Source organism: Protopterus annectens, chromosome 3.part0 (assembly GCF_019279795.1).
Source record: "Protopterus annectens isolate FY-2018-M chromosome 3.part0, PAN1.0, whole genome shotgun sequence".
NCBI lineage: Eukaryota > Metazoa > Chordata > Ceratodontiformes > Protopteridae > Protopterus > Protopterus annectens.
In genome coordinates, this window is record NC_056731.1 from 420,575,977 (window position 1) to 420,648,065 (window position 72,089).

The window sequence follows — 72,089 nt, forward strand, 5'->3', positions numbered from 1 at the left end:
AAGTGCCCACAAAGTACCACATAGGTGGTACTCCATTACGTACAGAAGAAGTGATTAGGGACCTGGGGACCCAAGTTGATAGCAATCTCTCATTTGACAACCACGTGGTCAAAGTCCTTTGGTTAGAAAGACATTGTATATAGCTCACCCCATCATGAAGGGATTCACATCTACATCAGGGGAGGACATCGTGCCTCTTTACTCATCCCTCATCAGGCCCATAATTGAGTACAATCCCCCTGTCAGGATGTACCTTACCAGACACCTGCAGCAACTGGAAAGACCCCACAAGTACCTCACCAAGAGGATCAAAGGGCTCAAACAGATGCCATATGCTGACCGGTTAAAGAAACCCCAGCTCTACTCAGTGGCATACCGCCTGTTCAGAGGCGATTGTGCCTAATGTATAACACCATGTCAAACCCGGAATTAATGGGCATGCTGCACCTGAGAATATCCAAATCCCATTGGGCTACATGCTTGAGTGACCTGAACCTCAGCACTGAAATAAATAGGACATGCTGGAGGGACAGATTCATAACCCAGAGGCTCACTTCACTGTGGAATAAAATCCCAGTCCAGGTTTGGCAGAGTCCCTCATTGACTCTCTTCAAGAGGAATCTTGATGAGTGGATGGGACATTGTAGGTTTACCCCGGGTATCACTTCTGTGTCACTGTTAGACAGAGGCACAGTATACTAACCTTGGAAAAGGGCATGGCAAGATATATTTACAATGGATGCCAACAGCCAAACACATTCTGGCTAGGTTCTTAAATGCCCTAGGGCAGATAGCCTAGTATGATGCTATGAACCTATGAACCTATGTACCTTGTTCCCCATTGGCCCTATGTGCTGTTAATCACGATGGCAATCACAATACTATGTTAGCATGTGCAAAGGTCAGTTGTCAGTCACCTCTATGCTACAGTTGTGGAATATGTGGGTCATGTGGCAATGTCACAGCTGCCACATGTACACAGTCAACCCTCTCCCCTACATATGGACGTACTACACATGTATGAGATGGAACCACATAGTCAAACTGGGGACTAAGCACTCTGAACCCAGTACTGGCATAACCTGTCAGGTGGCATGCAATACTACAGTGACTACAATACCAGTCTGATGTAGACCTACACTGACAGCAATACAAGCACGTGAACACACTGGCCCATTTGTGGAACCTTAGAATAGCATCCTGCCTGAGCGGCACACACCTCTGCAGCTGGCACACAGGCATACGTTATGCCTGAACACATCACACATAACACATAGCACACAAATCCTGTGTGCCAGTCACAGCCTGTATGGCTAGACAACACACCTGCCACAGTTGTGTTAGCTACATTTATTCTCCGGTACAGTGTGGTCACACTCACCAGGCTGGACAAGGTGAAGGTCAAAGTGATATGCCTGTGGGGCACTATGGTCCACTACATAACACAAGCATACAGGTCAGTCAGAGGCATGAAAACATATGACTCAGTCATTGTCCATGCCACATACCTTCTCCTGCTGTACTTGTAGGGTGCTGACATCATCAGTGTTTAGAAAGGGGAATGTGCATCCTGTGTTGTGTTTTCCCAGTTGCCAAAAGGGAAAGTTCCCTCACACAGACTTGCACACACACCAACCCCACTCACACACACCCACACACACACTGAGCATTTGCAGGATTCAAATCCCTACCTAATTATGTCATGACATTCGAGACAGACGCATTAGCAGAGAGCGCTATTCGCATTATTGGGAGGTTTCTCTTCTCCTGCTGTACTTATAGGGTGCTGACATTATCAGTGTTTAGAAAGGAGAATGTGCATCCTGTAGTCGCTATTTGCATTACTGGGAGGTTTCCCTTCTCCTGCTGTACTTATAGGGTGCTGACATCATCAGTGTTCAGAAAGGGGAAAGTGCATCCTGTAGTATGTTTTCCCAGTTGCCAAAAGGGACATTCCCCTCCCACAGACTTGCACACACACCAACCACACTCACACACACCGACAGAGCATTTGCAGGATTCAAACCCCTACCTAACTATGTTCTGAAACTGGAGACGGATGTATTAGCGGAGCACGCTATTCGCATTACTTGGAGATTTCCCTTCTCCTGCTGTACTTATAGGGTGCTGACATCAGTTTAGAAAGGGGAATGTGCATCCTGTGGGGAGGCAGACGCCAAGCACACTCTGGCTAAGCTGTCATTCCCTAGGGCAAACAGCCTAGTGTTGACCTCTACAACCATATGTTTAATTGTCAAATGCACATTATTTGTTGCTGTTAGACTGTTTGCACATCTTTATTGCCATAGCATTCCCTGTTTGTATGAACAACTTGTGTATCTGTGGAAGATGTTTGCATATGGGCGGGATCCACTATATCATGTATATCTCTGTAGTCATTTAACTGAGTGCACTGGGAAGATTGCTGTAATGTGGTTGGTTCCTGGAATAACACGTAAAAATACCAGATATACGTGGCCAACTGCTAAACTGAGATTTGGACTAAGTGTGTGAGCATGCCCAGTTCAGCCTTCCCATGGCATGTTGTCTGACATATGTCTCATTTATCAAAGTGTGTGAGCATGCCCAGTGTGACCTTTCCATATGTTGAATTCTGCAGCCCACCACATTTGTGGATGAGTGTGAACTTCAACAAATATCTCCCGTTTATGGTTGTGTGTTGTGTGTCATGTTGTGTAGTTACTGTCCAACTGCTTTGTGTGTGAACACAACAGGATTATACTGTGCCTGCAGGGTTTGCATGGGATACTTTGCATACAGTTGTCAACATCCTTTCACACTGACCTAACACTGTAGTACTGTATAGTGTACTGGTTCAGTACTTCGACTGTGGTGGACAGTATCCTGGGCTTTAGTCCTATCACTGCTTTACATTTCCATAGTGAGCACAACAGCCTGGTTAGGGGCCAGTTGTGCACATCTGACCATGTTGCATTATGTTTAGATATGAACTACTTAAACCAGGCTTGTCCAACATTGGTAGTGTATTCCACAACATAGGTGTACATTTGCAAACACTAGCGATGTGCCCTAGGCCATTTCTAATGCTAGTCGGAGAGTGTGTTTTTCCTTCGACACACATTGTAAGTGGAGTTTGCCATGACATTTGTCATTTGTTTAGTATACTGTGCCTCTCTCTACCTGTGACATGACAGTGATACCCAGGGTAAAGCTACCATTTCCCATCCATTCATCAAGATTCCTCTTAAGGAGAATCGATGAGTGACTCTATGGATAGCCTGTACTGGGAGTTTACTCATGGGTGGGAGTGGCTTCTGTGTTATTGATCATGCAGTACAGCATGTCCTATGTAAGTCAGTGCTGGGGTTCAGGTCTCTCATGTGCATAGCTCACTGCCATTCAGATTGTACAAGGTGTAGCATGTTTATTGATACCAGCTTGGACATGGCTTTATACATCAGGCACAGCTTGCCCCTGGGTGGGCAGTATGGCAGTGTGTGTAGCTGCAGTTTGTTTAATCAGGCAACACATGGCATCTGTACAAGCATTTTGATACTCCTGGTGAGGTACTGTTGGGGACTTTACAGTTGATGGAGGTGTCTGCTGAGGTACATCCCACAGGGGCTATTGTAGTCAATTGTAACGCTGATGAAGGATGACAGTAGAGCCACAATGACCTCCCCTTATCTAGATCTGACAACCTTCATGATTAGGTGGGTATATGGTATGTTTCTGTAAACACTACAGCACATGTTTGTCTCATGCAGGATATCTATCACTTTGTGTCCCCAGGTCTCTCATTACATGTTAAGTACGTAATGGGTTAACACCTATGTCGTAATTGGTGGGCAGTTACTGTATATCCACGGGGGTTGACTATACACTTTTCTGCAATTAGCTTGCTGACATGGCTATGGCACCAGTTGTCTGTTTCTATGTGGCCCTTTTGTGGATGCTTGTGTCAGCTGGAGGATCATATATGGTGAGCAGTTTGTAGTCCTCTGCAAACATGTTCAGACACAGTCCTTCCATGTTGGCCTGTAACTATGGGACATATATACCATATGAGGGAGATCCCCGGACCAAGCCTTGTATGATGCCAGTTATATCTGGTTTGTAGTCTGACATGGATGCAGCATGTCTGACAATGTCTGTTCTGTCCTTGGTCTGGTTTGCAACCCCTCTACTGACATAGGGGTTTATATTTAAGCTGGTGAGCATATCTATAATGAACACGTAGGGTATTGTATAGAAGCCTTTGCAAGGTCCAGCTACGCTGTGTGGACCACATTGCCCTCATCAATGACCTTAATGACTGTTTCAATTGAGTCAAACATGTTTAGGGGCAGGATCTGCACTTAAGAAAGCCACACTGGGTAGATTCCGGTGTCAGTAGGACCCCAATATCTTTATGTCTGCGGTACATGCTGATCCTTTCCATAGCTGTGCAGATCGAGCTTCTCAGGATTCTGGGGTGGTAGTTTTCATTATCCATTCAGGCAACACCTTTGTTGAGAAGGACCACTGTTGTTGTACACTGCTCTTTGGGTACATATCCTGTGGTAAGGCTGACATTGAGCAGTAGTGTGATTTGGCATTCCATTCGTCTTGGAGTCCATGTTGGACTCAGCCCAGGACACCATCTCAAACCATTGCTGCTGTGTGTTTTGGCTGTTACCTCAGCATCTGCAATGTCAGGGGGCCAGCAGTCTGTTTGGATAGATATTTTGCATTCTGGGGGGGGGGGGGTTTGCACTGCACCTGTCAGGATGTATGTTGGCAATATGTGTGTGTGTTTGGTATGTTGTTTGTGATATTTGTGTGATTCAGAGCATATCTGTGAATTCCCAACACGGTTCCTACCATCAGTTGTGGAAGCCTTGGGATTATCCTTATTGTCCTGTACAATTTGTATCTTCATAGGTTCATAGGTTCATACTAGGCTATCCACCCTAGGGCATTTGTTAGCCTAGCCAGAGTGTGTGTGGCTTTCGCCACCCCTTGCTATGTGAATATTATGGCCATTTATGATTTGCTTTGCTGTGCCTCTGTCTGGATGTAACACAGTGAAGACCACCAGTGTAACTCTACAATCATCCATCCACTTGGCAAGATTCCTGTTGAAGACTGTCAGTGAGGGGCTCTGCCTAACATGGAGTGGGATTCTGTTCCAGGGTGTGGGGAGCCTCTGGATTATGTATCTGTCCCTCCAGCACATCCTATTTCATTATGTGTTGAGGTTGACATCTCTCACTCTCACAGCTCCGATGGCTTTGAGTTTTCTGGGGTGGAGCATGTCCATTACTCCTGTGTTGGACATGGCCTTGTACAACAGGCATGCAATGCCTCTGTGTAGGCAGTATGTGAATGCATTCAGCTGGGGTGTCTACAGCCAGGCAGCATATGACATATGTTTGAGACCCTTTATCCTCTTGGTGAGGTACCTTTGAGGTCTTTCTAACTGCTGCAGGTGTCAGGTAAGGTACATCCCATACGAGGCATTGTACTAGATTATGGGTGTGATAAGAGAACAGTATAGGGACACAATGACCTCTGTTGGCGTAGATGTGAATCCTTTCATGATACGGTGTCCAATGTAGACAGTCTTCCTAGCCACATTGGCAATGTGAGTGTCACATAACAGGTTACTCTCCACTTGTGTCCCTGGGTCCCTGATTACTCCTTCCATACATAATGGTTTACCACCTATGTGGTAATTTCTGAGTACCTTGTTTGGTATTTGGTGGGACATTCATACTGTCCGGTCTCTTCAGGACAGCTGGGTGGGGTTCCTGTGTGTGAGAGTGTGGTCTGTAGCATGCTACAGACTGTACAGCAGTCTTGCCTACGGTTAGTTGCACATGGGTGGACTCCAATGCCTTGTGCATTGTCAGTTACCTGGACGTATGGGTGTCTGTGCTGAATATGGATACTCACCCTCCTTTTATGTTTTGTTCCAGGTTTTGGGGCCATGACGCATGATATGTGGTATAACCTAGTAGTGCTGGTGTGCTGTCAGGAGGCTTGCAGCAGGTTTCTGTCACTGCACAGACATCGATGTTCTCCATACTGGGGATGGCCTCGGGAGCATGCATATTGGGGTTTACACATCTGGCATTGGTCAGCATTACCCTTATGTTTCTTTCCACTTATGTTTTCTAGGGTGGTGGGTTAGTCTTTTCAGCCTTGCCTATGAAAGGCTCTATGGAGGTGGTAAAAGCCTTATCCAATATCCAGATGCCCAGGGGTAACAGGTGCAAGCCATCCCTGGAACAGATGAGTGGCTTGTCAAGCATGACATCCCAAGCAGACAGACATTGGATCCCCTTGGAATGACACCAGTAAGTGTGCCACTTGTTATAACTGATCATTCCATGTTTGTACTGTGGCGTCATTCTTGGTGAGGGTAGGATGCTGCAAATGGTGAGTGTCATACCGGCCTGGACTACATAATCAGAGAGCTCATCTATGTCTCTTTTCATGTAGTCCGGGGAGTTACATCTCAGGTCATTCACACCAGCATGGACTATGACTGCATCATATTTCTACTTGCTTTGGGGTGACCTGCATACTTGTGTTATGTGGCGTATTGTGGCAGCCTACAGGCAGCTTACTGTACCCTTTCCCTTGTTCAGTCTGGTGTGTGGGACAGCAGTGTGTCTCGCTATGGAGTCACCTATTACAACTGTATCAGGCATGTTGTTTCTTCTTCTGGCCTGTGACTGTTTGGCACACCAGCTTTGTGTACTATGTGTTGCATGTGCTATGTTTGGAGGTTGTTTGATTGGGTGTCTGCTTTGGAGGCCTCTGTTGGTGTGGTGTGTTTGTAATTTGGGCCTCCGGGAATGTTTTTCTGTGTTTATGTCTTTGGTTTGCAGTTGTGATAGGTCTATGTGGGACTGGGTTTGTGGTGTGTGTGGTTACCTTCTCCTCCTGACTAGTTTTGGGAGTACTGAGTTGAGGGAGCTCAGCCTCCAGTTTGGATAGATGGTTGCATCTCTCACATATATTTGTATTTATTGGGGGGAGTTGGGGGTTGTCTATGTACTTGGGGCAGGTGTAACATTGCCTCAAGATTCAAAGATTCAACTTGTTGTGGCTGGCCTTAGTGGATTGTATGTGTGGACATATTTTATTGCCATACTACTGATCAGTGATTACTTCATTTTTTATGTTTGCTCTATCATGTAGTAGCTTCCTCATTCTCTTGCATGGTTTGGTTATGGCTGGTGTCCACCATGCCAGATGCCTGCGTGTATGGCATTGTGTCTTGTTTTAATTTAGGATTGCATAATCCAAGCATTCCTAGCAGTGTTTATGGAATGGCTGTATTACAGGTTGTGAGGTGTGGCCCATATTTTGCACCTGCACAGGACCTTTAATGGATTCCACATCAGTTTGGAGGAGTGCAAATATTGCTTTACACATGTTTTCCACTGTGGTCAGGATTTGTATATCCAGTGTGATTACTCTATGGTCTGGTTTTACCAGTGAGCAATACACTTCTCATCTTGCCATCCAGTACCCATGTTGCTGATTATCACATCCAGTATGCTTACCCCTCTTGTGGGAGTGATACGTTGTTCCTGGGCATTTTGGTTTATGGATTCTATGAACTTTTGTCCTACAGTGTTGGAGCTAGTATAATGCTCCCAGTCTATGTCTGGGTATTTTCAGTCACCCAATATAATGTGGTTTGGAGGACTTGATATATTCATGTATTCCAGCATAGGCCAGGTGCAGTTCCTGGTGTTGGGACAGTAGTCTGTAGCAGGCTATAAACTGGGGGGCAGTTTTAGCCACTGTTACTTGACCATGGCTAGTCCATGCTGCTTCTTGTTGTGGTATCAACATGGGGGTGTGGTTATCCTTGACAATTATTGCTAGTCACCCTCCTTTTGTAGCTTGTTCCATGTTTTGAGGCTGTACAGCACAGTATGAGGTGTAACCTGGTAGTGTTAGGGTGCTGTTGTGAGCCTTGACCCAGTTTTCTGTTACAGCACAGATATCAACGTTCTCCATACTGGGTGAGTTTAGACTGCATGCATCTTCCTGTTTCGACTTATCCCTTATCTTATTCTTATCCCTTGTGATACCTATGGAGGTAGGTTTGTGTTTTGAGCCTTACCTATTCAGGGCACGCTGTGGGTAACAACAGCCTTTGCCAGTATCCATACGGCCTGCACTGATAGGTGCATGCCAGTCCTAGCAGGTGGAGCATCATGTCATGCTCAGCATGTCATCCCAGGCTGGCACACATTGGATCCCCTTTGACTAACTGCGATACTTCAGTCAATTATTGCACTTGATCATCTCATTGTCATATTGTGGCATGATGCTTGGTGAGGGTAGGATGTTAGTCAGGGTCCTCAGGTGTGCATATAGTACATGGTGTTACATTACTTAATACATGGCATTCATGCCTCAGGTGGTGCTGCAGGGCTGCCTCTGTTGGATGCACATATTACACTCCCTGTACATGTTTGTGAGCAGGTCATGTTATTTTAGGCATCCCTGTTATTATCTGAGTGAGTCAAAGTGGGTATCATTCCCAGGGTTCCTACTGAGCCAGTTTATGTGCTATGCATTGCCTCTTTGCCAAGGCCAGGGCATACTGGGCATGCCTCCTTCTGCTTACTGGGGCAGGCTCAGGTTGTTCCTCCTCTGAGTCACGCTCTGCCTGTGATGGCCTTGGCAATGGTGGGGGGCTGTTTGGCCCAGCCCTAAGCTGGTCCTGCTGCAGCTGTTTTAGCAAGATCATATTATGTAGCATAGCACATACCATGACAATTTGGGTACATGTAGTTGGTGTGTACTGCAAGACTCCACCAGATGTGTCCAGACACCGGAACCGTGACTTGAGCAACCCAAACACATGCTCTATTACATTACGTGTTTGTGCGTGTGCCTCATTATGGCGTTCCTGTTCAGGTGTGCGTTTCTGATGGGTGTCATCAGCCACGGCACCAGTGCATAACCTGCATCCCCCACTAGGTGTCCGTGCGGGATGTCCCCATTGGCAAATGTCTGGTACAGCTGTGTCAAATGCCAGATGTGGGAGTCATGGTAGCACCCAGGGCAGCCAGCACACACATTCATTATTATGCCCTGGGCATCACACATGACCTGGCAGTTGATGGAGGGGAAGCCCCTGCGGTTAATGTAGGCCCTACCCCGCTCACCGGTTGGTGCTTTGATGCGTATGTACGTGCAGTCTATTGCACCCACTACCTCAGGGTATTCCGCTATTTGCTGGAAGAGACGCATATTGCTGGCCAATACCTCATGGGCATTGGGGAAATATACATAATCACCGACATGTGCTGACATGGCATCCAGGAACTAGTGCAGTACCCTGGAGGCTGATGCCTGTGATATCCCCATCATATCAACAGTTGGTCTCTGGAAGTTACCTGTTGCTAGTATTCTTAGGCCAACACATACCTTGGTTTACACTGGGATGGGTTCCCCTCTGTTGGTTCTGTGTGCGAGGCGTGGCCTGCACAGCTCCACTATTTGCTGCAGGAGGTCTCTGTCCACTCTATAGCGCTCTACTATCTCCAGCTCATGTAACCCGTGGTAGGCGACCCTGGGCCTGTACACTCTTCTCTGTCTCCTCCCTGTGGGTTGTCAGGCACCATCTGCATTGTCACCACCCTCAGCAAGTCACCTATGTCTCATTATGACAGCTATGGCAGCCCCTAACATTTCTGCTCTGAGTTCAGCTTTTTCAGTTTTCACTTCTAATAGCTTACTCCTGTCTTGCAGTGTCTCTTGAGAGAAACATCTTGCACTGCTGTTTGCAGATTTTTAAGTGTTGGGCTGAGCTACTATTCTGCCTGTGTAATTGCTTCTAATTGTTTTCACCTGCTAGCTCCAGCAGTATTCCCTGGTAGCTTCCTACTAATTATGTTGCTTCCTTTTTCCTCTCTGTTTCCTCAGGGGGGAGCAGCGTGTATACCAGGAGAAACACGCTCACAGTGGCTTACACGTGTCACACATGCTTACACGGTTCAGAACCATCTTATTCGGGTTAAAATGCGCGCACACTAGCTCAAACAGTGTTACAGGTCTGCCAACAGGCTTCTACATGCTAAGTCTGCCCTACACGCGTGCACACCCGCACAAACAGTGTTAAACAGCTACCAACACGCTCCCACATGCTCAGTCGGCCTTACACGCGCACACACTGTCTTACTCGCACTTCATGGTGCGCACACATGTGCATGCACGCTCAGCAAGAAACTTTGGTGTAGGCAACAGTGTACACCTTCCATTTCTTGACTTTCCCATGCTTATGTTGTGGCACTCCTCTTTCCATTATATCTGTCTGACATCTGTCATGTAACTCTGACCTCCAATGAACTGCATTTCTTTCTGCCATTCCCCCCTGTGATGTCACCTATCTCCTCCTCTGTTCCTCTCCCTTCTGTAACTCTTACACTACTCAGAATGTGCTCATTTGCTATGTGACAGTGGAATTCAGTATCCTAACACTCATTTGCATCAGATTGCCTACTAATGCTTAGTTACATCTCTTAGACTCAGCTTCCCCCTTAGCAACCACTACACGGTGGCCATGTTGTTTTTGGTCTGCTGGTCCCTGCATTGAAAATCCATATATTGCATAAAACCCACATTTGTGGGTTTATAACCTTCATTTTTATGTTGTATACAGTGCAGCCGGTTTGCGCGGGGCTGCGCTGGGTTTAAACATCGGCGATCGCCGAAAAAATATATATATTTTTATTACTTTTGCATCAGGTTACCTTGCCAATGGCCACATATTTGGCCATTGGCATGCTGCCTGACACATATGCACCCTTTATTTGGAGCTGACATGGCTCCATTGTGGTTTTTGCAGAAACGTACTCAGTTGTCATCTGAGTACATTTCTGCAGCTAAAACGGCTCTTACACGGGCTGTTTTGGGCTATTTGGATCACTAATCATCCTCATTTGCATGCTATTTGGCTGCAAGTGAGGTGATTAGCTTATCCACGCCCACTCCGTGTAAGAGACGTTTTAACTGGTCTCTTACACGGACTTTGGGCTGTTCCTGGATCGCGAAGGCTGCATGGAGTCTTACACTACTCTTAGACTCCGTGCAAGCCTTCGTGAATCCTGCCCAATGTTTTTAAATGTATCTTAGTACTCAGGCCGTTATGGTCTAAAGAAGCATTTTTGTGAAAGCGCTTACCGACTGAGTGCACTATAAATCGTTTTTGTGGTATAAATTTGGGAGCTGTTTTATTAAGAAACGTTTGTTTGGACTATATCACCTTGGAATATAATAGACCTCTTGCATGGTTGCTGTTGCTGGACTTTTTTATTTGTGTTCTACAGTTGGCATCTTTTTCAGCACATTATTTGCCTACAGGAGTGTAGCTGCCTATATTTTTATTGTCAGATATATATATATATATATATATATATATATATATATATATATATATATATATATATATATATATATATATATATATATATATATGTCGTCTCAAATGAGAAAAAAAATGTTACAGTTAGAAGGATATTTGTATAACCTGGAAAGTACATTTAAAGGTAGACAATACTGGTGCTGTAGGCTAAAGCATGTACAAAAGTGCAGAGGTAGAGCAATAACGGAGCAAGTAGTAGAAGGTGATTGTTTAGTAAAGTCAGTCGGTCACCTACACGCTCCTGATATTGGTGAAGTAGAAAAGTATACAGCATGCAATAATTTAAAACAGAGTGTCAGCTGTAGCAGTACCACAGCAGCTTTACTTATTGATGACGTGATTGCAAGTACGTCTGTAGAAAGTTTAACATCTTTGCCTTCACGTCGCTCTATGTTGCAGCAAGTGCATAGGGTTAGGCGTAAGGAAATATTGAGCTACAGAAAAGTCGCTAACAGTATAGCACATGTAGATACTACAGGATGCACATTGAGACAGGGAACGTTTGTTCAGTCTCGTAGAGCTGATGTGCATAGTAATATGCACGTTCTTCTGTTCACAACAGTAGACAATCTTCAAAATCTATCAAATGCAACTATATGGTTTATGGACGGAATATTTTTGACTACAGGGAAGTTGTGTAGGCAACTATATACAATTCACACATTGGTAATGTTTCCTATCATAATTAAATGTTTACCACTCATGTTTGCCTTAATGTCACATACATTTTACAAAGCCTATAACTATCTGTGTGACTGTGTGCATGAGCTAATGTCTGCTAATGAACTGCACTATAGTGTGACGTATATCATGACTGATTTTGAGTTAGCGTCAATAAAAAGTGTGAGGCACAATTTCAACTCTGTTGTAAGTAAGGGATGTTTTTTTCACTTCACACAGGCTGTGTGGAGAAAGGTGCAATCATTAGGACTCGTTAAGTTGTATGGTAGCAATGTTAGTTTCCAATTAGATGTGAAGAGACTTCTTGCGCTAGCATTTCTACATGAGGAAGATGTCTTAGCAACCTTTAAGTGTGTTACTGAAACATTGCACTGTGATGGGAAAGAGTTAGTTAAGTACTTTGCTGAGGTTTATGTACTTGGACGGCCAAGAAAGCAACAGACAAGGGGGTGCAATGTTACCATATTCCCTCCGATGTTTCCCATATCCTTTTGGAATGTTAATGATTTGAGTGTACTCTCTTTATCTAGAATACAAAACTGTGTGGAGGGATGCTATCATTGTCTTTGTTGTTTACTAGGTAGATGGATTGCTGATATTCCTTCTGTTGTTAATGTCCTCGTGAGGGAGCAAAATAGAGTGGATGATTTGCGCATTCTGATTAGATCAGGTAGTACGTGTGAACCTTGAAAAAATAGGTATCTGTCCAGGGAACTTAAACTACAAAATGTGATGAGCAGTAGGTCAGAATGTACCGCTAAGGAATACCTAGATGCAGTTGCTATGCTTCTAAAACTGTAAAGTAGCAGTAATATGTACCATGTAATTGTATATATATGTTTATTTGTGTGGTGCAATTTGCAGTTGGTAAATATTATATTCTATAGTCTACATTGATGTTTCTGTTAGTGCAGCGTAATAGGTTCTTTATGTTTGTTTGGGTGTTCCTAATGTTTGGTTTCATGGTACTATGCTTCTATGGGTATACTTTTAATTTTCTCACTACGGGTGTGCAGTTGGCCAAACATTGTATTTCGGATGGTTTGTTTTCGATGGTATAAGCTTTCGATGCTTCAAGCTTTCACTGAATTCATGGAGATGTAATGACATTCGATGAATTAAGTTTCTGATGTAGTAATAGACACACTTATTTTTGAATGAATTACATCTCTTTGTTAGAGATAACATTTGGGGAAAATCCAGATATGATGCAATGGGAGAATTTCATCAATGAAATGAAAGAAATATGTCTTCTGAGGAGGATATATAGATTAACATTCAAGAAAAAGTTTAATTTGGTGAATTCCGTATTCATGGGAAAATAGCATACATGTCAAGTGTTTATATTATCCCACAAGAATATGAAAATTAAATTGTATCATTGTTTTCTTTCATATAGGCTTTAAGATTAAACTCTGTAAAAAGTGGCATTGTACATGAGTGAAGATGGATGGGGATTGGGATTGCTAAATCCAGTTGTTTATTCTGCTTCATTAAACTTGTACAGAGTATTAAAGCGGATAAAGGAAGAGGATGAGAAATTAATGTGAATATGAGAATGTTTAAATATAAGTACAAAAAGTTCTGGGAGATAAGAATAAGAAAAAGAGAAAAAATATGTAAATAAAGTTAAAATTATCAAGAAAAAATACAAGCATGGAAAATAAAAATTATAGAGAATGATAAAATGATGTGGTATAATAATTTGATGAAACAATATTATTATGTAAATTCATGATCAGATTTACCAAAAGAAGTGATTAAAGCCATTAAAGTCAGGAGAAAGTGGTATACCAAGATAGTAGAATGTCAAGATTTCATATGTAGACTGGTAATAAATAAGTTACCAGTATATAAAAGAAAACTGAAAGAGTTTGTTTATTTTGGGGGAAGGAAGAGACAACAGAACATATTGTTTTGATATGTAAGAGTGGTGAAACTCTGGAAAACATTGTGAGAATTTTTTTTTGAGAATAATAATGACATAAGCAATAGAGATATTAATATGATTATAGATGGATATTATAAGAGCAAGAAGAAAAAAATATGTGAGAAAGGTAGATAAGAATTTATTTTACTTAATATGGGTTATTTGAAATGAAAGACTGAATGAAATTATGTTTAGTGGAAAATGGATTTTGGCAGGGCTAGCCACCTAGTGGTGTAAATCTTGGCTTGAGATGATTGTCACTGCTGAACTGACACCCCAACCCCATATGCAAAATGGGAAAAGGGGTTGAGGATGGATGGATGGATTTTGGTGGATATATTACAAAATTTAGATTTTGGTTGTGGAAGAAGGAGTTGGGGTCAATTATGGAAGAGTAACAATGAAGATTTTTTTTTTTATTTACATTTATATAAAAGTAATCAAGCCATGTTAACAAGTTCATATTTACAAACATTATAGATTATATATATTGTTATATGGGTCAATATTATAATCGCGAAGGTTTAAAACTTCGAATCACTAAAGATCGAACTTTAGTGATCCAAGTCTTAAACCATCAAAACCAAACAAAAAAAATACTAAATTAAAAAAAAAAAACTAAATAGTGTGTAGGCAGGGGGGCAAGCCCCCCTGCATCCCCACCCTCCTACTTAAATATACCAACTCTGAGAATGCACTACATTGAAGTAAACAAAATCTCCCCCTATGGAGATTTTCCATTTAAACGTTCGCTGTAGTACGCTTTCGGTATTCTCATGTCGACAATATCATATTCAATATTGTCAGACTTCGAGATTTTATTATAGACCTTTTCAATATAGTCTAGAATGTAAGCAATATTACATAAATCATTCAATTCCTGCCTTGTCTTAAACCTCATTTTTCTTCCAAAACATTTTTCTGCATGCATTGTTCCCACAATTTCCATTTTTTCTATGTAATTCACTCCTACCCTTTTCTAAAGATCCCACTTCCTGTTCTTTTATCTCTGTTATAATACTCATTACTTCAAGTATAGTTGATTTAGATTTTGAATTCCATTTTCTAGTAATTGAGTTTTAGCAACCACCGAAATTAAACTTAACAAGGCCTTACTATGTGCAGGAAACTCAGATTCTCTATCCCAGCTAAAAAAAAAAAATAAATAATTGCCTTGGTTACACTTATGTGCTCATCTAGTATTCCTGAAAGAGTACTCTACATGGAATTTTTAAAGTCTGCCAACTTAGTTTACTCAGAACATAACAATGGAGATATCAATAGAAAAAGATAAATAGTAAAAAAAAATCAGTAGAAATGTGTATATATATATATATATATATATATATATATATATATATATATATATATATATATATGCAAATATGTATATTTTTAAATAAAATATACGGAAAATACTACTACCCACTGAGTAAATGTTTCACCACCAAAGTAAATGAAAATGAAACAATAAAAAAAGGTTAGGCAGCAGAAACAACCACGGTTGTAAATAAGCTCCAGTCTCCACAGTATGAGTATATAAAATAAAACGTCTTTAATCGTGCACAGGTTATCACTTTCACATTTCGCTTCTTCAGACCAAATACGTGCATAAAACATTAAGAATGCTTAAATACTTTAAAACAGCCAATCCTTAAAGTCATTCAATTAAAATTTAAAAATATATCATTCTGCAATACCTGACAGGTTGTTAGCATACACATTATTACATAACATTTTCATTTAATAGCAAACTAGTATATATTAAAATAACTATATTGGACTAAATATATTAGAACATTTCTAAAATAAAACTTGGTATACCTATCACTAGTTAAAGCAACATAATAACTGATTGCTAAAACACAATAAATATACTAGAATATATAAAAATAAATTTCTAGCAGCAATAGAGACAATAGAGAAAATAATTATAACTAGATAGTATTACAATTAAATACATATAGGTGTGTTACTGTTTAAAAGTTTTTCTCCTAGACTTAAGTATGGGTGTCAGAGAGGCCCTTTCATTAAGGCCATTACCTCTATCAGCCCTCAGTCTCATAATCCAACAAGTTTCTTTCTTCTCTATAGCATTTTGAATATCTCCTTCCCTTACACTAGGTGAGATGGTATCTATCACTAAAAACCTAAACTAATGTTCATTACCACAGCTTATCACATGTTTAGCCAGGGCATTGGTATGTGACATAATCCTAATGGCATAGAGATGATCCCTTATTCTGTTTTTCAGAAACCTATTGGTCTTGTCTACATAAAATGACTCACAGGAATTACAGATGGCTAAATAAACCACATGAGCAGTATTACAGTTGGCACATAATTAGAAGGTACATTGTTTTCCTATATCTGGATGTACAAAAACTACTACTAGAATCAATATATGTACAAAAATTACATTGTCCACAGGGAAAAGTTTCTGATAATTGCTCCTCTGATTAAATACTTTTGACTTTAGAGTGACATAATAATCTTTTAAGATTTGGTTTATTCTTAAACCTAAACTTCGGTCTGTCTCCCATTATATCATGTATAACTGGGTCAGTAGTAAGAATGTCCCAGTGTTTATTAATGGCATGAAATACCACATTATTATCTGTAGTAAAAAACACGGGCACCTGAATTCCAGAATGTATAGTAGGTGTAGAAGCCATAACCGAATGTGTCGCATTCTTAAACCCATTCTTAAGTCTAGGAGAAAAACTTTTAAAAAGTAACACACCTATATGCATTTAATTGTAATACTATCTAGTTATAATTATTTTCTCTATTGTCTCTATTGCTACTAGAAATGTATTTTTATATATTCTAGTATATTTATTGTGTTTTATCAATCAATTATTATGTTGCTTTAACTAGTGATAGGTATACCAAGTTTTATTATAGAAATGTTCTAATATATTTAGTCCAATATATTTATTTTAATATATACTAGGTTGTTATTAAATGAAAATTTTATGTAATAATGTGTATGCAAACAACCTGTCAGGTATTGCAGAATGATATATTTTTAAATTTTAATTGAACGACTTTAATGATTGGCTGTTTTAAAGTATTTAAGCATCCTTAATCTTTTATGCATGTATTTGGTCTGAAGAAGCACAATGTGAAAGCGTTAACCTGTGCACAATTAAAGACGTTTTATTTTATATACTCATACTGTGGACACTGGAGCTTATTCACAACCATGGTTGTTTCTGCTGCCTAACCTTTTTTATTGTTTCATTTTCATTTACTTTGGTGGTGAAACATTTACTCAGTGGGTTGTAGTATTTTTCATATATTTATTCTTGATTCTCTGGATTACTACCTATGGAGAAATGGCTGAAAGAACTGGACTGGAGAATGAATGCACACCAGGCAGGTCTGCTTTGAACAATGAAAGCTTATTGGATAGACTACAAGCTGTTGTGACAAATACTGTGAATCCTTTCCTTCTGTATGATGCGATAAATTTGGATATGGTGGAACTATTGAATGAAGCAAACCTGCAGAATTTATGAAATAAAGTGGAGAAGCCTGAAAACGATCTCATGAAGCTCAAAAAACTCAAGTACTCAAAGACAACATTTTGAGGTTTGTTTAGCCAGAAGGATTATTCTGAGAGCACTTTGTATATTGAAAATGCCTACATATGGTGCTTAGTATCCAGAATTGCTCACCAAGTGGCAACAAATAAATTTGGAGGTAAGCACCAAATATCTAACACTACTAATAGACTTTTTCAAGTCAGAGGAGGATAATTTAAGACATTCTATATTAGAACAACAATGTACACTTTATGGCTGTTATTCACCCACAGTAGTTGATAAATTTTTGGACAATGTCTTTGATGGTATCACTGTTTTTGAGAGATGTCTACTACAACAGAAAAAGAATAAAATAGACAAAGATACTAGGGATTTTCATTTCGGCCTTGTCTTTACCCGGCCTAGGGTACAGGAACGTAATGATGCACCGCATCAACCTAGCTCGATTGCTAATAATAAAATAGGGACAGTGATGACCGGCATAACAACGACAGCCAGTATAACACCTGTAACTAATTCAGAAGTTGTAATAAATGACAATACACAGATTGTTTTATCGAATGAGATTTTAAATGGGCCTATATCACCTAATGAACCTAATTCTGGGAGAATGACTGCCTCTCAACCAGTTGTTAGACCTAAGATGACACGGGTAGAAATACCTAGTACTTCGAATAATAGCAATTCATTGCAACTGGATAGGTTCCATCAGTTCCCTTTACCCATTGCTGTGGAAAGGGGTTTGAGAGGTCCACGCTCTGTCAGTCGAGGCAGACAGAAGAGGATGGGCTCTCCACAGAGGCAATCTGACCAAACACTCAAGAGGATGTGGTCTCAGGTAGGGAAAGCTTAGTTTGGAATTTATCTAAATGGAATTTAGACACAGGAGAACTTTCAGTTTTAAATAAAGGACTTGGTTTTATTCCTACTGTATGTAATAACTTGACGGTTGTGTTAATAGATCTGAAACTTTTCATTAGAAATGTTATGCTGAAGCTAGAATTCCATAACACCAATACTGATTATGTTAATAACTTTAGATAACCTAGCGTGTATACTCCTAATAATCATCCTTCGGTCAAAGCTTTTATAAATTGGTAGAAGAAGATGTATATAAGATTTATAACTCTGAAAGACCTAGAAATGCTTATGGAAGAAATGTGAATAATTTAAGTTTCAGACAGAGGAATGCACTAAGAAGGTTACAAGAGGATGCCTCCATAGTCATTAGACCAGCAGATAAGGGTGGTCCTATAGTTATTATGGACACTGAATGGTATAATACTTCCATGAAACATATGCTAAATGATGACAAATACTATACTATTATTAATCGTGGAGATTTGACCATGATACAATGTAGTATTTCTAACATGTTAGTGGATTTAGTTAAAAGTTCAGTTATTGATGAATAGTTATCTGCCTTTCTATTAGTATAATGTCCCAAGAAACCATCAATACAAGGGTTCCCTAAGGTTCATAAAGATGAAATGCAACCAACCATGAGGCCCATTGTCTCTGGTCGAAGCTGGAGCACTGAGTCATTTTCAATTTATATTGAAAGAATGTTGCGTCCAGTACTTGAGCTAAACCCATGTGTTGTAAGGGATACCAAGCAATTCCTGACTGACCTATTTGATTTTAGTGTATGCATTCAGACAGATCATAGCATCCACTTTGTCACTTTAAATGTACAATCTCTTTTTACCATTATTCCAAATGAAGTAGGTATTAATGCTGTGAAGAGATATTTATCTGTACACAGTGAATGTAACCATATTAAAATAGATTTAATTTCTTTATTCCTAGAGGTAGTACTTGAAAATAATGTCTTTATTTTTGATTGACACTGTATTTACAGTGTGATGGCATGGCTATGGGCACTTCTTGTGTCAATAGCTACACCAACATGTTCTTGGCACAGTGGGAGGAAAAGGAACTGTTTGCGAAAGAAATGTTTCAACGGTGCATACCATTTTATTGCCGTTTCGTGGATGATATTTTCTTTTTATGGGTTGGTGGTGATGTTAGTTTGAAAATCTTTGTTGAAGAAATGAATAATATGACTGAGTATTTCAAATTTACTTTGAATTACTCTACAGAGAAGATAGAGTATTTAGATATTTTTGTTGCAAGAAAAATTGATGGATGTGTAGATATAGGAGTATATAGGAAAGGATGTCAAAGAAATACATGGTTACATAGGAGAAGAATGCATCCCCAATGTACCTTCAGGAATATTATTAGGGGACAAGGCATGCGAGCCTCACATTTAAATGCATCAGATAAAGGTTTTCAAGAGGAATTGAATACATTAGAGAGAAGCTTGGTCGACCGAAGATATAGGAAAACTGAAGCACATGAAGGGTTGAGTAAAACCTATGATTTGAGACAAGATAGAGCCACCCCTTACTTTTCGCATAATGCGGCACATTTGGTTATGGCTTCTACACCTACTATACATTCTGGAATTCAGGTGTCCGTGTTTTTTACTACAGATAATAATGTGGTATTTGATGCCATTAATAAACACTGGGACATTCTTACTACTGACCCAGTTATACATGATATAGTGGGAGACAGACCGAAGTTTAGGTTTAAGAATAAACCTAATCTTAAAAGATTATTAGGTCACTCTAAAGTCAAAAGTATTCAGTCAGAGGAGCAATTATCAGGAACTTTTCCCTGTGGACAATGTAATTTTTGTACATATATTGATTCTAGCAGTAGATTTGTACATCCAGATGTAAGAAAACCATTTACCTTCTCATTATGTGCCAATTGTAATACTGCTCAAGTGGTTTATTTAGCCATCTGTAATTTCTGTGAATCATTTTATGTAGGCAAGACCAATAGGTTTCTGAAAATCAGAATAAGGGAACATCTCTATGCCATTAGGAGCATGTCACATACCAATGACCTGGCTAAACATGTGATGAGCTGTGGTAATGAACATCAGTTTAGGTTTTAGTGATAGATGCCATCTCACCTTGTGTAAGGGAAGGAGATATTCAAAATGCTATAGAGAAGAAAGAAACTTGCTGGATTATGAGACTGAGGGCTGATAGAGGTAATGACCTTAATAAAAGGGCCTCTCTGAAACCCATTCTTAAGTCTAGGAGAAAAACTTTTAAAAAGTAACACACTAATATGTGTTTAATTGTAATACTATCTAGTTCTAATTATTTTCTCTATTGTCTTTATTGCTACTTGAAATGTATTTTTTATATATTCTAGTATATTTATTGTGTTTTAGCCATCAGTTATTATGTTGTTTTAACTAGTGATAGGTATACCAAGTTTTATTATAGAAATGTTTTAATATATTTAGTCCAATATATTTATTTTAATATATACTAGGTTGTTATTAAATGAAAATGTTATGTAATAATGTGTATGCTAACAACCTGTCAGGTATTGCAGAATGATATATTTTTAAATTTTAATTGAACGACTTTAATGATTGGCTGTTTTAAAGTATTTAAGCATCCTTAATGTTTTATGCACGTATTTGTTCTGAAGAAGCGAAATGTGAAAGTGCTAACCTGTGCGCGATTAAAGACGTTTTATTTTATATACTCATACTGTGGACACTGGAGCTTATTTACAACCATGGTTGTTTCTGCTGCCTAACCTTTTTTTTTTTTTAATATTTTTAAATATGTAAATATGCAAATCCTGTTTTATGTATATAAAGTAAAAGCCCCCAGTACCATGGGCTCTCTTACATCCAACTGTGCTACCATGAAGTCAGGAAGATGGGGCCTACATTCATACATCACTCGGTGCAGAGTTGTGCCATTTGAAATTCATACTGATACTACAGTCCTGAAGAAAATATGCTTACTGATGTACTCCATGGCTGTCCTGGCCTCATCTGAAGGATCTACAAAGACCTTCTGAATATGATTCATAAGTATTTATGGTCTGATTACACAGGAATCTCTTTGCCTCAGACATCTACTTGAAGCACAACTGTCTTATTTACATGATATTATTTTAAGGTTGGGATATCTGTAACTAGCTTTTCGAGCATTTCAAGACTCCTTGCCTGTCTATACCCAATTGCCAGGCTATATCTTGTTGGCATTCCTGGAGTCATAGTTACTTCAGATTTATCATATACAACCTTTAATAATAATAAAAAAAAATGATTTCCGATACTGAAACGAGCAGACTAAAAAAATATTAAACAGTATCCTATGGCACTATGGTCAACAATAAATACCAATGGATGCCAAAAAACGTATTTATTGTACCACATAAAAATTAGGATTAAGTGCTTTTGTCCACTAAAACAGGACTTTATCAGAATCAATTATTTCCCAGAAACAACCAGGTATTTATAAACAGTCATTAACTCATAATTAAACCAATTAATAATATTAAAGGCATACTGTGCAATACCATCCTATCCCTTCTTGAAACTCAGCATGGAAAATGCTATACCTAACATTTCTCTACCTATATACAACCTTTGCAATATTATTCCTAAAAACATCTGTAACAGTTGCTTCTCTTCTGACTTTTGCATTTGCATAATTGATTTGACTTTTTGGATTACATCCATTCTCTAAAAAAGAAACATTTCCTGAAATCAGAATTGTTGGGCATTTTCATCAGTTCCCATTTTAGTGAAAATCTATGTGTGTATGAGTGCAAAACTAGTATGATAATACTGTATATATGTGTATTTGTGTGTGGATAAATACTAGACTGGTGAATCTTTGAGAATTTGAGGGCAAGTGATGCATTGGCTGATGAAAGCGTGTGTGTGTGTGTGTGTGTGTGTGTGTGTGTGTGTGTTTGAATGCAAGATCTGTTGTCAATAATATGTTTGTATACGTGAGGGTTAGATGGGATGAATAAAGCTTGTATATGTGTATGAGATCAATAAATAATTGTATGCTTGTCTATGTGTGTGGGGGTAAGGAATTCCCTCCTCTTTCCCATTGCTGCATTATCTCAGAGTTTGTAAGAATTAAGAAGTATTGATGTAGACAGGGCTTCCTCTTGCAATAACACTTATTTTATTAGTTTTCTATAAAAAAAATAATAGAGCATACTAAGGGTAAGTGGAGTTTGGTAATAAAAGTTCCAAAGAAAATGTATTTCATAGAAATGACATAAAGTCATTTTTTTGTCTCAAGCTTCATTTGCTTTGATGTTAGACTATGTCTCATGCATTTCATATTTCTCTCACTTAGTTGACAATTCTTATTATTTAACTTGCACTTATGCTGTCGTTATCTGTTCAGCACCTGTTATTAGTCTCTTACCATGCTCTTCTGAACCCCACAAATACGGCATTACTTATGTTTACAAGACCAAACAAGCCTTAAATTGCCAGTGTAACAGATGTTAGTTATATAGCTGGTGTTATAAAATACCAAAAGTTGTCTAAATAACCCATTCGTTCCTAATAATATATTAAATACTCAACATTTGGGGCTTTTTTCATGTGGCTTTCTCTAACAGTCTCTACATTTTATGTTTAGTACTGAAAAGAACTGTTAGTTGACATAGTTTAGACAACTTTTTATGTATAAGCTATGTATGGTGGTTCATTTTAATTACTTAATTCACATTTTAAACATCAATACAAATGTGAATCCTGTCTTGTGTTATAAGCCTAAGTATGCTGTTTATCCATTATTTTGACTTTAATTGATCTCTTTACATTCCTGTTGGTTTCAACTCTTGAAAGTGAATGACATTTTCACTGAAGCATGAATCACTGGTACAGCTTAAGGCTTTTTGGCATGTCATATCCTCCCTTTGGTAGTTCACTAAACCTATAAATAAACTAGCAGAGTGACAAAGGACATGCTTGCTATGACACTGCACAAAATCTGATTTGATTTTGCAGCTGTATAACTGCCGTTATACACATTCACTCTTTGCTTTCACACTGAATTTATTTTACCATTGTTAGCTTCTGAAAGGTCAAGATACCAAAATTATTTTGACAAAGATTCTGAAAAGTCAACACACCTAAATTATTTTGACAATGCACTTCTTTAAGTTCTATTATTTGAAACAAAGCATTGTATTTTTTATGTTCATGTATTAGTAGTTTAGCTCCAAAGGCTTCACTTGCTGCCCTGAATCTATTGCCAGTGTATATGCAATGTTATTTCCATTGTTTTTTTAGCCCCAGTGCATTAAAAGTACATTAAGACAACATATTCCTCTCTGCATGTGTCTATTAAATTTGAGATTTCATTATTAATTCTCATTTTTTTCAGCACTCTGACTTGCATTCTTATTTCAGTGCTACTTGTGCATGTCAGACTTCATGTACAAACTATTTTATACTTACTAGTGACAAGAATCATCTTCATGGTTTCAATTTAACATACAAATTCTTTTGAACACATTTGCCCTTTCTTTTACACAGATTGTGTAAATTTTATTAAAAGCAGGGTACATGCTTCATCATATGCTTACCCTAGTACAGGAGGTTTAAATTTCATCTCTGCCATACTTTCTGTGCACCTTATGGCTCTTTTTCTTGTCTTTATGACTGCTACAAATATTGTAAGTTCATTTCTCATTTTCTGAATTTCTATTTGACTTGTCTTCTGTTTTGAATACGTTTCCTGAGTTAATTATTTTAGCCATGTATGAAGTAGGTCAGTTGCTTTGCAAACATCCGTAGCTTTGCATTGTCATCTTTACTAAGCCTTCCTTTTGTACGATTAACATTTCTATCTGCATATATTTCTTCTATAAAGAATCACTTTGGAAAGAAATGAAAAGCTTTATCTTGATTTTTGACCTACTTTAACTGCTTTGACCTATTTTAACCACGTATGATTTTGGACTCTCCTAATTAAGGGGTTTAGTTTAGCATTGGTAACTATTCACTTAGTTACTGCCACCAGTCTCTAACTTTTCTATATAACAAAAATATTCTTTCTGTTTTTAAAGAATGATGCAATTCACGAAATAATGGTCTTTGGCTCAGTTCAATGTGACAGATTTTTATCTTCTCAAGCTTCTTGTCTATTGCAATTACATTGACAAATAACTGAACTTCTGCATTCAAACCTTCCAGCTTTCTGGTATTTTCTTGAGTGAGGGAGTTCTGTGTAGCTGCAGATGGGAGAGTTTCTGCTATGAACTATGGTCCTGTACTTCTAAGCACAGATATTCTTTCAAACAAATATATTTTTTAATTTCTTCAAATATGTTTTCACTTCTGCAGATATACTTCTTACATTCTCACACCATACAACATATCAATGTATTTTAGAGTTCTTGATAAACAAGTCTGATACTGTGTATGAACTAGCTTCCAAAAGATGTTTATTCAGACTGCCTTCTAGATGGAATGTGTATTGGTACAATATGAAATGCAGCTCTTTGTAACCATGTCTCAAACTAAAGCTAGACTTTCTATATACTAAAGAAAGTGACCACAGGTCAGTACTCAGTTGTGGAATTTCCAAGCAGCAGACAAAGGGAAAAAAGGTAGGCCAGATTGATCAGAAGCTACACAAAGTGTATTGTGATCCTGTTCATGGCACACACTATTTGGTATTCATTAAGTGACTCTACATAATGTGTAGAGCCACCAAACAAAGAGAAATGGCAGACTGTGCTAAGGAAAGCAAAAGAGATGAAGTACGTGCTAAATAAGCACTCCGACATAGCAGAGTTATTCATGAAGCTATAAAGCAATCATGCACACTCAGTATATGCTTTTGCTATGTAAACCAAAACTCTTTGGAATACAGGCACAATTACACTTAGAAAAAAAAACATATTAGAGGTTGCTGCTGCAATTATTATTCTGCATGTGCAATGGGCTTTAAGTCAGGGTGCTTTTGTTGCTACTGCCAGACTGCGGGCATATATATATATATATATATTGGATAAAATCGCGATGAACCAGAACTTACTGCTCTTCTCAATGCACCAAAGCACAAACATCAGCATTCTTTAAAATACACTCACGTTAATACTTGAATAAAAAGTTAGCTCTTTCATTTAAAACTATGTTAAACTTCAGTCACCATGAAAATGACATCGCATCCTTATATACTACAAACTTTTCTCCTATCGGCTGTTAACACAAATTCATTTAAAGCCACCTTGCTTAGAACAATTAATATGTGATATGCAATAATTAATGCTCTTAAATCAGTGTTGTTGTTGTCAAGCAATTTTCTTTCTTTTTAAAGCTTTTAATTTTAAGACTGGTGCTGTAGACCTATGCTCATTAATACTTGGCCATCTGTTGGCTTGTAGCTGCACTTGCCACTTTAGTTCTTTCAACTCCAAATACATCCCCCATGCTTTCTTGTCTTCTATGATGACATGATCTAAAGTCTGAAGATGTTTAACATAGTTTTAAATGAAAGTGCTAACTTTTTATTCGCATATTAAAGTGAGTGGATTTTAAACCAGGCCGGCATTTGTGCTTTGGCGCATTGAGAAGAGCAGTTGAAGTTCTGGTTCATCATGATTTTATCCAGTTGGTGTTTGTGTTTTTTACTTGTTTGTTTCACTCTGTCATCCACATCTGTACCAACATCAAGGATTCTAGCAGGACTCTCTACCCAGCTATCTGTATCTCTGACAGTAGACAGGAATTCCTCAGTTTCAGTTAGTGGTGGTTCAGTAGCAGAACCACCGCCACTACAGACACCTGTTCCCCAGCAATTGTAGTGGCCCTATGGCAAGCAGAGGTTATCATGTCAGTTGCCTGGGGTCGTATCTGAGAGTAGGTTCTTCCATGTTCCCCAACAGTATTAATGTGTTCAGCCACCTGCTGCCATATCCTGTCTTGCGCAGATTGGTCACCTCTATCTCTCCATAACAGAAAACTCCATGGCGATAATAAAACTGGATAATGACTTCATAGTCTGCATCACTATATGGTGGCTTAATGGGTATAGATTTCATCTTGGATGCCTTATCCTGTACGAGATGAAACAGAAAAACAGACACAGAGATTTAAATATATAATAAATAGACAATATGGCTATTAATTCAGTTATGTGTGACTGCATACATCCAACATGCATACAAACAATTTAAATGTGTTAAGTGCTCATTATGACTACCTCCAAGTTAAACCTCCCCCTAAACTCCAAAACAATTTTTAAAACTCAATTATCAGCACAGATCTTATGATATTTCTGTAAAGGAGATAACACTGGTTTAACTGTGCAATACATTGCAGTATTAACAATAATGCTGATAAATGTGGCATTATAAAAGTAACACCAAACTGTTATAACTGCTATATCCATTGTTGTGAAGTACAGTCAGGTAGAAATAACAGAAGAAATATTTTTTTCCTGCGAACACAGATAAAAATGTCAGACATTCTTACATACTTATAATACAATCAGCTGCAAGAATTGTGCAAACATGACATACAAGCTAAAATAATGTGTCACGTAGCATTACAGAAATGCAGACATGGTTATGACAAAAGGAAGGAATAAAAGAAAAAAGATGCAAAATAATAAAACTGCTTTCCAGTGGTCATTCCACTTCACATTTTAAGGTTAAACTATAAACATTAGTTAAGAAATAGCAATATATCTTGACAATACAGCACTGTAGAAAATAGATAAGTCTTGTTTTACTTGCAGTATCAAGCTCTGTGTTTCAAAATAGTCTCTCTGGTATGATACAAGGGCATTAGATGCATGATTGCCTTTATATAGTGCAGAGTCAGCCCTGTGAGTATGCAAATGAAGTGTGAAATTATTAGCTCTAGCAAGAGCTGCACTAAGTGTAAGGAATGTAAACATGGAGTAAGGACCTACACTATTACATGCATACACCCTAGCAATGCAAGGATGAACAATGAGAAGTCATCCCTGTTAATGGCTTGCAAGTGTTTATGATTACTCTGACTGCAGGAACAAACAGCTTTTACAGTCTTCCCTCTTTGATATATTCCTACTGATGATATCTCAGGAAGAAGAGACTCAACAAAAAGTCTGAAAGTACTTTGAGTGATTTAAAAGATCAGCAGTCCTAACATTCAAATGTTGGCTTTAATGACCACAGTTATTGTCCCTTAGTAAGAAATGTTGTTAATGGATTACTTTAAACATTGGTAAAGATAACATACAGGAATAAAACAGAGACAGAATTGCTATTATGAAAGCAAAGATAATGAAATGAGGCACCAGACAGAAAAAAAGGGATTCACCTCCAGTGTTTGCAGTCTTTGTTTTATATAGTGTGAATACAGACCTATGCTAACTTCTGCAATATCCTAATCATCTACACATTCACAGTCAAATGTGAAGGGAGAACTTTCATTAACTTATTTCTGTTGCCTTTTCAATGTGACTTGATACAATGTCATATTATCATTACATATAAACTCATTTTAACATTGTTAATATGTGTCTTTGTGTGTGGCAGCTCAGGTAAATACTGTGAAATGACTGCTTTCAATAACTTTGTTTAAGGGTTCAAATACATACAGATCATTGTTTTAACAACAAATCTGGTTAAATCTGTATATGTAAAGTATTTGATCTACACTTTTTTTTCCTGTATTATTTGTGCACTATTTGGTGTTGTGCACCATTGGCTGGCAGCATTCAATAGCAATACAAACTGCATTTTGCTGTCCAAAGTGAAAATTGACAAATTCTACTTGGACAGCCATCGGCTGTGCAATGAAGACTGGCATTATCGCACTTTACTTAGCAGTCTGAATAGAAAACAGTACATGTGATGCAGGGATTGAAACCTGTCCCCATATCATTTCACTGAGGAAGTTCATAATAATTCTTCATACTCATTTTGTTGTATGACTGTGTTGATGCAAGAAACTCAAGTAAGGTCAGTACTGACTGAAACTGGTAGACATATAAGTCAGTTGAAATTATTTAAATATAAACTGTGTGTTTTGTGAACAATGAAAACATTTCTACTAGTCCATGTGCCCGACTCCATTGCCATGGCATTAGCTAAAGGCCTGATATTGTGAGACATAGATGATAGTACTGATATGGCAATGACGTGAGACAGCTGAATGTATGACTGTAATGCATTATCAGTTTTCATTGCTACTACTAGTGATTCATTTAATGTGTTTTAACTTGTTATTCCCCAAAAGATGTTTGAATGTTTCTTCAAAATTGGCTTCTGCGGTTGCATGCTATGATATGTCTGTTTTAATATTTTCTTTTTTTTTTAGGTTAATTTACTCTTCACTTGGCAGTGTGCAAACAGGATTCACAATCTAAGGAAAAAAGTGAAAAGTTTAGTTTAGGATGCCTTAGATAGCACAAACACACCTGGCAACAGTATGCTTTCCTTAGCACTCTGGACAGTACTGAGAGAAGAAATTCCTCCTGTTGTAGGAGTATTTCTGTGGCATAAGGTGTGACCAGAGACTTAAAAAAAACAGTAAAGCTGATTAAGGACTCAAATTCAACTACTTGATAGTTTTTAAAAAGGGTGTAAGAAGCCCATTTCTCATAACTTTTTGAATAGGACTGTAACACTAAATAAAATTGATAATGTTAAACTTGTTTCTTGCAAGCAATGCATCATTAATCACTGCATAATGAAACTGTAGTATTTAGCATATATCATTAATGTTTCACATATAACCTCAAGCTAATGAGTGCCCAGCTTCCTAGACATAACAATGATTATATTTAATATAAAATTCACTTTCGTATGTATAGTGGTCATAATTCCTTTGTTATAATCATCGTGATTTATCACATATCCTATGTATTTAGGACACTTATGTCTTGTGAAGCATGTATGTAACATAAATGGACCTGTATTAATCAGCACATTCAACTACACCCAGCTGACACATATTTGCTAACAGAAATAATGACTTTTACATAGGTATACATTCCAAAACATAATTACAACCACAGACATATAGGCCTCTCTGAAATGCATCGCCATTCATTAGAAATGACTATATGTCGAATTTCCATGCTGAAAAGCTAGAGCTCCTGTGGCAATGTCAACTAATAAAGTAAGATGCAGTCATAAATCCCAATATGACAGTATTTCAGAATTCACCATTTTCACCTTTCAAAATGCAGGTCTTAAAAATCATGCCATTAACAATTCCATTGTTGAACATTGGAACCTGTGAAAAGCTCAATGCCATGTTTCACACTTTTAGTGTTATGTGATGTAAGTAGTGCCAGTGTGTCTGCCAAGGAGTCCATCTGTTTTCAATTGTATAAATGCAATTGGTAAAGGTGTCCATCTTTGCACTATACCTGTAACATGTGAGATATAAATTAGGCACCAGTTCAAACATATTTTGTTATCTTGACTATTGCAGACATAGATGGTGAGGGAGAGAATGGTGCTAAATTTAGAGCACAAAGGTGAAGTGTTGAGGAGTCCAGGACATTTGTGGCACTCCTCATAAATTGTTATAGCCATAGCTTATTGCAGGGGTATTATACCAAATCTCAATATAAGGATAAGGTTTGCAATAGCTTAGCCAATGCTGTCTCCAGTGCAACAGGCATTTCTATCAATGGGGAACAATGCTGTCACCCTATAGTGACCTTATAAAATGAGCACGGAACCTTCTTAGCAGATGGGAGGCTGAATTTAGGACTGGGAACACCCCCAGCTATGTAAGTATACCTACCCATAACCTGTCTATGATATGGCATTAATTATCTAGCCACCCCCAGCTGTGTAAGTATACCTACCCATAACCTGTCTATGATATGGCATTAATTATCTAGCCAGTTGAGTTACTCATTATGCTTTCATATATATTTCTTATATTTTTGTGCTGTGTGCCTGCAGAGGTGATAGCTGCAAATCATGAGGCATATTAGGAGAGATTAACTCTCTCATAGAGACATGAGGTAAGTTTGATTCATGTAAAAATTCAAGCCATAATGTTATTTTCATTCCTTCAAGCACTAGCATCTCAAGCAGGCATACCTTATCCTTCAACTCAAACATGCATGCTTTCCTCGATAACTCTTACTGCTTGCATTAGGCAATTAGAAAACCAGCTTTGCTGTGTTGTTGGGTTCAGTACCCAGAAGCAGCAATTACTTTTCATAAGTTGGTATTTATAGAATCATCAGGAAGAATTACATTATGGTAATTGTAATTTATTAATTATAGGATCATAGGATCATAGGAGGTTACTAGGCTAATGACCCTAGGGCCCTTTCAAGCCTAGCAAGTTTTACCCTTATTTCCATGATCAGCACTTAGCACCCCTGTTCAAGAGGGACATAGGTGGAACCCCTTGGGTAAACTTACAGTTACCCATCCAATCATACAGATTGGGTTTGAAGAGGGCAAATGAGGTGTTCAACTTAACATGAAGAGGGACTCTGCTTCAAAGGTGTGGTAACCTCTGGGAGACAAATCTGTCCCTCCATCAGGTTCTATTAATGTCACATACCAGGTTAAAGTATTTATTTATTTATTGGCATTTGTTTATGGGGATAGTCCACTGGGCACAACAGAGCCCATTTTCAGTACAATTTCATTACTTTGTAGAGTCACCACACCAGTGATGGGTTACAGCAACAGAAAAATGTTGTATAGCCAAATGGACCAAATCCCAGATCCCAAATTGATAATTTAGACTGTGTAATTCTAATCCATTATAGGGAAATAAAGGCTGCTGTTTCTTTTATCACTGCAGTAAGATTTGTTTATTTAATTATGCATAAATACCCTTCCATCATATATGGATGTTGCAAAGGTGTGCAATAGTAAATTATCACATTGCCAAACCAAGTTTATTTAAAAAATACAGTACTGTGAAATGTCATGTATCTAATTATTTCTTTTTGTTCCCCACACCCTTTCTCTTTTTTTAATTTGGGGGGAGGTTTATAATTTATTAACAATCTCCTTATTGCATAACTTACTGATGAAAATTAAAGATCGACAGGACAGAGTGACACACCAACCATTGCAGCTAATCCTACCATACCTCCATAGATGTCAGCACAGAGACTCAACAGTTCAGGGTCATAATCTGTCAATGTTGACTCCACAACCTCTACCCTACCTGCTCCAACTGTCAGATATCTCTGCCCTGATTGCTAGTGCAGTAGCACTCTCCAGGAGCAGTAGTAGTGGAGGTGGTGATTTTGTCACTCAGCAGGAGCTGCTGACAGGGCTGGTGGAGGGTGTAATGGATAGGGGTCTTAGTGCATGTATTGGCAGTGTTGAACTGAGGGATCTGCCTCAGGAGACAGTGATCCCAGTTCTGAGGGTGAAGATGAGGACTAGATTCCCACTGTTCTCAGGCTGGATTTGGATGCCCTTCTGATGTCCCCTACGTATCCCCATCATGGTGTCCCCCCAACCTTATGTCTCCATCACCATCCCTATCTGCCTCCTAACCTCCTCTACCTACCTGATCATCTCATTCCTAAGCACCTTTTCCTCTGTCTTTCTCACTCCCCCCCAAAAAATAGGCCCCTGTTCCAGACACACACACACACACACACACACACACACACACACACACACACACACACACACACACACACACATACAAAATACACCCAATACATACTCTCCACTTTGTCTATGTGTCCTCTTGACTTGATTTGGTCCAATTGGCCATACAACATCATTCTGTTGCTGTCACCCATCACTAGTGTGGTGATTCTACAAAGTAATGAAATGATGTGTACAATTGTACATTTACACTGTTAAGAAATGGATAGCTATAGTGCCTCCAACAACCCTCTTGTAAATTCTTGCATTCTTTCCTGTGTTCTACCCTCTGCTTACCTGCCCCTTTTTCACCACTGTGTTATCCACCCCCTTTTCACACGTTTAATCAGGTCAGAAAATAGATTCACACACCACACACATGGCCAGAAATGATCCATGGAAAAGCCTTCACTTTATGTCATTGGTATTTATATTATTAATATTTATATATATATAATATTTATATATATTATCGATATTTAACTGCAAACGTCTATATTTCACTCCATATAAAACATTTCCTTAACATATCATTAGAATAGTGCAGCAAGACATCATTTTCTAAAACACAGCATCCCCAGCAGGGAGACTTATTAATCCAACATTATCCTGGTTAGGTATCCATGTTTATTGTACTCTCCTACCCCTTATTTGTAACTATATAAAACTGTTTATTATACAGAACATGACAGATTAATGGTGATTTAATAAGTAAGACTAAAACAGTATAGAGATGTTTTGCATGTCCCAATAAAATGTATTGTTGTTATTCTTCTCTGCATCTGTTTCTGTCTGTCACTATTTACCCCCTCCTGCTTCATTAAGTTATCAATGTGCATCAGTAGTGTTATTTTAATACTAGGAAGTAGTAATTTCTTTATGGTCTGATGAGCTAATGCTCACATGTGTAGACAGTTTTTTGAATAATTTCAAGGGTTCTAATCCAGCCGTTAGCTAAATGTTACTGAGTGTTTTTGGTACACTAATTTCTGTGTACATGTTGTCTACATATTGTTGTGAGTCATTATTACACTGCTTATGCCATAATGTACTTTGTCCCTGCTTCCATGTCACCCTGATAATATATCTTCTCCCTTTAGTGTCATTATTCTTCCACCTCTGCATTTGTGCAATGTCTGGCACCAGGCAACATATGCAACTAAGGCCAATTGGAAGTACACAACTTCTGGCACTATCTTGGGATTTGATTGCCATAATCTGCATCATTCTGTCTCACTTCATGCCACTGTGCTAAGCTACATTTAGCCAGTTTAATGTACTTTTAAACAAGATGAAGTGTTGGATATACTGATTACAGTCGTCAATAGGGTAATGAAGATGATTACACACATTCACATTTGCTGAAATCTGTTGTCAAATAGTAACTATCACAATTATGACTTTCTATGTGGTATGCTCAGAAACTACTCATGTAAAAATGTTTTTCTTGGCATACTGTAAATGTTCAAATGCATATGGACGATATATATTTCAGGATATGTTGTCTGACTCTTGTGGATGTAAATGTTGGCTACAGGTTTAATTAACATATGATTATCCTGCTGCTATATTAATGTGCCTGATACCTATTAGGAAGCTTGTCTTGAACAGATGTTTGTGTGAAATATGGCACAGAGCTACATATAGTACTGTTAGCTACCATTGTAAGTGCAACACTTCCTATTCTCACAGAATCCATCTCTGTCATTCTGCAGTGCACTCTCCTACATATGACTTAAATAACTGTCTTGCCAATGATCATAATGCAAGTATTAGACAATACAGGTGTGCAATCATCACAGCATGAAGTCGTAGGACAATTTGATTGATAACCCAGTGGTGTACAACAGTCCATGTGCATTTCATCTTACTATGTGGAATATGTCAATGTCCCTCACAGTAATGCAATGTACAGTAATGGAAAGTATCTACATTTCAGTATAAAAGTATCTCTTTACATGTGTTAGTCATAGTGATGTTACATTGTTTTGTGTTCAAATATGCATTTATTGCACAACCTGTTATTCGCAGTACCATCTCCTCCAAACACTGAATTTTACAAGTATTCCAATGTCTAATTTCAGAAAGGTATTGTTCATCTTCTCTTGTGATGCTTGCAACTAATACAGTGCTCTAGATAGTCTAGCTAGATAGGTAGGAGGTTCAATACTCAACATGTAAGATGTGTGTGTGTGTGTGTGTGTGTGTGTGTGTGTGTGTGTGTGTGTGTGTGTGTGTGTGTGTGTGTGTGTGTGTGTGTGCATACGTGTGTGTGTGTGTGTGTGTGTGTGTGTGTGTGTGTGTGTGTGTGTGTGTGTGTGTGTGTGACTGTGTGCAACACTTGATGATGTATCCACTTCTCCTGATAAGAATACATTTAACTGTTCACACAACCCCCTTATCACATTTTTTACAGAAATATCCTGTAAGAGCTACACTGATGAGGTCATCCTGACAAAAGTACACTGTCTCCCCTTAAGACTCAGACCTCTCTTTTAGTGCTTGCAATTAATACGTTGCTGTCTAGACTTTATAACTAGATATATAGTAAGTTAAATATGCAGCATGGAAGATGTGTGTGTGTGTGTGTGTGTGTGTGTGTGTGTGTGTGTGTGTGTGTGTGGTTGTGTGTGTGTGTGTGTGTGTGTGTGTGTGTGTGTGTGTGTGTGTGTGTGTGTGTGTGTGTGTGTGTGTGTGTGTGTGTGTGTGTGTGTGTGCGCGTGTGTGCATGTGTGTGAGTGAGTGTTAACAGTTAGGTGATCATGTGCTATGTCAAAGTCTACTCTGGATACATTTTTTTAAAATAATATATGATTCCACCTATTTTTAAATGTTAGATGATTCCACCATCTTCTAAGCCACCCTTTCATATCCACAACTTCTTGCAACATAAGGGTGTATCTATGCATACTGTTTGTACTTTAATGATTACAATTTTCTATACATTATGTAAAGAAAATATTGCTTTTTAGGTAATGATCTGTCCAGAAATGTGTAAATGAATGCTTCAAATAACAGTACCATGAGATGAAAAAATACCCATTTAATGTTTTTATAGGGAAAGTGATGTAAACATTGGTTAAGTGGGTGGGCTGAGAGCATTTCTATGCTTCAAATGGCAAGTAGTTTGTGTGGCATCAGTAAGATAACACAATTGCAACATTATATTGTCTGCCTGCACCCCTGTTTGAACACACTGATGAGGTCAAGTTTTCAAAAGTGAACTATCACTATTTAAATGTCAGACTTCTCCTGTGGTGCTTGCATGTCTTACACTACTTTCTAGAATGTGAACTAGATAGGTAAGATGTTCAAATACAGCAGTGCTTAACTTCTAAAAATGTGACTGCCAATTAATTTGTGATTGTTTTACGCACATTTGCAGTGGCAACTTTTACAACTCCTAATTGGCTGTAAAAGTAATGTTACCACATACGTCTCCTTGGCAGTACACTGCTAATGTCATCCATTCATAGATTCTGTATGTCTCAACTTTACTCATTATTCTCTTGTGGCACTGGCTGTTGATACTGCACTGTACAGATGGTGTAAGTGGATAGATAGGTGGTTTGATTCCATCACTTCTTCAATAGTGTGATAATGATTACTGTCATAAACCATTGTCCACATCACAACTTCCTTTATGTATTCCTTTAGTTATGAGATTAGAATTAGGTATGAATTACAGTGGCACTCTGTGATACTAGCATATCCTAACATCCCTAGAGAAAATAATATTTTAGCCACACGGTGATTACATACTGCTAACATACATGCAGGATGTCACATTTGGAGATTGAATTCTACAGAGTGGCATGACTTTGATAGTGTGCTTTGTACATTGAGTAACTACATACATAGACTATTTGACTACAGCTGTGAGTGTCTTTCACCTTCATACTGTGCATACTGTTCCGCAAATACATATATGATGCGTAGCTGTATGGTGTTATTGTGCACTTTGAACACTTTTAGCATAAACATTCAGCTAATAAGCAGTGGTGATGTCATCCATTTAACTGTATACTGTCTGAGTTGTGCCACAACATGGTTGGATGGTGCTTTTAATTCAGGCAATGATGTTTAGATTAGGATCTTGGGTAGTTATTTCATATCTGTCCATTACTGCTCTCACTACATTGTGTCAGTGTTATTGTGATTATGCATGTCACTAACACTGTTATCAATCACATTTGCTTTGCAGATGCATAAATGTTAATCCCTCTTACAAAAAGCTAACATAATTTTTCACATAGCAATACTTTTATTCAGAATAATAATGACATTTGATAACATTTTCCTTATATAGAATATGTAGCAAGTGTTATCCTCTGGCACGAGGGAATGAGACAACATGCTGTCCGTTGCTGACTTACTACAGCAATACAAGTATATATATCCCTTGCACAAATAATATGATGTAATGTCTTCTCATAATGGCATAGCTTACAGTTGTACTGATATTTTTACCATGTTGCATTCATCCTGTAAAATATCATGCATTGTCTGCAGTAAAATGCTCATGTGTTCAGCATCCACATTCAGTCCCTGTTAGCATTGCTGTGCCTTATACTATAATGCATGAATGGCATGTACCATAGTTATAATGTGTCCATTTATAATGTGAGAGTCCTCCACCATTCCTTTCATTTCATAGATTGTTTGCCACACATACATCTGATGTGATAAGTTAGCATAGGTGGATTGTCATACTAGTTGTAAGACTTCCACTATGGTACTTGTGGTTCATCCAGATGTCATTAGTAGAGTCACATGGCTTGCTGTTCAATTCCTGACAGGGGCAACATTATATGAATGTACAAACATTACATAAACCCCATTGTATCTAGTTATTCACATAAAGTTTTTGTGTTGGCAATGATATAGCTTCACAGGTTGTTATTGCATGGCAGTGAAATGTTTATTTGGAACATGTCATGCTGTGAGTACTACTGTATCATGTGCATTGAGTACTGGCTTGTATGGCATACCTACACAGACAGACTGTGGTTCAATTTTGGGACAGAGATAGAAATAGCTTCCTTGTAATAGAAGCAGTCATACTGTAATGCTCAGAGTTGTGTGGAGCGTAACATGTGTAATTCCTTTCCAGCATTGTTGTTCATATTATATTCATACCTCCTGTCTTAACACACACGCACACACACACACACGCACACACACACACACACACACACACACACACACACACACACACATGCACACACACACACACACACACACACATGCACACACACACACACACACACACACACACACACACACACACACACACACACACACACACACACACACACACATTCGGTTCAGTTATTTGTGACAGCTACCATCGTTATCTGATGGCACATGCAGTCAGTACATAGGTCTGGAGAGGGCCTTGTATAATAGACAGAGGTTTGAATCGGTTTAAATCTGTCATTCAGACAAATATGTCAAACAAAATGGCTTACACACAATATTTATGGCACACTCAAAGTGCCACCTTTTACAGGCATTTCCTACCAGGTAGGTCATCAATGCACCATATATAGTATGAAAGTGGTGTAAGCCCTTCAAGGGTGATATACATTACACGACGGATATGTATATATCTGTGGCAACCATGATTGTCATGCATCTGTCTGATATCTGTTCTGGCATGTGTTCAAAAATGACACAATGCACATGTTTCTAATGTGATTCATTATTCATATGCATTACCTGTTCACAAGATAATTGTGCTCTGTATTGTATGTCTTCCTCCTGACATGTCTTTAATACTGCAATTCTTTTCATCACATTATATAGCTTACTGGCAGATTAGGGATTTTATAAATATTTCTTGCTGTATGGCATGCTGCCATACCATCAGAAACTGTGATTGGTCCTCTGTTCCAGCACTTTATATTGTGTTTCTGTTGTTGAATTGCTGTTATCTTTCTGTTCCCTGTAATTCCATATGAGCATGCCCAGTATTACTATGTCAGACATGTTTGCAAATCAGAATGGCAAAACTGGACTCCTGACATGCCACCTGCTCTGCCTTGTCATTTGTCACTGTGTATGCTTGTTATTAAATTAACATTTAGCATTTACATAACTATACAACACTTGCTTGTCTGTTACATGCTCATTGGTGATGAGCGCCTTTCCTCTTGGTGCCACTGTCATTTCTTTGCAAAAACATGCCCATTTCAGATTTACTTGACATAACAGCTGTAAGGTCCTTTTGTTCTTGTATATACATACGGAGATAGATAAGACAACATTTCTGTCAGCTTGCAAACATAAATTCCTTGTATATACATCTCATATGCAATAAGTGCATTCTATGCATTCATCCCATTAAGTATATTTTACCCTTCTCAAGTCAGCATTTAATTAACATGTATATCAGTGGCGGCTGGTGACTTCAAATTAAAGGCGGACTGTAGGAGACAGCTGAATGGGTGGGGCCAATGGGAAGGGGTATGACCAACTAGAAAGGGGTGGAGCTATGCTCAAAACCACAACAACTGGAACTTTAATTAAATACGCTGTCCTGGGTGTCAAACCGTCATTACAAGAGTCCAATCAAGGCAAAATGAAGTGTAGAAAAAAAATATTTCAATGCATTGGCTACATGACAACTTACTTAATATCTAGATGGAAACACAAAGGTTTTGAGGCATGAAAAAATAAATTGCTTTTTAAATATATTACTGGAATGCCAGTCAAAATCAAGTATAAAAAAAAAAACAAGCAGCACTCAGCTCAAACCACTTCTCCTTGCACTGCAGTTCTAATTATAAGTTATATTCAGCTTTATAAAATTACCAAGTAGCATGCTGAAAGTAGCAATCTCTGTGACACCCCCACATGTAAAAATGTTTCTTATCCAAAAAAGACCTGCTGCCTGACAACAACTATCTACTGCCTGACAACAACTATCTACTTGTTTCATGGGGAACACATGATCAAAGTAAGAAATGAACAGCGAACAAGAAACAAGCTCAAGATAAATTGCTTAAAGGACTACTGCACAAGTTATGGACCACACATGATAGACTGACATTCTGCTTAGTTTACAGGTAAAGCCTGAAAAGATAACTTCAAGTCTCCAACAAATGTAATGAGCTTCTGAAAATACTGTAATCCTGTCCTTTATTTCAAATACTGTCATATGCATTTCAATACCTAAGGCTTATACGTTATCTAGTTAGGTAAATATTCTCTGCATGGCAACAATGAAAAGGCTTTCAATGTTGGTAATTCTTTAACAGTATGCTTATTAAAGCTTACTTGCATCTTACAATCTCTGACATGCTTACCTGATGGTCAGTAAAGCATTGCTACTTTAATACAGAGCAACAGGGCACTGCAACAGCATGCATTTTCTGAATAATAGGCATAAATCAACAGTATAAAAATATGACAGAAAGCCAGAACATTCTGCAAAATCAAGGACAGATGAAGAGCCACGGACATACTTGTGGTCTATCTTAGATGGGGGAATACTCTGCACACTTACAATGCATAACTGCTCCTTGCCTTGCTTGGACACATCCAGAGCTACTACAATGGGGAGTGGGGTGCAACAAATAGGCCACAGTTTGAAATGTCTCTGGCTGACGGTGATGGCTCTGATACTCATACCTCTCAACCTCAGAGCAAGAAATCTGGACAAAGCCATACATAGAAGTGGGACAGGCCCAAAAATAAAGGCAATGTTTAAATATTGCTCTTATAAACTTAGAAAGATAATAGAATAGTAGTAGGTCTTGCATTAGTATGAGTTTTTGAAGGTATGAAATCTGAAACTCAAATGTCTGCCATTATTTTCTAACTTCAGTCTTAATGATTTGCTACTAATTTGCCAGAAAACCACAATTTTATGAAAAACAGACCAAAAATATTATGCAAAAATATAAAATTGCCACACAATACAGCTGGGAACCTGTCAAAGAAGGGACACTTTTTTTTTTTTAATTAGTACTGTTAACTTGAGCAGCTGACAAAATAAGATCATCTACATGCATTTCTGAAATAAAAGTAATCTATAACTTTGATCATTACAGTTATTTATAATTGTAAACCCTCCACGTTTTCTTCCAAAATTGCCATTTTACTGAGAGATTATTAGGGGGAGAGAAACATTTTGAGCCAAAATTGGGGACAGTTGAGTGGTTTGGATATTCCTAATTCTATAAAGCGATTTATTTGCACGTACCTCTCAACCTCTTAATGCAGGAAATCTGGACAAGGCCAAATATATTGGGGGAACATGCAAACAGTACTAAAAATTGCTCTTGTATAAACTTAAAACAGTTGATAGAATAACAGGTCTTGTTTTAGCATGCATTTTTCTGAAGGTTATGACTTCTGAAACTCAATGGGCAGTATTCACGAAGGCTTGCACGGAGTCTAAGAGTAGTGTAAGACTCCATGCAGCCCTCGCGATCCAGGAACAGCCCGAAATTCCGTGTAAGAGACCAGCTAAAACATCTCTTACACGGAGTGGGCATGGATATGCTAATCACCTCACTTGCAGCCGAAAAGCATGCAAATGAGGTAGATTAGCGATCCACGAAGCCCAAACCAGCCCGTGTAACAGCCATTTTAGCTGCAGAAATGTACTCAGTTGACAACTGAGTATGTTTCTGCAAACAACACAATGGAGCCATGTCAGCTCCAAATAAAGGGTGCATATGTGTCAGGCAGCATGCCAATGGCCAAATATGTGGCCATTGGCAAGGTACCCCGATGCAAAATTGAGAAATAAATGTTTAAATGCAGCGCAGCCCTGCACAAATGGGCTGTGCTATAGAAAACATAAAAATGAAGGTTATAAACCCACAAATGTGAGTTTTATGCAATATATGGATTTACAATGCAGGGACCAGCAGATCAAAAACAACATGGCCACCGTTTAGTGGTTGCTAAGGGGGGAAGCTGAGTCTGAGACATGTAACTAAGCATTAGTAGGCAATCTGATGTAAATAAGTGTTAGGATACTGAATCCCACTGTCACATAGCAAATGAGCACATTCTGAGTAGTGTAAGAGTTACATAAGGGGGAGGAACAGAGTAGGAGATAGGTGACATCACAGGGGGGAATGGCAGAAAGAAATGCAGTTCATTGAAGGTCAGTGTTACATGACAGATGTCAGACACATATCATGGAAAAAAGAGTGCCACAAGATAAGCATGGGAAAGTCAAGAAATGGAAGGTGTACACTGTTGCTTACACCAAAGTTTCTTGCTGGGCGTGCAGGCGGATGTGTGCGCACCATGAGGCGCGAGTAGGGCAGTGTGCACGCGTGTAAGGCAGACTGAGCATGTGGGAGCCTGTTGGCAGACTTGTAAGACTGTTTCTGCTGGTGTGCGCGTGTTTTAATCCGAATAAGAAGATTCTAAACCGTGCAAGCATGTGTGCGCGCATGTAAGCCACTGTGAGCGTGTTTCTGCTGGTATGCGCGTTGCTTCCCCCTGAGGAAACAGAGAGGAAAAAGGAAGCAACAGAATTAGTAGGAAGCTAGCAGGGAATACTGCAGGAGCTAGCAGGTGAAAACAATTAGAAGCAGGCAATTACACAGGCAGAATAGTAGCCCAGCCAAGCACTTAAAACTCTGCAAACAGCAGTGCAGGATGTTTCTCTCAAGAGACACTGCAAGACAGGAGTAAGCTATTAGAAGTGAAAACTGAAAAAGCTCAACTCAGAGCAAAAATGCTAGGGGCTGCTATAGCTGTCATAAGGAGACATAGGCGACTTGCTGAGGGTGGTTACAATGCAAATAGTGCCAGACAACCCACAGTGAGGAGACAGAGAAGAGTGTTCAGGCCCAGGGTCACCTACCACGGGTTACATGAGCTGGAGATAGTGGAGCGCTATAGAGTGGACAGAGACCTCCTGCAGCAAATTGTTGAGCTGTGCAGGCCATGCCTCACACACAGAACCAACAGAGGGGAACACATCCCAGTGGAAACCAAGGTATGTGTTTGCCTAAGAATACTAGCAACAGGTACCTTCCAGAGACCAACTGGTGATATGATGGGGATATCACAGGCATCAGCCTCCAGGGTACTGCACCAGTTCCTGGATGCCATGTCAGCACATGTTGGTGATCATGTATATTTCCCTAATGCCCATGAGGTATTGGCCAGCAATATACGTTTCTTCCAGCAAATAGCGGAATACCCTGAGGTAGTGGGTGCAATAGACTGCACGCACATATGCATCAAAGCACCAACCGGTGAGTGGGGTAGGGCCTACATTAACTGCAAGGGCTTCCCCTCCATCAACTGCCAGGTCTTGTGTGATGCCCAGGGCATAATAATGAATGTGTGTGCTGGCTGCCCTGGGAGCTACCATGATTCCCATATCTGGCATTTGACACAGCTGTACCAGACATTTGCCAATGGGGACATCCCACATGGACACCTAGTGGGGGATGCAGGTTATGCACTGGAGCCGTGGCTGATGACACCCATCAGAAATGCACAAACACCTGAACAGGAACACCATAATGAGGCACACGCACAAACACGTAATGTAATAGAGTGTGTGTTTGGGCTGCTCAAGTCACGGTTCCGGTGTCTGGACACATCTGGTGGAGCCTTGCAGTACTCACCAACTACATGTACCCAAATTGTCATGGTATGTGCTATGCTACATAATATGATCTTGCGAAAACAGCAGCAGCAGGACCAGCATAGGGCCGGGCCAAACAGCCCCCCACCATTGCCAAGGCCATCACAGGCAGAGCATGACTCGGAGGAAGAACAAACTGAGCCTGCCCCAGTAGGCAGAAGGAGGTGTGCCCAGTATGCCCTGGCCTTGGCAAAGAGGCAATGCATAACACATACACTGGCTCAGTAGGAACCCTGGGAATGATAACCCTCTCTGACTCACTCACATAATAACAGGGATGCCTAAAATGACATAACTTGCTCTCAAACATGTACAGGGAGTGTAGTATGTGCATCCGACAGAGGCAGCCCTGCAGCACCACCTGAGGCATGAATGCCATGTGTTAAGCAATGTAACACCATGTAGTATATGCAAACTTGATGACCCTGACTAACATCCTACCCTCACCAAGCATGATGCCACAATATGACGATAAGATGATCAATTGCAATAATTGGCTGAAGTATTGCAGTTAGTCAAAGAGGATCCAATGTGTGCCAGCCTGGGATGACATGCTGAGCATGACATGATGCTTCACCTGCTAGAAGTGGCGTGCACCTATCAGTCCTGGCCTTATGGATACGGCAAAGGCTGTTGTTACCCACAGCATGCCTTGAATAGGTAAGGCTCAAAACACAAACCCACCTCCATAGGTATCACAAGGGATAAGAACCTAGAAGTAATGCTACACAATGCCAGAAGTCTAAACAGCAAGATGCATGCAGTCTAAACTCCCCCAGTATGGAGAATGTTGATATCTGTCCTGTAACAGAAAAATGGGTCAAGGCTCACAACAGCACCCTAACACTACCAGGTTACACCTCATACTGTGCTGTACAGCCTCAAAACATGGAACATGCTACAAAAGGAGGGTGACTAGCAATAACTGTCAAGGATAACCACACCCCCGTGTTGGTACCACAACAAGAAGCAGCATGGACTAGCCATGGTCAAGTAACAGTGGCTAAAACTGCCTCCCAGTTTATAGCCTGCTACAGACTACCGTCCTAACACCAGGAACTGCACTTGGCCTATGTTGGAATACATGAATATATCAAGCTCTCCAAACCACATTATATTGGGTGACTGAAAATACCCAAACATAGACTGGGAGCATTATTCTAGCTCCAACACTGTAGGACAAAAGTGCCTAGAATCCATAAACCAAAATGCCCAGGAACAACGTACCACTCCCACAAGAGGGGTAAGCATACTGGATGTGATAATCAGCAACATGGGTACTGGATGGCAAGATGAGAAGTGTATCCCTCACTGGTAAGACCAGACCATAGAGTAATCACACGGATATACACATCCTGACCACAGTCCCTGGCCAGAAAACCACAGTGAAAAACATGTGTAAAGCAAAAGTTGCACTCCTCCAAACTGATGTGGAGTCCATTAAAGGCCCTGTGCAGGTGCAAAATATGGGCCACACCTCAGAACCTGTTATACAGGCATTCCATGAACACTGCCAGGAATGCATGGATTATGCAATCCCAAATAAAACCAAGACACAATGCCATACATGCAGGCATCTGGCATGGTGGACTCCAGCCATTACCAAACCATGCAAGAGAATGAGGAAGCTACTACATGATAGAGCAAACATAAAAAGGGAAGTAATCACTGATCAGTAGTATGGCAATAAAATATGTCCACTCATACAATCCACTAAGGCCAGCTACAACAAGTTGAATCTGTGAATCTTGAGGCAATGTTACACCTGCCCCATGTACACAGACAACCCTCACCCCCCCCGCCAAGAAATACAAATATATGTGAGAGATGCAACCATTTATCCAAACCGGAGGCTGAGCTCTCTCAACTCAGTACTGTCAAAACTAGTCAGGAGGAGAAGGTAACCACACACCCCACAAACCCAGTCTCACATAGACCTATCACAACTGCAAACCAAAGACATAAACACAGAAAAACATTCCCGGAGGCCCTAATTAAAAACACACCACATCAACAGAGGCCTCCAAAGCAGACACCTAAGCAACCACTACCTCCAAACATAGCACATGCAACACATAGTACACAAAGCCGGTGTGCCAAACAGTCACAGGCCAGAAGGAGAAACAACATGCCTGATACAGTTGTAATAGGTGACTCCATAGTCAGACACACTGCTGTCCCACTCACCAGACTGAACAAGGGAAAGGGTACAGTAAGCTGCCTGTAGGCTGCTACAACACGCCGCATAACACAAGTACGCAGGTCATCCCAAAGCAAGTAGAAATATGATGCAGTCATTGTCCATCCTGGCGTGAATGACCTGAGATGTACCTCCCCAGACTACATGAAAAGGGACATAGATGAGCTCTCCGATTATGTAGTCCAGGCGGTATGACACTGACCATGTGCAGCATCCTACTCTCACCAATAATGATGCCACAGTACAAACACAGAATGATCAGCTTTAACAAGTGGCACAATTACTGGTGTCATTCCAAGGGGATCCAATGTCTGTCTGCTTGGGATGTCATGCTTGACAAGCCATGCTGCTGTGCCAGGGATGGCTTGCACCTGTTACCCCTGGGCGTCTGGATATTGGATAAGGCTTTTGCCACCTCCATAGAGCCTTTCATAGGCAAGGCTGAAAAGACTAACCCACCTCCCTAGAAAACATAAGTGGAAAGAAACATAAGAGTAATGCTGCCCAATGCCAGACATGTAAACCTCAACATGCATGCTCCCGAGGCCCTCCCCAGTATGGAGAACATCGATGTCCGTGCAGTGACAGAAACCTGCAGCATGGCTCCTGACAGCACACCAGCACTACCAGGTTATACCTCATATCATGCGTTATGGCCCCAAAACCTGGACCAAAACATAAAAGGAGGGGGAGTATCCATATTCAGCACAGACACCCACATGTCCAGGTAAATGACAATGCACGAAGCATCGGAGACCACCCATGTGCAACTAACCATAGGCAAAACTGCTGTACAGTCTGTAGCATGCTACAGACCACACTCTCACACACAGGAACCCCACCCAGCCTTCCTGAAGACACTGGACAGTATGAATGTCTCACCAAATACCAAACAAGGTACTCACAAATTACCACATAGGTGGTAATCAGGGACCTAGGGACACAAGTGGACAGTAACCTGTCATGTGACACTCACATTGCCAATGTGGCTAGGAAAACTGTCTATATTGGACACCGTATCATGAAAGGATTCACATCTACGTCAACAGAGGTCAGTGTGCCCCTATACTGTTCTCTTATCAGGCCCATAATCTAGTACAATGCCTCATTTGGGATGTACCTTACCCAACACCTGCAGCAGTTAGAAAGACCTCAAAGGTACCTCACCAAGAGGATAAAGGGTCCTAAATATTTGTCATATGCTGCCTGGCTGTAGACACCCCAGCTGTATGCAGTCACATACTGCCTACGCAGAGGCATTGCATGCCTGTTGTACAAGGCCATGTCCAACACAGGAGTAATTGATATGCTCCACCTCAGAAAACCCAAATTCATCGGAGCTGTGAGAGTGAGAGATGTCAACCTCAACACATAATGAAATAGGATGTGCTGGAGGGACAGATACATAACCCAGAGGCTCCCCACACCCTGGAACGGAATCCCACTCCATGTTAGGCAGAGCCCCTCACTGACTCTCTTCAACAGGAATCTTGCCAAGTGGATGGATGATCGGAGATGTACACTGGGGATCTTCACTGTGTCACGTCCAGACAGAGGCACAGTAAAGTAAATCATAAATGGCCATAATATCCACATATCAAGGGGTGGCGAAAGCCACACACACTCTGGCTAGGCTTATAAATGCCCTAGGGTGGATAGCCTAGTATGAACCTATGAACCTATGAAGATACAAATTGTACAGGACACTAATCACAAGGCTTTCTTAACTGATGGTAGGAACCTTGTTGGGAAGTCACAGATATGCTCTGAATCACTCAAATAATACAAACAACATACCAAACACACACACATATTGCCAACATCCAAACTGACAGGTGCAGTGCAACCCCCCCCCCCACAAAATGCAAAATATGTATCCCAGCAGAGTGCTGGCCCCCTGACATTGCAGATGCTGAGGTAAAAGCCAGCATCTACAAAGCAAAACACACAGCATCAATGGTATGAGATGGTGTCCTGGGTTGAGTCCAACATGGACTCCAAGAAGAATGGAATGGCAAATAACACTACTGCTCAATGTCAGCCTTAACACAGGATATGTACCCAAAGAGCAGTGTACAACAACAGCGGTCCTTCTCCACAAAGGTGTTGCCTGAATTGATACTGCAAACTACCACCCCAGAATGCTGACAAGCTTGGTCTGCAAATCTATGGAAAGGATCAGCATGTACCTCAGACATAAAGATATTGGGGGCCTACTGACACTGGATCCTACCTAGTGTGGCTTTCTTAAGTGCAGATCCTGCCCCTTAAACATGTTTGACTCATTTTAAACAGTCATTAAGGTCATTGATGAGGGGAATGTGGTCCACGAGCCTAGTTGGACCTTGCAAAAGGCTTACATACAATACCCCACGTGTTCATTATAGATAAGCTTACCAGCTTAAATATAAACCCCTATGTCAGTATAGGGGTTGCAAACCAGACCAAGGACAGAACTGACATGGTCAGAAATGCTGCAGCCATGTCAGACTACAAACCAGATACAATTGGCATCCCACAAGGCTCGGTCCTGGGACCTCCCTTGTTTGGTATATATGTCCCATAGGTACAGACCAACATGGAAGGATTGTGTCTGAACAAGTTTGCAGAGGACTACAAACTGGCCACCATATCTGACCCTCCAGCTGACACAAGCATCCCACAAAAGGGCCAAATAGAAACAGACACCTGGTGCCATAGCCATGTCAGCTAGCTAATTGCAGAAAAGTGTATAGTCAACCCCTGTGGATATACAGTAAGTGTCCACCAATTACCTCATATGTGTTAACCCATTAAGTACTTAAGATGTAATAAGAGACCTGGGGACACAAGTTGATAGATATCTTACATTGGACAAGCATGTGGCTGTAGTGGTTACAGAAACATACCATATACCCACCTAATCATAAAGGTAGTCAGATCTAGATCAGGGGAGGTCATTGTGGCTCTGCAGTCATCCTTCATCAGCATCACAATTGACTACAATGGCCCCTGTGGGATGTATCGCAGCAGACACCTCCATCAACTGGAAAGACCCCAAAAGTACCTCACCAGGAGTATCAAAGAGCTTGAACAGACACCATGTGTTGCCTGATTAAACAAACTGCAGCTCCACACACTGCCATACTGCCCACCCAGAGGCAAGCTGCGCCTGATGTATAAAGCCAAGTCCAAGCTGGAATCAATGAACATGCTGCACCTTGTACAATCTGAATGGCAGTGAGCTATGCACATGAGAGACCTGAATGCCAGCACTGACATACATAGGACAAGATGTACTGAATGATCCATAACACAGAAGCCACCCCCACTCTTGAGTAAACTCCCAGTACAGGTTAGCCAGAGAGTCACCCAGTGACTCTCCTCAAGAGGAATCTTGATGAGTGGATGGGAGATGGTAGGTTTACCCTGGGTATCACTGGTATGTCAAGGGTAGACGGAGGCACAGTATACTAACCATGACATATGTCATGGCAAACTCCAGTTACAATGTGTGTCGAAGGACAAACGCACTCTCTGACTAGCATTAGAAATGGCCTAGGGCACATCGCTAGTGTTTGCCAATGTCCACCTATGTTGTGGAATACACTACCAATGTTGGACAAGCCTGGTTTAAGTAGTCCATATCTGAACATAATGCAACATGGTCATATGTGCACAACTGGCCCCTAAACAGTCTGCTGTGCTCACTATGAAAATTTAAAGCAGTGATAGGACTAAAGCCCAGGATACTGTCCACCACAGTGAAAGTACTGAACCAGTACACTATATGGTACTACAGTGTTAGGTCAGTATGAAAGGATGTTGACAACTGTATGCAAAGTATCCCATGCAAACCCTGCAGGCCCAGTATAATCCCTGTTGTGTTCAGGCACGAAGCAGTTGGCCAGTAAGTACACAACATGACACCCAACACACAACCATAAACGTGAGATATTGTTGAAGTTCACAATCATCCACAAATGTGGTGGACTGCAGAGTTCAACATATGGAAAGCTCACACTGGGCATGCTCGCACACTTTGATAAATGAGACATATGTCAGACAACATGCCATGGAAAGGCTGAACTGGGCATGCTCACACACTTGGGCCATATCTCAGTTTAGCAGGTGGCCACACATATCTGGTATTTGTATGTGTTATTCCAGGAACCAACCACATTACAACAATCTGCCCAGTGCACACAGTTAAATGACTACAGAGACATAAGTGATATAGTGGATCCCTCTCATATTCAAACATCTTCCACAGATACAGAAGTTGTTCATAGAAACAGGGAATGCTATGGCAATAAAGACCTGCAAACATTCTATCAGCAAAAAATATTGTGCATCTGACAATTTAACATATGGGTGTAGAGGTCAATGCTAGGCTGTTTGCCCTAGGGAATGAAAGCTTAGCCAGAGTGTGCTTGGCCTCTGCATCCCCAGTACAGTAGGCTACTGTGCCACTGTAAAGTAGGACACATAAGGCACCATTTGAGGCTAGTGTGCTGTGCCTCCGTCAAGCAGGGAGACAGTGGAGATCCCAGGGGTTGAATTTGCTATGCCACATCCATGTTGTTGGTGTGTGCTGGAAGAGGGTTAGTGAGGACCTCTAACAGTAATTGGGCGTCAATAACAGACTGAGGGGAGCCTTATCTGCAGTGTCTGGACAATTTCACTGTCAACACGTTGTCGTGATGATTATGAGGGATTGAAGTGTCGTGCCAGTACTGTTCAGAGATGTCCTCCCTCTGTGGGCTACTGCTCTGCAATGTATTAGCTCACTCTGTCTGTTGGACAGCTCATATATGGCTGGTGTACACCTGACAGGGTGTCCTGTTGTGGAGGAGTCATGGGTATATTTGGGATAGCATGATCAATGCAAACCTTCCACATGCTCATAGAATGCAATTGTCAAGGATTATTCAGAGTGGCCTGTATACTCCCCCAGCATGGGTCCTTTGAAGTCTTCCACCCCAGTCTTCACAAGTGCAAAGTCTGCTTTTGATAAATACACTTTGTTTGCAGTGACAACTTTGCCTGGGGGTGGGGATGGGATATGGATGTCCAGGGAAAGGTGGGTATGGTCAGATATCAACAATGGTGGTCTACCTCTGGTGTGGAACAGTGAGTACCCATGTTGCAGATGGTCAGGTGCAATATGTATTCCCCCTTGTGGCTGTGGTGAGTGGTCTTGCCATAGCACATGGACTCACAAATTGTAGTGGCTGTAGGGTAATGTTGTAGAGGCCTGAGTAGTTCCCACACACAATATACCTGTACCTGATGTTAACAACTGGAATGGTGTATATGAACACCTTCATATCTTGGCACTGTTCCCAGGGAAGCAAAATGTGTGTCCCAGATGTGGGAGGGGTGGTCTGAACTGGTTGTGTTGTGTGTTACAGGTCCTGTGGTCACGAAGCATGGTATAAAACATAACCTGCCAGTGCTGATGTGCATATCTGACCCTGAAGTAGGTGGCTGCAAATGCATATATATGCTATCCCCCACCTGACAGGTAGTAATAGATGTACATTCCTCTGTATAAATAATGATGTCAGCACCCTATAAATACTGCAGGTGCAGAACAGATGCCCAGTAATTCGGACAGTGCGCTCTGCTAATGCTTCTCCCTCAAGTGTCATAATATAGTTAGGTAGGGGATTGAATTCTGCAAATGCTCAGTGTGTGGGTGAGCGGGGTTGGTGTGTGTGCAATTCTGTGTGAGAGAAATGTCCCTTTTGGCAACTAGCAGAACACACTACAGGATGCACATTCCCCTTTCCAAACACTGATGATGTCAGCACCCTATAAGTACAGCAGGAGAAGAAAAACCTCCCAATAATGCGAATAGCGCGCTCCGCTAATGCATCCATCTTGAGTGTCATAACATAAATCGAAAGGGGTTTGCATCCTACAAATGTTCAGTGTGTGTGTTTGGGTGAGAGTGTTAGTGTGTGTGCAATTCTGTGTAAAAGAAACGTCCCTTTTGGCAACTAGCAGAACACACTACAGGATGCACATTCCCCTTTCCAAACACTGATGATGTCAGCACCCTATAAGTAGAGCAGGAGAAAAGAAACCTCCCAGTAATGCAAATAGCGCACTCCGCTAATGAGTCAATCTTGAGTGTCATAGCATAATTAGGTAGGGGTTTGAATCTTGCAAATGTTCAGTTTGGGTGAGGGGGGTTAGTGTGCGTGAGAGAAATATCCCTTTTGGCAACTAGCAGAACACACTACGGGATGCACATTCCCCTTTCCAAACACTGATGATGTCAGCACCCTATAAGTACAGCAGGAGAAGGGGAACCTCCCACTAATGTGAATAGCGTGCTCTGCTAATGCGTCTGTCTTGAGTGTCATAACATAGTTAGGTAGGGGTTTGAATCCTGTAAATGGTTAGTGTGTGTGCAATTCTGTGTGAGAGAAATGTCCCTTTTGGCAACTAGCAGACTACACTACAGGATGCACATTCCTCTTTCCAAACACTGATGATATCAGCACCCTATAAGTACAGCAGGAGAAGAGCAATCTCTCAGTAATGCAAATAGCATGTTCCGCTAATGCGTCTGTCTTGAGTGTCATAACATAGTTAAGTAAGGGTTTAAATCCTGCAAATGGTCAGTTTAGGTGAGGGGAGGTTAGTGTGTGTGCAATTCTGTGTAAGAAAAATGTCCCTTTTGGCAACTAGCAGGACACACTACAGGATGCACATTCCCCTTTCCAAACACTGATGATGTCAGCACCCTATAAGTACAGCAGGAGAAGGAAAACCTCCCATTAATGCGAATAGCGCGCTCCACTAATGCGTCCGTCTTGAATGTCCGAACATAATTAAGTAGGAGTTTGAATTCTCCAAATGGCAAGTGTGTGTGGGGGAGGGGGGTTAGTGTGTGTGCAACTCTGTGTGAGAGAAATGTCCCTTTTGGCAACTAGGAGAGCACACTACAGGATGCACATTCCCCTTTCTAAACACTGATGATGTCAGCACCCTATAAGTACAGCAGGAGAAGAAAAGCCTCCAAATAATGTGAATAGCACGCTCTGCTAATACGTCCATCTTGAATGTCATAACATAATTAGGTAGGAATTTGAATCCTGCAAATGATAAGTGCGTGTGTGGGGAGATAGAAGTAGGGTGTGTGCAATTACAGGTGTAAGAAAACTAACCCTTTTGGCAACCAGTACAACACACCTGCTGCTGCATATTCCAATCTCTACACAGAGATGATGTCAGCACCCTACAAGTACAGCAGAAGAGGGCAAATCTCCCAGTAATGCAAATAGCATGCTCTGCTACTGCGCCTCTCACTACTGTCATAGCACAGTTAGGTATGGCTTTGAATTCCACACATGCCACATGTGTTTTTGTCACACAGAATGCCCATGTGTGTTGGTTGTTTTTCACAATAATGCATGACATTGATTAAACCAGTAATGGCAACGCACACAGATAATGTATGTGTGGGCCAAATACACATATATACCTGTGACCTTCAATAGTTCCCATGTCTGATGCCTGCCACATGTGAATACATGGTATTTGCACTGGATACCATTATGGCTGTGGCTTTCTGTGTGGGTGCTGCATGTGGTATGTGTATATACAGTGTGAGTTGTATATGGTGTCATCCTAGCAGTGAGGGATACACATCTGGTCTGGGGCATATAGTCTACAAGTTGTTGATGAATAGGTGCTGCATGTTATCACCTGTTGTGGGAGTGGTAACAAGTTGTTCCATAGCAATGCAGTGACTACATGCTAGGAACCTTTCAGCTAGGGTGTTGTAGCTACAGTAATTCATCAGCATTCAGTAATACTTCAGCATTCTTGGTGAGGATATGATGCCAACCAAGGTCAGGGTCATACCAGCCTGTGCCACATGCTCAGAGAGCCCTTCTATGTTCCCTATAATGTAGTCCAGGGAGGTACATCACAGGTCAGCCATAGTGGCACAGACAATGACTGAGTCATATGTGTCCATGCCTCTGACTGACCTGTATGCTTGTGTTATGTGGTGGACCATAGTGCCCCACGGGCATATCACTGTGACCTTCACCTTGTCCAGCCTGGTGAGCGGGACCTCACTGTACCGGACAATAAAGGTACCTAACACAATTGTAGCAGGTGTGTTGTCTAGCCGTACAGGCTGTGACTGTTTGGCACACAGGATTTGTGTGTTATGTGTTGCACGTGCTGTGTTCTGGCTTAACGTATGCCTGAGCGCCTGCTGCAGAGGTGTCTGCTGCTCAGGCAGGATGCTATTCTGAGGCTCCACAAATGCCCCAGTGTGTTCATGTGTTTGGATTGATGTCAGTGTAGGTCTACATCAGACTGGTATTGTAGTCACTGTCGTATTTCATACCACCTGACAGGTTATGCCAGTACTGGGTTCAGAGTGCTTAGTCCCCAGTTTGGCTATGCGGTTGCATCTCATAGATGTGTTGTACGTCCATGTGGAGGGGAGAGGTTTGACTGTGTACATGTGGCAGCTGTGACATTGCCACATGACTCACATATTCCACAACTGTACCATAGAGGTGACTGACAAGTGACCTTTGCACATGCTACCATAGTATTGTGATTGCCATGGTGATTAACAGCACATAGGGCCAATGGGTAACAAGGTACAGAAGCTGAGTATGTGAGGGTGTAGTGCCTGTGATTAGTTAGCACTGGCATATATGACTGCTCACGTGGTCAAATGCCAGGAAAGTCATATGCAATGTGTCACAGGCAACATACATGCGAACAGGACAAACAGTGACGTTCTGTCAAGTGAGACATGGACATACATATAGTAAGCTATGCAGATGTCACTAGGAGTCCACAGAAGCTCTGTAAATCTGCATTGCAGGTGGGATCAGTGTTCCAGGGTAACTGCAAGCATACATGCATGCAAACAAAGCTACAGTAAGTAGGGCTGCATGTAGTCCATTGTACAACAAACAAGCTGTACCACTTCCAGTAGATAACAGTGCAAATACGCAGGCACTATACACATATACATGGAAATACACAGGTCAGATGGCCAGGGTCCAGTCTCAGCGCACACAAGTGTACAGACCATGTACCGTCAGGATGTACAATAACCGGATGTAAACCCAGGTGCTCATACCTGCATTAATACACATGTCAAATAACAGACACTGAGCCTTCACTCAGTGGTTCCATACTTAGTAGGATGCATGCTACCCGTCCTGCCACCACAGTATCCCTGACATTTATGGGGACTCTCCCTCCTGTGAAAGTTAGTTTTGTGTGTTGGGGCTGTCTAGCATGGTATGAGATGTGAGCTTGCAGTGCTAGGGTGCTCCTGTGTGTCCTGTACCAGTCGTGTAGTACTGCACACATATCAACATCCCCAAACATCCGCACTGCAGAGTCCAGTGTGGGCAACATGCCACTTGCAGTTTACATGTCCATCATTGCGTATCAATACTTTCATTACCTTATCCCCTGTGCTACCTATGTATGTGGCCTTCTGTTGACATCCTTACCACCAGTATGCAAACATGTGCAGATGATACACTATGGTACTTACCATGGGTGTAGAAAACAGTACAAGACAATCATACCCTTACTGCATCATGCATGCTGGGATATACTCACAATTATATCAGCACACAGTACTGTTAACAACATGATACTATTACTACACGCATATGTAGTCACCTTGTGCATCAGCAACCTGTACCTGCACTGATGTTACAGATTGCAGGAGGTGGCACAGTTTCATCATATGCACAGGGTGTGAACTTGGTATGCCTGAGTCTGTCACTGATACCACCAATTGACATGTATGTGCATGTGTGTTGGTGAGGGACAGCAGTTCAAGGTGGGGCAATGTTGATGCAGTGTGTGCGTGTATGCGGTAGCCCTAGGTGTTGTCAATTCACATGTGTGTATGGATGCACACAGTTCCACCTCATGGCTGCCATATACCGGTGTTTGTGGACAGCCACAGACTGTACCTGCCAGGTCATACAAATCAGTGTCTCTGGCCATGGACACGGTACCTGTGCCTTGCAGGGGTGCTGCAGACTGTATCCAGTACCAATTCAGACTGGGTACTGTCATCAGAAGCAGGTGTTCATTGACTGGACACAAATCCCTGTTGGGAATGTCCAGAGCCACGTGCACATGGTCTCCTGGGGCGGTCTGATGACAGCACAGACCCAGCATTGCTGGGGCTGCTGCTGGCACTATGGGGGCGGCCGTGGCCCTGTTGTCATCCACGATGACTGCCAGCTGCTGCTGTTGCTGGCATACGCCCACGTCGACACCTCAACCGTCCACCATTGCCCTGGCTCATGGACATGTAGTTGTGGAACTGATCTAATATGTCCCCACAACGTCTGTCTATGACATCGGTGAAATTACGGATGGCAGCCGCAATGTCACGCATAATGTCAGTCATGGCTGTGCGACATACTGTCAGCTCCCTCAGACCCTGTCTGGTGCACCATTCCATACGTGACTGTGCCTGCATGACAGCCCAAAACATAGCTGAGGTTGTAAGACCTCTGTGGGCAAGTCTGACAGGGGCAGTAGGCCCAGGGATGCTCCCACGAGAACCCCTGGACATCTGTCTGTGTGGTACCATCTCAGGGCCATGCCCATGGCTGCTGTGTGGGGAGGCATGTACCACAGATACCACATTACCCTGGTCAATGCCCACTGTATCTTGTACATCACCTAGGGATATTGGTGACAAAGGGTGTATTGGCAAGATGACTGCGCGCTTTGATGGGGTTGACAGCTGTGTACTGTCAATTGGCTGACCAATGACGGACCCTGGCACACCTTCCTGTGCCATTACACAGATGTCATCATTATCAGTACCCGTGGCACCTGATTCAGGTTCCCTGCTGCATGACACCAGAGCAGCACCAAAACCTGTGGGAGGGAAATAGGAAACACAATTTACAATGTCTACACAATGTTACCAGTGATGCACACATGCACACGTGCACACGTGCACACATGCACAGGTGCACACATGCACAGGTGCACATGTGCACACATGCACAGGTGCACACATGCACACATGCACACATGCACAGGTGCACACGTGCACGCATGCACACATGCACAGGTGCACACATGCACAGGTGCACACATGCACACATGCACACTACTCAGTATGCAAGATATCAACACTCAGACACAGACACACCTGCATGCATACACAGAGCACTACTAAGTGAGCCTAATATTACTATTACTATCAAGACTATTAAAGGTATTGTTAATACACACTCACCAGCATGGATAGGCTGCATTGCTGTTACACCGGAGGGACCTGCAGAAGTGAGGAAACTAATGTCAGTGGGCACAACTGTGCCATTGTTACTGAGTATGATACAGGTCAGTAGTACAACAGTTGCCTTTCATAGGTCAGCTGCTGATATTTAGAATATCACCCTTGCACATTAAATATTATGATGACAGCTACAAACCAAGGACACACCTCAAACATGCATTAACTACCAGTGTACACAACAGTCAACTATACAAATGGCATATTACCTGCACGCTCATTGTCTTGGTGCTGTGTGGCTCCAGCCTCCATCATAATGCAGGTCTGCTGCTGTTGTTGTTGTTGGCGGGCTGGAGCCACAACACTTATGAGTAGTCCCTCCAGTCTGGTGAGTGGGGGATGTGTAGCCACCCCACCACCTGTGGCAACCTGTTGCCTGTGGATATCCGACGCATGCTGACGGACATTTCTGATTAAATCACTGCAGTGATGTTGTACCTGCTCATATGTCCTATTATGAGTGCCTTTGCCATTTACCCAAAGGACCAGGTCTTGCCACAGTGCAGCCCTCTCCTGCTGATTCTGGCTGGTGCGGGAAAAGAGTATTGCATAATCCCGCACCAGGCTCTGGTGTATTTCCTCATCCTCAGCTGCTGAGTACGCTGGATTGCGCTGGTGAGCCATGGTCCTGAAAAAGGAAATAACATGATATCAGCAAAATATGTCAGCAGCATTTGGCACACATACTACACATGCTACTCGACTGTTGTGATACAACAGATCTCACATATATAGCATCTGTCTGTCTATTGGTGGATACACATGTAAATGGCCAGGTATCAGTGCTCAGCCAACAACTGTGCAACAGTACCTGGCACACTCCATATGACATACTACCAAACCCCAGCAGTCAGAACACTGATTCAGGTCCAAAGCACCTCCTCACTCTGGGGGTTTGTACCGAGGTACTGTATGGGGTACATCATCAACTACTCTGACCTGACCACAAACTAATTGCCCTGGATATACATATCCCACCTCCACCACCAGCAAAAACAACTACAGTGAATAACTTTTCAAATGCAAACTTTACACATCGTAACACTGAGATGGTATCCTTTAAACCCACTGGGCCAGTGGAAGACACAACCCACAATGCTGACTCCTTCACAAATGATTTCTACGGACATCTCCGAGAATGCATGGATCATGCAATCCCATATAAGACCAAGACACTCTCCACAAAGGGAAAGCATCCTGTCTGGTGGACCCCAGCCATAGACAGATTGTATAACAAAAGATGGAAGCTACTGCAAGACAGAACATATTTCCATAAAGGAAAGGCATGTCTGATCAGCACTAGTAAAGAGCTATTTTCTCTCATACAAACATCCATGGGCAACTTTGAGAGGGAAATCACCGGGGACACTACAGTTAACCACAAGGCCTTCTTCAGTTATGTTAGAAACCTGGTCAGAAACCCTCCAATATGCTCATAGTTAGTACACAACAACAAATAATTCACTGAACCCACAGATATTGGCAACATTGTGGCAGACAGGTTCAGTGCAAGTTTCCCCCCTCCCTCTCCCCAAAACTAAGACATACTTATCCCAGCTGAATGTAACCTCCCTGTCATCACAGATGTCCAGGTGAGAGCCACCCTTAGAAAAGCAGAAAACACAGCATCAATGGGACCTGATGGTATCCCCGGTTGCATGCTACATGAACTCCAAGAGGAGCTAAGCACACATATAGAAGTGCTATGTAACACTAGCCTGACTACAGGATATGTACCTGTACACTGGCGTACAGCAGCAGTAGTTCCACTCCACGAAGGAGGCACCTCTACATACCAGTACAATACAACACAATAAATAACATTACAATACAATACAATATGCTATTGCCCCTGGGACTACAGCAGCATACTGTTCTGCTACCCTGACCATTGTGACACATGTGATGTGATGATACCTGCTCCTGTCAAACAGTTACACAGGGTGACTCATATGGCATATTACCTATCTGACTAACATTCAGCAGGGCTATGTGTGACATGTACTCATGGGGAGTCTTGCTTCTTAACGCTGTGTGGTTTATTGCAGGGTATGTCTTATCTGTGGACAGAACCTGTACAGCCGCCATGTGCTCTCTACTGCGGTGTCAAGGACGACACACAGCAGTCATTTAGGTTGTGGATGGTGTGAGGTGTTGCAATGGTTGTTGGACATCTGTCATGGGTGTGACTTAAGTATGTAAATCCAGGAGTGGTAACCTCTATGTGGGTAGTATGTGTGTACTCTGTGGTGTTGTCAGTCACTGTGCATTGGTAATGTGTTTGAGTGCATTGCCACAGTGTTGTACATGTCACTGTGTCCTTCTCCATAGCTGTAGCTGTCATGTGAGGTACATACCGTGGCAGCCATTGTGTGGTGTGGAGGGGTACACTGACCTACATGTCCATAGCTGACACACCATGTCTGCTGACACATACCATGTGCAGGTATTCCAGGAATAGTGTGCCACTGTGACTATCATTGGGGGGACTATTGTACACATTTATGACCCTGTTCACCCCTGGCACATGCAGTGGTGGGCAGCCAATCACATATCTGGTGGTTACTGGTGTAGGTGATTTGAAATGGGGTATGGTACTCCAGTTTCGACACTGGTGTTCACTCCATGTCTTTGTCACCAGTCACCTGTTGCAATACATCTGTACACATGTGCCTCACTCAGAATATATATACATCTCTCTCTCTCTCTCTCTATATATATATATATATATATATATATATATATATATATGTATATATATATATATATATATATATATATATATATATATATATATATGTCTATATATATATATATATATATATATATATATATATATATATATATATATGTCTGTATACATATACACATATATATATATATCGATGTACATATATTGCTATAGATATCGAGAGGGGGGGAGTGTGACAGAGAGGGGGTGAGACTGACAGAGGGGGTGGGACTGGGGGAGTGTGAGATCGTCATATACAGTCATATCTGTAGATAGTCAGATCTGTCTGTCTATGTATATGTATCTACATATATCTATATCTGTATGTGTGTATTACATATATATGTTTCTACATATTCTATCTATCTACATCTGTCTATGTATTCCTACATCCCTCTCTATGTATGTATACATATATGCATATTATATATATATATATATATATATATATATATATATATACATGCATACATATATTGACATACATACGTATCCATATGATAGATAGGTATATCAACACGTTTGTTTACAAAACTGTACACACACACTAACATACTGCTAAACATACATAACTGTGAAACCTACTTTGTACATTGCACTACAACCTACATTCAACCTACATTGATATGTGCACAGAGATGCCCTCACATACATATGTATGTACAGCCTTCACTGATAGTTGCTGTATGTCCCCTGCCCTATGCACATCTTCATATACATATGGATACATTCCAATGACACATATGGAGGGTTCACAGTATGTAGACTTTTAAAGTATTACTTTACATTACCTGTGTTTGTCACAGCTGCTTGTGTTGCCGTTTGGTTTCCTGCTGCTGCTCCAATTGGCAGATGTCAGCTTTCGTGTGGGTTTTGATGACTGTTTTTGTTTGTGTATATTTTATTTATTTTTCTCTCTCTCTCTCTCTCTCTCTCTCTCTCTCTCTCTCTCTCTCTCTCTCCCTACCTCCAGAGGGTGCAATGAAAGTATTGCATGTGTGGACTGGGAGTACAGAATGCTTTTGTAGGTATCTGCATATGTCCATGTGATGGCCTCTGCACCAGTTGTTAGCCAGCATTTGCTAATTGCATGCAACCAGTTGTGTACTGATTGCAGTTCTCACTGTGATTCCAGGACAGTGCTATAAAAAGGTATGTGAGATAGGCGTAGCCCTTTCAGAGTTTAAGGGCAGGGACCATGCTGGTATGCTGTGGACACTGTTCTGTGAGTGTAAAGGTTAGTATCTCTCTCATATTTCTGGCTGTGTTGCAGATTAACATTTCTCCATTCATTTCCTGTACTAAGTGTGTATGTACACTGACACCTAAGACTACTACTACTGTTAATGTGGGTGTGTGTGCTTTCCTGTGGGACATGTGGTGTAACTGGTATATAGCAGTGGCTTTTGCACTTTGTTGCTATGACTTCAATGTTTTCCCTTTACATTCACTACTTGTATGCCTGCTAGGTGTCTTGACTGTAGTGTGTTGCTGTGGCTTTGCTATTTTCCATGTACACTCACACCTTGGAATGCTTTCTATATCTGCTAGGGTGTTACTGCATGCAGTGTGGTCTGGCCATGGTGTGGGCCTTGACATCTATTAGGGTATTTGAGTTTGCTGCTGAGCAGGCCCCAGAGACTCTCAGGTACTTCTTTTATCTGCCTCATGGAATGGTACATATCAGTGGGGTACACCCATTAAATTGCCTGGTATTCTGCAGTTGTGACTGTGGGTTAGCATGAGCATATGTATTACTACACTATTTCCGATGTGCAAATGGTGCATACTTTCAATACTTCATAGTTACCATTGCATGTGTTGTAACACCTTTCTGCCTACTGTTTGTACATTTCACAGGGAGTCTGTCAGGCATCCCTGTAACTCAGTCACTTTTGATATGTCTAGGCTCTTAACTATTCAAATATGGCAGTGTCAGACCTCTCAAGTGTACAGATATTTGCAGGATGTCCTCATTTTTGCCTCATATTTTGGTCCATATCTCATAAACAGCTTTTTCTGGCAAATCACTCTGGGCTCAAGTCAGACTATAGTGACAAACATTTCAGTTTCAGACTTCATACCCTTCCAAACATCCAACATAATGCAAAACCTGTTACTCTCTCAACTGTCTAAGTTTGTTGGAGCAATATTTGGAATGTGTCCCTGTTTTTGGGCCTTTGCTCCACATTTTTTATTACTTAGTCTGGATGTGTTGCTGTAAGAGGTTGTGGGGTATGGGCAGTGATTATCCTGCTGTGAGTATGTGTGTGGCTTGCAAGGTGCTACAGTGACATTATTACCTACTAGCTACCAACTTGCATGGCTGTTTCTGTTCACACACTACTATTATAGAAATCCACTACATTTGACAGTAAATATACATGACATGCTTTGTGTACTACACATCCTATATTCCCTTTACATTAATTCCTACTATTACATGATATATTTATTGAAGCACAATGTTGTTATATAACAGTCATGGCTTAGTGGTAAGTTATGCAGACTACTGTTTCCTGGGTTCGGGACTGACAGTGAGATTTTATTTTGCTTTTGAGCAGACTACAGGCCTTGTCATTCAGAGTGACTAAGGCACTTTTAAGCAGTTGTAACCAGGTTAGTGCTGGTTTGCGCGGAGCTCACGCATGTGCACTGGCGCTTAGCTCCGAGCACACCCGCTTACAACTGCTTAAAAGTGCTTACTCTTGTGCACACGCATGCTATTTTCTTTGAAAGAAATGAAAATGGGGAGAAAGGAAAGTGGTGAAAAAGGGGTCACAAAGAGGGTAAGACAGTAGGGAAACAAGCTCAGGTTTTGCAGGAGGGATGTAGGTAAGGCCCATAGCTGCCCATTTCTTCATCAGCAACAGCTGTGCATATGTTTGTAATTTGGTGTGACATTTGAAACCTTCCACCCCTGAGAGAGGTGTAAGGACAACAATAATACTTGTACAGCCAATTGTAATTGACAGTTTCCATGTTCAGCAGACATGTGTGCGAAATGGGCAGCTATGTATGGGGTGTAATTTTTTTGTGGGTACAGAGTGCCCTTTTTTTTTTTCAGGTGAGAGTGGTATGTCAGGTACAGGAAGTCGGTATAGCTGGGGAGGTAGGTTGGGTAGGTTAACATACAAGACAAACAAGATGCATACAGGGGCGGTGTATGACACATATGGGGGGTTACACAATTGACGAGGATGGATGTTTGGATATCTAGAGCCCATGAGCTCACAGATGGCAACAGTGGAACTGATATCCCCACCTATGAGCAGTTGCCACTGTGCCTTCACTGCCCAGGACAGGGCTGTGCTGGGGGCTGTGTAGGCTGGGCAGCAGGCACACCCGTTATTTGTGCCACCCGTGCCTCAAGCTGGCGTAGGGGCCCAAGCACAGCATGCCGGATCTCCCTACACACCACAGTCCCGACACTACGGATGGTCAGTGGATTTTCTCCTCCAGCCACGCTTGCAGAGGGGGGACGAGCCCCATCCCCTGCAGCGCTTCCACTCACAGGTGGCACAGGGCCACCGGAGGAGGGTCCGGCCTGGGCACTTCTGCCAGGTGCACTCGCCAGCTGAGGAGGGAGAGGTGGGTCTGCTGGAACCCGCCTTCCCTGTCATCCTATGTTTTGCATTATGTCATGACAGTTTAGGTTAGTAACGTACAATACCATTCACAATTAGTTGTAACAGCATGCATTAGTATTCCCATTAACCAAACACCCAGATATTCAAACCATTGAACAGCAAGCATAACACATGCATATTTTGAACAGCAATACACAGTCCAACAACATGCAGGGTTGATTGATGGCAACAGGCCATCAGGTTTGGATGTATGAACAGGGCAGATGCATCAACGTACATGCAAATATGTATGAACCAACAGGACAAATGTCCAGGGGTGTTAATTGTGATTGCACATACCAATTTCACGTGGAATGGATTATATGTGGTTATAGGGTAGGGTGAAGAAAATGTAATTAACAACTTCAAATACCAATACATATGCTGTACATTTCTAATAGCTGCAGATATATACACACTACAGTTCTGCCTACAGTTTCCTATGTGATAACTACTTCAAGTTGGTGATAGGAATGTTACTGCTACATCAATATACATTTTCATTTTTATTCATACACATTCATATCTGTCTCTGTTCAGCTACATCATCCTGCTACATTTGCTTTATATAACTATAGACAACTGTGGATGTTTGGTATTTCAGACAACCATACTATCTGCATATTGCAGACTGACAGCAACATATCCAGATTTTGGGATACACATTCCAGCTGCGGTACCGTTTTCAACACATGTTACTATTTGGTTCTGCTTGTCACATTCATTTCATTCTGTACTGACTGCAGTATACTTTATTCAGGAGTTATTACTACTTTATTGGTGGATTCATAACTCTTTCTCACACTCTCTCACTTGTTTTATTTTTACAATTCAGGATGGTACTTAATTCTAGGCTTTATTGACAAGTTTTACCTGTAGTTATAACAATCCTTTCCAACAGTCTCACTTCTGTCATGTTTCTGTATTTCAACAGGGATATATTTCACACATGTGTTTTACCCAACTTCTGCAGCTGTACTTTTCAGCCTTCTGCAGGTTATGTACTATTATATTACAGGTGGGACATCTTTATTTCAGACTTGTTTCATTTTTATGTTTGGATTACAGGCTGCATCACACTGTTGTAATCAAGCACTACTTGCAAACCCTCTTACACTGTTACTTGTGCATTTTATTAATTAGTGACTACACTGCACTCTTTTGCTAACTGTCGTACTTATATATTTATTTACAGTTACAGGGAGAGAATTACTGACCTGCCTGGTGGCGCAACCATGCCAGCCTATCGCCATAGGCTCTACGGTTCGCAGAATGGACACCTGCAGCTGTAATATAAATAAAGTAATATTGGAATACACATCTCCATAATATCAGCTAGGTTAATTTCTTACATAAATAGTTACATGTAACTTACTCAGTAGTGGGGCGTTGGGCATTTGCCGGGCCTCCTGGATCCAACAGTTCAGTTGGTCCTGCTTGCATCTCTTCAGGTCCGCATGGTGGTGACGGACCTGCTCACCAGTCTTTGGTATCCCTGTGGCACTGGTAAGATCATGAGCCAACCGGTCCCACGCCTCAGCCCTATATGCTCCCCACAGGACCTGGCCCTGCATGAGTTGGGCCTCATGATTGTGGACAAGGAGCCAAACCATATATTTGGACTCCTCAACACCCCACCTCTGTGCTCGGAAGCAACTACCCTCACCTACACCTGACATTCTGGCTGCAAGTTGGTTCTACAATTGGTTATGCTGTGTATTCCCGCCTATGGGGCTTATATATGCCATTTTTCCCGCACTTATCTGTGATTGGCCATTTTGGAATTGTATCAGCTTCACAAAACCTGTGTTGTCATGCTCCTCTTTCTATTCCTTCCTATATATATATGCTATTACTGCATTTCTAAGTGCAACTTTCATGGCTTAGTGGTTCAGTACCTTGACTATGGTGCGTGGTATCCTGGGTTTGAACCTGGCCACTGCTTTTTATATTTTATGCCTGTCTACACAGGCTAGGAGGTGTGTCTGTGTAAAGGCAGTTTTGTTACAGCTTGCTCCAACGTTGCCCGTCGGTTAGCTTGTTGGCGCGGTGCGCAGCTCCGCGCAAACGGGTTACGCTGGTTTACGCGTCATGTGGCTGTCAGCACGCATATTACGCATAGCTCAACTATGCGCACACAGTTTCAGCGTGTTTAACCACTGCTCACCTACAGGCACTCATTTTACACCTGTTAAACCACTGCTCACCTACGGGCACTCATTTTATACCTGTTAAACTACTGCTCACTTACAGGCACTCATTTTATACCTGTTAAAACACTGTTCACCTACAGGCAGATGTACTCAACTTGTTAGACTGTAGCTCAGCTACAGGCACATCTGACATATTTTTTTTTATCATCTCACATTTCTTCAAAATACATGGCCCATTTCATTACATTTTACATAAAATATAATTTTATATGTGTACATATATGTCAGGGACTTGTTTCGTGCTTATTTCACTAAAAATAAAAATTGATGTTGTGGGGGCTCGAACCATGACTGCCTGCTCTTTAGCCAGCGTCTCTACCACTACACTATTGCTTTTTGGCTTACTTTGCATATGTAGTTCTTATATGCTTTTCCACTGACTGCTAACTGTGGCTAAGCTACGGGCATATGGGCACGCCCGTGCAAACGAGTGCACTCACGGGCAAACATCTTTACAATTTAAAAAAAAAATTATAAGATGTTCATTTCTACATTTTATGTTCGTAGTCTGTGGGGGCATGTGTTGTGTTGTGTTTATTCTCATTTACACGGAGTCTGTCATGGGGGTTTACTTTTGGGACTTTTACTCTTCTGGGGGTGTGTCCGTTTGCAGGGCTCGGCCTACGGACGCGCCCCCTACTGTCTTCCACGGACCGTGTTAGCCTTAGGTGTGATTCAGCATGCCCTCATGCATGTGCATGACATGCTGACGTCACACCATTTAACTGCAGCCTCCGTGTAAGCCTTGTAACTCTTACACGGAGGCTTCGTGAATCCTGCCTAATGTCTGTCATCATTTAGTGACTTCATCCCTAAATGATTTGGCAGAAAAACACAAATTTTATGAGGAACAAACCAAAAATAAGAAGCAAAAATCTATTCATTCTGCAAAATTCTGGACAGTTGAGAGTTATAGTTTAGCCGGGGCTGTCCGAGTTTGCTGCCCTTTCCCCCCTCACAAAATCATGGTCGAATGGAGCGTCCCCCCTGCAGCCATTCGAGTGTCCCATTCCTTAGTTATTTCACCCCATTTGCCATAAATACTGCTTTACTTCTGTGATGATATGGATTTCATTTGAAAGTTTTATTTTATATTTTACAGCATAAACCCTAATAGATATCTGCTAAACAAAGCAACGCAGTCTCACAATGAAAATCGACTTAGCATTAAAACTTCTCTGCCCTTGAAACTCACATTCATTGAAACAGCATTGAAACCCACATTCAAAGAAAATATATTTTGCCAGTGGCAGATAAAGATTAATTTTGGTCTGTCTTCAAACCATAGGCCCCTTGAACACGAAACATACAAATGCTCTTTGATACACCTTCCTGACTGTATTAAATTATATTCCTTGTACAGTACAGTACAGTTGTTAGAGAGCATTTTAAATTTATTGTTTTGAACATTTTCCAGTAAACAATGAAACAAAATGCATGCACCAATAATGACAAAACTGCCCAGTTCAGAACATTTCCATCATAAAAGTCTACTCAAACTTCAACAGTCCACCAGTATCAGTAAATATTCATGATCTCTGAAGAAGTAAAGGTCATCTAAATAATTCCACATTAAAGAAATCTGTTAACTAATGAAGAGGTTACTGCCAGCAAAAAACTTTATATGTCATTGTTTCATCTAAAAATAAAGTACCTGTTGCCCTTGAGGAATAAATTGCTTATGTTGCATTAAAAAAATTATAATGCTAGTAATATCGCAATAGGGAATATATGGCAAACTGATAACGGGTTTATAGTTACTAGGTATCTTCGCCAAAGAGGACTACAGCATCTATCTCCTTTACAAAAGAGTACAGTATCAGCAGTGGATTTACCTACTGTGGGAGTAGAACCCACAGTCTTCTGCATCAAAAGCAAGTACACTACCTGTTGTGCTATTTACAATGTAAGCAGATGTGTCATAAGCAGCACTAAATTTTTGTTCCCCTGCAGCTCTCAGCTCCTTGTAAAATCTACTCGACACTCAGCTGTATCTCTGAACTTTTCAGCACAAGAAATCTGGACAAAAGCAAAATTTATTTGGGGGGGGACAAAAGCCCAAAAACCAGGGACACATTTTAAACATTGCTTGTATAATGTTGGAAAGTTGCTAGAATAAAATGCTCTGTTGCCACCATACATTTCACTGCCAAGTATTAAACCCAGGACCCTGTGCAAAACAGCCAGAGCAACATACCACTATGCCAAATCATCTATTTTTTATGAAAGAAAGGAAGACTGAAACTTAAATGGCTACCATTTAGTGAATTCAGTTCTCACCACAGCTGTCAACATCTTAGCACAAAACACCCGAACAAAGCCAATAATGGAGGAATACAGCCCCCACACATATTCAGTGAGTTAAGTTATCACCGTAGCTCTCAACCCTGGCACAAAAAACCTGGACAAAGCCAGTAATGGGGGAATACAGTCCAAAAAATAGGTACAAATATCCACTGAGGACAACAGAGCAAACCCACACAAAAACAGGGAGGACATGCAGACTCCACACAGAAGGCACCCCAGTCAAGAATCAAACCAGACAACCCATAGCTGTCAAGCAACACTGCTACCACTGCACCACTGTTTGTGTTAAAAAGCAGAAATACAGCAACCACAGATTTTATGAGGAACAGAACAAATATGAGGCAAAAATTTGTAAACGTTTTAGAAATGGTGGTGGGTAGGGAATTCAGGTTCTTGTCACTTGGGCCCAAGGTACAGGGCTTAAGCCTTATTCTCTACCCACCACCATGAAGCAACTGAGGCATTACACACACACACACACACACACACACACACACACACACACACACACACACACACACACACACACACACACACATACACTGCAGTGATCACCTGTCTCCAGAACATCCTGTACTCTGCAGCAGCCCAACCAATCAGTCTTCCATACTGGCCCACGCATGCTGTGGCCTGCGGGTGAAGCAGTCTGGTGATATTCCAGTTTGTACGGTCGTCACTGCACAGATATCTGGGTTGGTAGGGTGGCGTTTCCTGCCTTCCCTATCCAGAGTGCCTAACTGAGCAGTCTGGAGCTCAGGAATGCCTGAGCATGTGTGCTTGGAGTTCTGGTCTGCCTAACATAGCAGTCAGGAACTATAAGCACGCATGTGCGGAGTCCGAGATACTTTTTATTTTTATATGTTCTATGGTGGGGGGGATGGGGACTTTATTTTATGCATTCTACAGGTGTGGGATCCATTTTACAGGTGGGAGGGCTGCAGTCCCGCAGTCCTATACCACGAGCCACCCCTGATGTATATCACATTTTAACTCCTCTTTGTCACACTGCAGCTTTATATCCTTAGCACATCCTTTATTAGCATTCCTGTTTTTATTTATGTGCATAACTGTGAGCTTGTCATGGACATTAATTATCATTACATCAATATTGCCAAATTTACATCAGACATGCTTCTTATACACTTTCGTCACATTTGCCTGCGGGATATCACTACATTTTAAGCCTTTCCCTTTTTCAATTTAATTATTCATTATAACACATTTTTGTGTACCAGTTCTCCCATTTCACTTCCTTTCATTCTTTCTCTGTACTTGACGTTAATATGACTGGGCTACAGTGCATACTCATATCTGAACATTGCCTATATAAAAGCCATTTTGTTTACGTTCTATCATTCTATGCTCATGTATGCAAGCACCTTTCCATGGGCATGAGTACTATTAATGGCCATAAAAAGGTGCTTGCAAATGTTTAAGTATGATGAGAAACATGTATATTCGATTAGTGCTGCTGCTCATTGTCCTAACATGCTTAAGTAGCGCAGGCTTAGCTCGGCTCCTGCACGATTGCTAAAGAATCTCAGAGAGTGTGTTTTATTCTGGTGAACACAAAAGGAATAACTTTGGCATAAATAGCTACTTACAAGCCATTTTCCCTATAGGAAACAGTTGGTTAACCGCTCTGGTGGCAGTACTCAGTTATGGTAAAATACAGGTTTTCAGTGCTAAAATCCTTGTGTACCTCTACGTTTAAACAGTTCAGCCAAGCAGAAGTCTTTATCAGCAGTGTACAAAACAACAGTTCAAGGGCTTCTTTCACCAGGACTTCCCTTGTTGGAAAAATAAAGTCTTTAGATCAGTACCTTTCTGGTTAAATAATCCAAAGAGCAGTGGGGTCTATACTATTTGCTGATGTTGCAGGTGAGGTGTATCTAATCATTGCACTGTCACTTAGGAACCTGCAGTGCTACTAGTGAGAATAAGGTTGTAAAAAAGGGCTGAATGTGAATATGACAGTTGAAAAAGAGTCCAGTCACTCAGAAGATAGCAAGCTGGGTCAGTGAGACCACTTAACAGAAAGATTAAGGCTTGGGATGAAGTGGGTCTAATCATTCCCTCACTAGGTGAGATGCTGTGGAAAAGCTTGCTGGTATCACTGACTACTATCAAGATTAGGCAAGTGTTGGGGATCCAGTAACTACTAATCTTGGTGAGGTAAACTGGGAACTCCAATCACTGGCAGAATAGGTGAGGCATCTGACAGCTACTAATCACGAGCAAGATGCATGGGGTCAGCTAGTCTCTCTGATCACTTATCAGATTGGAATGGGAGTTACATTTTTCTGACCAGTGAAAGACATGGCATGATAGTTGGGGTGTTGATTGCTGACAGACAGGGAAAAGTATGTTCAGAAACTTGTTTTTCTGAAAGACTGTGCCAGGAACCAGGGAGCAATGATCATTGACAAGCTATCTGTTGATAGGCCAAGTATCCAAACTTACTGAATGGCTGTGTGTGTGTGGGGTGGGGTGGGGTGGGGGTTCTACATATTGTCTGTCTGCATATGGGTAGAGCAGAGGCTTCAGTTATTCATAGGATACATATAGCAGTTGAGATACTCTGACTGTTATGAAGATGTATGTGAGTGATTTGGAGACTCAGATAGTTGTTGCCAGTTTGGGAGGAGGTCTCTCTACCCTCACTGCATTACAGATTTGTCTGAAGGTAGAATGAGACAGTTAGTCTATCTAGATTTAATACAACTTTGTAGCTCAAGTCCTTCCCTCTTTTTCTCCTCCCTTATTTCATCACATGTTCTATACTCTTTTAAATGTCCCCAAAGGGGCATTATCAACCACTCATTCTGCTAGCCCATTCCTAAGGGCCATGAACATCTCAATGAAGAAGTACTTTCTGCATTCTGGTGAGTAGTTGATTCCTACAGTCTGTAGCCTGTGTACCATCTGCATTACCTGTCCTTTCTATTCAAGGTGACCCCATAATATCTTTCCTTATGTATGCTATCTCTTGTTGTTTCTAGTTCAAAGAGTGCTACCTCAACTCACTTTCCACTCCATTCCTTGCACCCTTTTGGTGAATTTCTCCTGGATTATTTCCCCCAGCCTAATCAGTACCTTTCTCTCTATAGACACTAGCACTGTGTCTAACTTTCCAGTCATGCGTGCTGCAATAAGAGGAGTGCTTGCCCCAAACAATTGTCTTCCTACATGTATTACTACCATTCTATACACTCAGTGGTAGTGGTCATCATAGTGATAGTACCACTACCACCACTGAATACACTCAGTGTAACGTGACCTTTCCTTAGCACTGCACAAGTGACACCCTGGTGAATACATGGTAGTAAGATATCACTCTTAAGGATATTGTCAGGCTTGTAAAAGGGCTTATGCTAGATATAAGCCTTTCCTGAATGACAGCCATATCATAACTGCTTCCTCAGTAAGTGATATTAAAGGTTTAAAGCAGTTTTAAAATACAATTTGAAATTATATTTTCCTTTTTAAGGGCTTCAAAAACTGAATCTCAGATCACATTTTGTTAAAATGGCTATATTTAACATTTTCTTATTTCTTCCATATGTTTCTAATTTGACTTTTACCTGTAATTCACTAGAAGAAATTTCAGCTGGACTGGCAGCTTGAACATCTTTCCCAGGGTAATTACTGTCAGGACACTGTGATGAAATAGTCTGTACAAATAGTGCACTTAGTTTCAGTTTACATGCAGGACACTTTTCGCAGAGGACAATAAAGCATTAAATGTAGACAGAAAGTCTAAGCATGTTAGCCTATCATTAAACAATATAATCTGAATGCTATCATTAAATAATGCAGTCTTTTTAAGGTATCAGTTTTGTCTGCATTTGGACATTTTTGAATTATCTTTTTAAAATGGAAAAGTCATGGATTTTAAACACCTTAAATTGCACATATGGAATTAAATGGTCCCTGTATCTATTCTTAAGTGACTCGCAATTTAAATTTGGATCAACGTTCTGAACCCTGCTTGCTTTACTACTTGATTTGCTACATTACCACTTAAAATGACAACTTAGTATGTTTGCAATAATACACAAATATATTAAATCAAACCATTTTGTCATGTGTAACATTATGTGTAAAGCTGCTGGAATAAAATCCTGTATAAATCATCTTATTCTGAAATCCTTTCTGCATGAATATTTAAGACACCAGGATAAAGCCCTACCTGTTTCTGACAATACTGCAAATGCTACTGCAGCAAACTGCAGACTTTTGTTTGGTTTCAGTGCAGGCAGGCACCAGGTACTGGCTCAACTGATTCTTGTAAAATCACTTTTAATATTAACATATAAGAAATTTTTATCACCAGAAAGCCACAAACCATCTGTGGAAATAAGAAATTATGCAGTCTTTAATTAAGCATAAGCAGTTGTTATTGTTTATGATTTGCATAAAACAAAAAGACTAAAATCTGACAAAATTAATGATTTTTATAATATGAAAATTGTATAACATAAAGCTAAATACATACATATATGTATGTATATACATGCATATTTGTGTATGCAGCTTTATATGCATGCAAATAAATACATGTAAAGTTACATATAAAATATGTGTTAAATGAAATGAGCCTGTACACACTAAATAGCACATTGCTTGGGATTCCATTAAGTATAAGGTCACTATACTTATCTTAAGACTGTATAAGTGATATGCAGCTCAAAAACAGAATACAACACAGGTATACTAAGCATATGTCATTAAACAAAATTTGACATAGCAGGTTACGTGAAAGTAGAAAAGTGATCTAAGAACCAGCAGTCAACAGAAGTAGAATAGTCAAAGAATGCACTGAAATTTTCAGCATAATATACATGTACAGCAGCAGTGTGCAAAGCTGAAATGTTGACAAATGGCTACTGAGTTGTATTGATAAATAATGCAACATCTCATAGTGCAGTTTAACTGTTCACTTAATATAACACGTGTTTGGCAAAATGCTGAAGATGATGAAGAGGCTATATTATCCTCATAGCAGTGTGCCATGAGTTGGC